Genomic DNA, 72,089 nt, shown 5'->3' on the forward strand with positions numbered 1-72,089 from the left:
GATTCAAGGTTTGGTTCACCTGTTTTGAACCGGTTAAGCTATTATTTGATGTAATAGTTAGTTTTGATTAATTAAAATAATATAAATGTTATATTAATTTAATTAATAGTTTACGAGTCTAATCCCGGTCCATAAATTGTTGTTTAAATTATGCATTTGATGTATGGTTTAATTTTAATTATATATGTCATAATGTATGTCATATATTAAAATCCCACCATAGGTTATGCATTTATTTATCATTTATATTATAAATGTTATAATATATAATTGTATGATTTTATTCTATAGCATGCTCATGCATCATATAATATAAATGTTGTACTATGTGTTTGCATGCATAATAACATTGTCATGCATCATTTATATTATAAGAGTTATAATATATAGTTGGATGTATGTATGGATGTTATTTTATTTCATTACTTTAGTATATATAAATGTTATGTATGTTAAGTAATGAAATGGAGATTGCATAAAGCATATCATCACTTTAGGTAATTTTATAAATGTTATAATTTTACAAAGTATGATATCAAATGCAATGAATGGTTTTAATTTATTTAATTTATTTTATATTCATTATAATTAAACGGAATTAGAAATTAACATCAATAATTCATAATTGCATGCAAACTTAGGTTCAAATCATTTTTGTAAATAGTTTTAAAATATGATTCACATAGACTTAAGATCACAAAATTTCTAATGAGATTAGAAATTAGTTAAAAAAAAGTTTTAATCAGTTTGATAGGATTAAATTGGTTTTAATAAAAGATTAAAATTGTAGCAAACGTATTTGTATAAGGGACTTTTGTCTAAGACTAGTTCTGTCTAGGCTGGAGTATTTAAGAACACCCCTACCTGGGAACTAACCTAGAAGGTGAATTCGATATATTTGTTACAAACATGCAATTATTGACTAAAGTTTGTTAAAACTTTTAACGAACATTAATAAAACATTTTTAACTCTCCAAAATAAATGTTATTGTTGGGCAAACTTAAACAATCACTTAGTAAAAATAATTAGCCATATTTTTCCTAAGTTAAATAAATCCTAGTTTTTTTTTTTTAAAAAAAATACTCAATGGGAGAAAAAAATATGTATATGATATGCCAATTTTCAACTCACATTTCTCCCTTAATGTTCAAACCATGAGACTCATGCTTGACCTCGAGGCGCCCTGGGAGCGTCCCCCTTTGGATGGTGTTTGCATCGGTCAATATCAAGGTGAATAGAAAGAGTATTTATAGTAAGTCGAAAATGGATGTGTATCGACATATCCTACACTCTCCTTCATTAGTTTACAATGTGAGATCTTCTTGCATGGCCTCGAGGCGCCCTAGGAGTGTCCCCCTTCAGATGGTTTGTGCATCAAGGTAAACTCCAGAAATGGATAGGATCACTTTAGTTTTTACTCCAATTGATTTTTCCCTTCAATTGGCTCATTAGGGCAGAACTCTAAAGTCTAAAATGAAGGGTCACACTCACAAGAAATTGTTAAGCTTAATAATTTATTGACTAAATCAATGATGATTAATTTTTATAGGAATAAGAACTATTTTTGTGTAATAATTTATTGAGAGTGTCTCAGTTTAGTGAAGGAACAACTGACTACCCTTCGGTGGCTTTTGTCCTAAATTACTTAAACATCATTGCAAAAATTAAATGTTAAATTGGGTTCATTTAGTTTTTGTTAAAATTGATTGGATATCTTAGAGTTATGCTAAAATCCAATGTAGATCAATTTGTTTCTTTTTAGCAAAAATGATAAATTGTATTTTTCCATTATTTTCCTCTATTAATCTGATTGGTTTTAATTATACAATTTAGAAAGATTCGATTAAAAAAATTTTTGTGGTTAACGACCACAACATCATATTGACTGAGGATTGTTCTCAAGTTCCAACCCTTGATGCAACATGAAATGTTCGTGATGCTTACGAAAAGTGGACGAAGGCTAATGAGAAGGCCCAAATTTACATTTTGACAAGCATACCTGATGCCTTAGCCAAAAGATTTGAGAGTATGATCACTGCATATTAGATCTTGCAATCAATGCAAGAATTGTTTAAGCAAAAGTTCTCACAATTCAAGTAAAGTGGGGTTGATGACGACGAAACCAGTAATGTCAACTCCCTCGATAAACTATAGTCCATGTTGAATGTTAATGGACAAATAGAGAAAGCAAATATAGTCGAATCTAGTGAAGTTAATCCAAGAGGATTATTCTCTGAGATGAAACTTGGAGTTTATGATATGGGTTATGGAGTTGATCTCACTACTCCTTAGAACTTCGAAGAAAATAAATCTGATTTATTTATCTTGGAGACGTGTTTAGTAAAGAATGATGATTCTGCCTGGGTAGTGATTCAGGAGCTACTAATCATGTATGTTTTTCCTATCAAGGATTTAATTCCTGGAGACTCTTAGAGTTAATACTGGTGAGGTCATTTTAGATGTTGCCGTAGACAGACTTAAGTTATTTCTTTTGACAAGAAACGATATATGTTATTGGATAACGTATATGTAGTTCCTAATATCAAAAGAAACTTAATTTATGTTTCTTGTTTGATTGAACAAAAGTATTCCCTATCCTTATCTGAAAATAAAGCGTTTATTTTTAAGAATGGAATGGAGCTAGGCTTTGGTTCAATGGAAAGTAACTTGTATGTAACGTCATAAGTTACAAAATTCGTGCTAAATACTGAAATGTTCAAAACGACAACAACTGTTAAAAGACCAAGAATTTCGCCTAAAGTAAATGTACACCTTTGACATCTAAGGTTAGATCACATTAATCTCAATAGGATCAAGAGATTGGTGAAAAATAGACTTCTAAATAGTTTAGAAGAAAACTTTTTACCTGTATGTGAGTCATGTCTTTAAGGAAAAATGACAAAACGACCTTTTACTAGAAAAGGTTATAGAGCCAAAGAGACCTTGGAGCTTATATATTCAAATATCTGCAGTCCAATGAATGTAAGAGCACGAGAATGGTATGAATATTTCATCTCTTTCATAGATGATTATTCTAGATATAAGTGTCTATACCTAATGCAATACAAGTCTGAAGCACTTGAAAAGTTCAAGAAGTACAAGACTAAGGTTGAAAACTTGTTAAGTAAAAAGATAAAAACTCTATGATATGATCGTGGTGGAGAGTATATGGACTTAAGATTCCAAAACTATATGATAGAACATGGAATTACGTCCCAACTCTCAGCCCTTGGTATACCTCAACAGAATGGTGTATCGGAAAGGAGAAATAGAACCCTATTGAACATGGTTCGGTCTATGATGTATGCTCAACTTCCTTACTCGTTTTGGGGATATGCAGTAGAGATTGTTGTTTATATTTTGAATAGTGTTCCCTCAAAGAGAGTTTTTGAAACACTTTTTGAGTTATGGAGAGGTTGTAAAGGTAGTTACGCCACTTCAGAATTTGTGGATGTCCAGCTCATTTGCTAATGACAAATCCCAAAAAGTTTGAACTTTGTTTGAAAGTATGCCTATTTGTAAGCTACCCTAAAGAAATGAGAGGTGGGTACTTCATTGATCCAAGTGAAATAAAGTGTTTGTATCAATAAATGCTATCTTCTTGGAAGAAGACCACATGAGGACCATAAACCATGCAATAAAATTATTTTAAGTGAAATTTCTAATGAATATACTAAGACTTCAACAAGGGTTGTTGAAGAGACAAATACATCAACAAGAGTTGTTGATGTCGGTTCATCTAGTCATTCACATCCATCACAATAGTTGAGATTGCCTCGACGTAGTGGAAGAGTTATGAACCTACCTGTATGCTACATGGGTTTAATAGAAGCCTAAGACATCATACCTAATGGCGTTGAGGATCCATTGTTTTATAAATAAGCAATGGAAGATGTGACAAGGATGAATGGATTAAAGCCATGAATCAAGAAATAAAGTCTATGTACTTCAATTCTGTCTGGGAGCTTATAGATCAACCTAATGACATAAAACCTATATGTTGTTAGTTGATCTATAAGACAAAAAGAGGTGTAGATGGAAAGGTACAGACCTTTAAAGCTAGACATGTAGCAAAGAGTTACACCCAGGTTGAGGGAGTAGACTATAAAGAAACTTTCTCACCTGTTGTCATGTTAAAGTTTATTAGAATTTTCTTGTCTATAGCCACATATTATGACTATGAAATATGGCAAATGGACATCAAGACTACTTTTTTTAATGTCAATCTTGAAGAGGCCATCTACATGAATCAACTAAAATGATTCATTGAACAAGATCAAGAGTAAAAGGTTTGCAAGCTTAATCGGTCCATTTATGAATTGAAACAAGCATCTCGATCAAGCTTAATCAAATATTATGGTTTTGATTAGAATGTTGATGAGTCTTGTGTTTACAAGAAAATCATAAACAGCTCAGTAGCTTTCCTCATGCTGTATATGGATGATATCCTACTGATTGGGAATGATGTAAGTTTTTTTACGGATGTAAAGAAATGACTGGTTGCCCAATTCCAAATGAAAGATTTAGGAAATGCAGTTTGTTCTCGGGATCCAAATCATCAGGGATCATAAGAACAAAAAGTTAGCTTTGTCTCAGACATCATATATTCACAAGATGCTTATCAGATATTCGATGCATAATTCCAAGAAGGGTTTATTACGTTTCAAGTATAGAATTGTATTGTCTAAGGAACAGTGTCTTAAGACTCCTCAAAAGGTTGAGGCAATGAGACGAATTCCCTATGCATCAGTTGTTGGTAGCCTTATGTATGCAATGTTATGTACCAGACCTGACATTTGCTATACAGTAGAGATTGTCAGTAGATATCAATCCAATTCAGGATTAGATCACTGCACAATGGTCAACACAATCCTCAAGTACCTTTGGAGAAAGAGGGACTATATGCTTGTGTATAGAGACAAGGATTTGATCCTTACAGGATACACAGACTCTGACTTTAAGACTTATTGAAATTCTCGAAAATCCACATAATGGAGAAGCTATAGTTTGGCAGAGCATCAAGCAAAGATGCATGCAGACTCCATTATGGAAGCCGAATATGTAGTTGCTTGTGAAGTTGTTAAAAAGACTGTTTAGCTTAAGAAGCTTCTTACTGATTTGGAAGTTGTTCCAAATATGTCTTTACCCATTATACTTTATTATGATAACAGTGGTGTTGTGGAAAATTCTAAAGAACTTAGTAGTCATCGAAAAGGTAAACACATTGAGCGAAAATATCACTTGATTCGGGAGATTGTGCATCGAGGTGATGTGATTGCATGAAAATTGTTTCGAAGCACAACGTTGCTGATACCTTTACAAAGGCTTTCACGGCTAAAGTGTTTGAGGTTCATCTAGAAGGTCTAGGTCTACGGGATGTGTCGCATGTGTCTAAGGCAAGTGGGAGATGTTACTAGGGTATAGTGTATACTCTAATTTATTGTATTTTGTATTTTATTTGGATTGTACATTTGGCTCCCGAAGCTTTAGGACAAGTGGAAGTTTGTTGGAATTGATGTCCTAAATCACTCTTGTATTTTTATAGTTTGTAAATTTTGTATAAATAAATTTTTATTATTAAAATAATTATTATTTTATGATACAATCCAATAAATAAAGATCCTAGGTTATTTTATGTAATTTAAACTGAAGGATCTCATACCGAGAGTTCCATGAGCGTGTTCAGATCGCTCTGATATCATTATGACCGAAATACAAATGATATACATTCAACACATACAGTTATGCAAATAAATCTAATTATTGGCATGCTCAAAACAGGATAATTAACAGGGAAAGGGTTCTATACTAGTTGAAGACTATCTTCGAACTTCAGAACCCCAACGTAGCGGATCCCTCCAACAGATCTACCAACACCCGGTGGGAACGTCGACTGCAATAGCACGATCAACACGAACACAAATGCTGCAGCGGGGACGACACCACCACTAATGAGCCCTGGGTATTCTCGGAGTGAAAACCCAAAGGGTGGGCTTCGGTGAATTTGGTAGAGGACGAAGGACAAACGAGTCATGTAGACGATAAACAAGTGGGAGAGAAAATAGTGCTATCGTATAGCAGAAGTGTTTATTGCATAGAGGAGCTACACGATCGTGTATGAAAAGCTGAACGATCGTTTATGAAAAACGTATACGACCGTTTAGATAAATCGTGAGGTAAACGATCGTTTAGACGGAGAAGCAACTATCATATAGGCTCTCGGGCGATCGTTTCACGAATTCTTTTGGGTGGTCGAAGAAATATTGAATGCACTATTCAAAATGAAAACTCTTTTTATTTTTAACCCATCAGTTACCATAACCAACACTGCCCACTACCTATGTCCGAACGTGGAAAAAAATATTAATTATCATATAATTAATCAATTAATAAATTAATAAATATTATATTTATATCCTATATTTTGATATCACATATCCACTATAGTATTTTCTCCTCCACTTGATATAAATCATATTTATATCTAATTTCCTTCAAAATAATGTATCTCATACATTTAGCCAATTATATCATATATAATTAACCAGTCCAATTATTATCATTCTATATAATTGAACTTCCTCTTGTCAATTTGAACATTTCAAATTATACCCAAATACTGGTTCTCGACTTTTATCCAAAGCATACCTAGGGGACCTAATGGACCTGTGGCTCGAAGCTCCAAACGGTACGTGAATAGCTGACTAAACTCTTTAGCCACGAGATCCACCATCCGTTAACTGTCAGTGATTCCACTAAGACCAACAGCTGAAACTCTTTTCTTACCACAGATATATTTATTATGTCCATCAGATATAACCAATCATGAGTACGATGACCCTTCACATATGCTCGTAAGTACAACTGAGCCAATTTACCATTTTGCCCCTATAGTTACATCTCACTCCTTAAGTACCACTGATTCCTCTAATGAACAATACAACATAGTCTAACTATGTGTGAACACCTCTGGGCCAGGAGAAGGTGTGTGGCGCCACATTGTTCAAATTCTGGAATCAAGCCCTTAAGGAGCCATCTATCTACTTACCCCTGCCTTGGGGAAGGAATGAAACTTCATCTTGTGTAGCTGAGTTCCAGCTCCCAAATCAGACGAATCCCCAAAATGATAGGTTTGAATCGGCGACCTGGCCACTGCACCCATACAAATCAAAGAACCACCCTCAATGGCAGGAGTTCCCAACTCACTCAGGATTTGAGGTCATGTTACCTATGGTCCATCCTAGTGAAGTGAAGTCTCTGTCATGAACGGTGTTATATAACGAGACATTAACACTCGTGGTCAGGTCTTATACAAACTCTTTGTATAGGACGCCCCTGCTCGCATGTTCCCAACACAAATGATCAAGATCAGACCATTTATGACAAGTCATAACACTTGTATCCATTCCAAAAAGCGGGCTGCGTCCGTAGCGTTACCAAGATAAGGTTTCCCTCCTTTATTCATATACTACAGACCATTTTGGTTATCACTTAAGACATGATCGACTTGTATGTCAACACATACATGCTTGAGTCACATCCAGATAACCAGGGATTTTATGTTTATTGGTTTGTGGTAAAGCAAATAAAACAAGTAAATAAGCAAAATACAAGATGTGAAGTAAATATCATATATTAACAACACAAGTGTTTGTACATACTGTTTACAAACTACAGGACACGAGACTTTAGGGCATCAACCCCAACAATCTCCCACTTGTTCTAAAGCGAAGTAGGGTGTACAATAAACTTAGTACAAAATAATAAACTAGGGCATAAAAGCCCAGTACAAGAAAATCTCCCACTTGCACTAGTCCAACCACGGGCAATCCTGTAGACCCATACTCTGTAGGTGTCCCTCAAACACTGTAGCCGTGAGAGCCTTCGTAAACGGGTCAACAACATTAAAATGGCCTGGGTTAGACTGAACTATCTCATCTCCTCAACCTCTTGAGGCGTCTTAGGACACACTTCCTTAGACAAAGTGACTCCATGCCTGAACGGTAGTAAGCCCCTCCTGGAGTCCTGTATCGAGTACTTGAGCAACATCTTGTCAATGTACGATGCCTGAGACAGTGCTAGCACTTTGTTCTTACGATCCCGGAAGATCTGTATACCTAGAACAAACTGAGCCTCTCCCAAATCTTTCATTTGGAATTGGATCACTAGCCAGTTCTTAACTGTAGTCAGTAGACCTACATCATTCTGAATGAGTAGTATATCATCTACATACAACATAAGAAGACTACTGAAGCGTTGATGATCTTCTTGTAGACACAAGGTTCATCAACGTTTTGGTCAAAGCCATACGACTTGATCGCAGTATCAAACCGTATGTTCCAAGATCGAGACGCATGTTTCAGTCCATAAATGGACCATTCAGTTTGCAAACCTTTTGCTCTTGACCTTGAGCTATGAATCCCTCGGGCTGCACCATATAAATGGTCTCCTCAAGATTTTCATTCAAAAAGTTGTCTTGACGTCCATTTTCCAGATCTCATAATTATAATAAGCTGCAATGGACAGGAGGATCCGGATCGACTTTAACATGGCAACAAGCGAGAAAGTCTCCTCATAGTCGACTCTCTCTCCGTGGGTATAACCCCGTTTGCGCTTGTAGATCCATTTACAACCTATAGGGCGAACCCCATCCGGCTGATCTACAAGATCTCATACTGAGTTGAAGTACATCGACTCCATCTCGAGATTCATGGCCTTGACCCATTCATTCCGGTCAACATCCTCATTTGCCTTCTTATAAGACAACGGATCCTCAACGTCGCCATTTGTTACCATAGCAAGGATTTCCATGAAACCCGGATAGCGAACGGGTGGGTTCGTAACCCTCCCACTACGTCGAGGTTCCCTCAACACTTGAGGTGGAACTGACCTACTGGATGAACTCCCATCAACAAACTCTTGCTGATGTAGCAGGCTCTTCAACAACTCTTGTTGAAGTTTCAGTAGTTTCATTGGAAAGCTCTCGTAACACGACTTTATTTCGTGGACTGTACTCCCTTATATGATCCTCCTCCAGGAAAGTAGCATTTGTTGAAACAAACACCTTATTTTCCGTTGGATCATAAAAATAACCCCCTCGTGTACCTTTGGGGTAGCCTACAAAGAGGCACAACCTCGACCGTGGTTCCAACTTCTTGGGATTAGCCTCAAGCACATGTGCAGGGAAACCCTAAATGCAGAAGTGACATAAACTAGCTTTTCGCTTATTCCACAACTTCAGAGGTGTTCTTGCAACACTTTTGGAGAGAACACAGTTGAGTATGTACACTAAAGTCTCCACTGCAAAACTCCAAAACGAGTCCGGTAAGGAAACGTAACTCATCATCGAGCGAACCATGTCTAAAAATGTCCTATTTTTCCTCTCCACTACATCATTCTTCTGAGGTGTACTCGACGCTAAGAGTTGGAAACAATTCCATGTTCTATCAAATAGTCTTGGAATGTAGAGTCTAAAAACTCTCCATCCCGATCTGATCGAAGTGTTTTAATCCGTCTATCCAATGCGTTTTCAACTTCAACCTTGAACTCTTTGAACTTTACAAAGGATTCAGACTTCCGTTGCTTAAGATAAACATACCCGTACCTAGAGTAATCATCAGTAAAACTGATAAAATACTCATAGCCACCTCGGGCTCGCACATTCATAAGATCATAAAGGTCAGAATGTACTAACTCAAGAGGCTCCTTGGCTCTAGAACCTTTTCTAGTAAAAGGTCGTTTAGTCATCTTACCCTTAAGGCAAGATTCACACACTGGCAAAGAATTTTCTTCTAACTCACTTAGAAGTCCATTCTTCACCAATCTCTCAATCCTATTGAGATTGATGTGACCTAAACATAGATCCCAAAGTTGGGCATTTTCTTTTGGAGAAATTTGTTGACGTTTAGATTGAGTTACAACAGTTCTGAACATTTCAGTATTATGGAGGGAATTAATGGCTAACGACCTTAGCACATATAAATTTGATTCTAGATTTGCTGTGCAAATAAAAACACCATCTTTATGAATAAATACTTTATTCAAATCAAAAGAGACAGTATATTTACATTGCAATAAACAGTTTACAGAAATAAGTTTCCTTTTTAGTTCAGGAACAATATATACACATTTAAAATAAGAAACCTATTCTGTAAAGCTAACTGGAGTCCTCCCACTGCCACAGCTGAGACGACGTGCCCGGTGCCTACTCGCATCGTCATCTGACCATCCTCCAGCTGTCGCCAAGATCTAATCCCCTGAAAAGAAGAACAAACATGGTTAATGGCACCTGAATCAATTATCCAGGCAGAATCATCATTCTCCATTAAACAAGTTTCAAGCACAAGTAAATCACATTTACCTTTATCGAGCTTGGCCTTAGCCTTGGCTGTTTTCTTCTCTTTCAGATACCGAGGACAGTTCCTCTTCCAGTGTCCATCTTGGTTGCAATGGAAACACTTTCCTTTAGCAACTTGTGGACACCTTTTTGGGGCGACAGATGGTGGGTTAACAGCTGTCTTCCCTTTTCCCTTACCACCCTTCTTCTTCTTCCCCTTTGCAGAGTTAGAAGTAGAAGGTGCAGACTTTGTTCCTGAGGTCGAACCTCTATGGAACGTCCTAGAGGATGAAGCAACATTTGTCTCACCCTTCTGCCTCTCCTTACTTTTCAGTAAAGATTGGTATGTCTGCAACTCGTTGAGGAGAGTTGTAAGGTTATACTTCACTTTGTTAAGAATCACATTACTAACAAAATGCAGGAAGCTCTCTAGCAAAGAATGCAGGATTATGCTAACCTGGCTGCCCTCATCAATGGTAGACCCATTCAACTCCGCCACATTAAAGTAGACCATCATGTTTAGAACATGTTCACAAACAGAGGTGCCTTCTTGCATTTTGGAGTTGAATATGTATTTAAGAGCCTCATGCATAAGCTGTTCAGACGATTGTCCAAACATCCCCCGTACGGACTTCATGATCTCACGCGCTGAGACCATAGACTCATGTTTCTTGGCCAAGACTTCAGAAAGACTTGGCAAGATGTAGGCTCGGGCCTTCTAATTCACCCTTGTCTATCGCTCGTATGCCTCCTGAACATTTCGAGCGGCATTTGGAGCTAGAATAGGAGGACAAGCCTCCATGAAAGCGAACATGAGATCCTCGATGATTAGAATTGTCGTGATCATGTGTTTCCATGTTGAAAAATTATCGCCAATTAGTTTTCGGTGCTTAAGAACGATAACGTGGTTGTTGCCATTTGAAAATGTTGCTGAAAATACGAAAAAAAAACTTTATTAGATTTGGCTAAACCACTTTTAAACCAATCAGTTTTGCAAAACAGTTTCAAGTACTCTAAGTTATAGACTTTTATTTTGCACTGATGCCCCAGTGAGACAGGACAAACACCACCAGTGGGATGATCAGTTGCCCCTTCGCTAGGATAAGACATTCTCAACCATTAGACAGAACCAACTCTTGGAACTAAACCTAACAGCCACCATTTTTCGGTCCAGAATCGTTAACTTTTAACTATTCCGAATAAGTGTAACCCCTAGCTTTCGGTGCCAGAGTCCTGCTTTAATGCGCTTACCGTAGGGAAAAGATAGATTAGGACAAGAGACTAAGTTACCTTATCCTCTTACAGGAGATCAAATAAAGAAATGCGCAAAACTGTCATCCATTAGGGGGACACTCCCAGGGTCCCTCAAGGCAATGCGCAGTAACTTTATTCAACCTAACGAGGGGGACCGAGGGATATGCTGTCGCACTTCCCGCTCCCACTTACTATGAACAATCTCTCCATCCACCTTGATATTGACCTATCCAAACACCATCCGTTGGGGGACACGCCAAAGGTGCTGCGAGGTCGAGGATAAATCTCACGGTGTGGACTATTTAGGAGAAAAATGAAAGGTTTAAGTGAAACATCTTATGCCCCAAGTACCTCCCACTGAATGTTCTACCTAAAGATTCAATAACCTATACAATCCGGCTACTGATTTTAGTCTAAGTCGTCTTTTTAAACTCTGCTCATAAACAACGTTTGTCTATGAAATATGAACAAGTTCAAGTATTCACATTTAAACACTTTAGTGGACTGTCCTTAACTGGCATGCATGCATCAAATCTATCTAATTCACCTTTCCAGGTAAGTTCCCAGGTAGGGGTGTTACGTTTTCGTCAACTTAAGTACCCCAGCCTAGACAGAACCCGCCTTAGACAAAAGGTCCCTTATAGATAGATTTGCTACATTTTAACCTTTTATTAATCAATTTAATCATATTAAATTGATTAAAAGATTAAAGCCTAATGGTTGCTAATCATATTAGAATCGTGATCTTAGGTTTATGTGATCCATGTTTTAAACACTTTAAAACCATGAATTAAACCTAAGTGACCATGTATGTCTTTCTTATTTCTTTTAGTTCTGATTTCTCTTTAACTTTTAAAAAGAAACAACTAAAATCATTATGCACAACAAGACATTTATAACTTTTATAAAGTAACCTATGTGTCATGCTTTATGCAATGTCCGGTCATTACTATATATAACTTTTATATAACGTGTAACAACTTAGCAAACATGCTATCATTCACCCTTATACTATAAAATTTATAATATAAAGATGATGCATGTCAATGCTTTTTATGCATGCATAAATATAACTCTTATATTATATGATGCATGAGCATGCTCTTACATAATTAAAATCATGCTTCTCTAAATTATAACAATTACAATAAAGAGATGATGCATGACCATTGCATAACCTAAGGTGGGATTTACTATATGTGCATACCATATAGGAGCAAACTCCAGGATATCTTGAACTAGGTCTTAAACCGCCAGGAGATCTTCATCGTGTAGTAAACTCCAGTAGGTAGATGATCGTTCAGTATGCACTAGACGATAGAAGAAATATTAAACGATCGGGTAGGCGACGAGGCGGCGAAGCCTGACCGTCCATGCGATCGTGTAGCGCGACGACAGGTAAACGATTTACCTTGCGTTACTAAGCAGTTTAGTCAGTTACTAAGCGATGAAGCTTGCTGACCTAAACGATCGTCTAGTGCGTGCCTTAAACGATACGCGAGCGACTCATCGTCTACACGATGCATGCAACCAGGTAAATTATTTACCTTGCGATATTAAGCGATGAAGCTTGCTGACCTAAACGATCGTCTAACGCGCCCGCCACGTTAAGCGATCCGCGAGCATCTCTCGTCTACACAACCGCATACTCAGCGATCGCGTACTCGATCGTCAACCCGATGCGACCAACTCTTGATCGCATTCCCCATCGAGTAACCGATGCGTTCAACCGCGATCGCGTACTCCATCATCTTTACGATGAGATGGACAGCGATCACGTAGAACTTCTTCTATACAATGCGATAAACCCTAGATCGCCTCCTTCCTCGAAAAGCCGCAATGCTTGCCCAGAACTTCGATGAAACGACTCAAAACTTCAAATAAACTTTGAATACAGAGTCGATAACGATTATTAATACCACAAACGCAGGGATCTTTACAAATAACTGCAAATGTAAAAGGATCTTAAACAAACCGAGACTAATCATCTCGAAAACATTCATTAATCCTGCACATCCACAGCAGATTTAACAATTAAACCAGCGTAGAAATGCACCCACCATGAATGTATATGTCATTTTCGTTGCAACAGATGAAATTGGAGTATCAAAACTAGCTCCGATACCAATTGAAGGATCTCATACCGAGAGTTCCATGAGCGTGTTTAGATCGATCCGATCTCACCGTGAATGAAATACAATGATATAACATTCAACAATACAGTTATGCAAATAAATCTAATTATCAGCATGCTCAGAACAAGATAATTAACAAGAAAAGGGTTCCATATCAGTTGAAGACTATCTTCGAACTTCAGAACCCCAACGCAGCGGATCCCTCCAACAAATCTACCAACACCTGGTGAGAACGTCGACTGCAATAGCACGATCAACATGAACATGAACGCTGCAGTGGGGACGACACCACCACTAATGAGCCCCGGGTATTCTCGAAGTGAAAACCCAAAGGGTGGGCTTTGGTGAATTTGCTAGAGGACGAAGGACAAACGAGTTGTGTAGACGGTAAGCAAGTGGGAGAGAAAACAGTGCTATCGTATAGTAGAAGTGTTTATCGCATAGCGGAGCTACACGATCGTGTATGAAAAGCTGAACGATCGTTTAGGAAAACTGTATACGATCGTTTAGATAAATCGTGAGGTAGACGATCGTTTAGACGGAGAAGTAACTATCGTATAGGCTCTCGGGCGATCGTTTCATGAATTCTTTTGGGCAGTCGAAGAAATATTGAATGACTATTCAAAATGAAAACTCTTTTCATTTTTAACCCATCAGTTACCATAACCAACACTGCCCACTACCCACGTCTGAACGTGGAAAAAAATGATTAATTATCATATAATTAATCAATTAATAAATTAATAAATATAATCATATTATATTTATATCCTATAGTTTGATATCACATATCTACTATAGTATTTTCTCCTCTACTTGATATAAACCATATTTATATCTAATTTCCTCCAAAAGAATGTATCTCATACATTTAGTCAATTATATCATATATAATTAACCAGTTCAATTATATCATATATAATTAACCAGTTCAATTATATCATATATAATTGAACTTCCTCTTGTCAATTTAAACATTTCAAATTAACCGAAATACTAGTTCTCGACTTTTATCCAATCTACCCAGGGGACCTAATGGACCTGTGGCTCGAAGCTCCAATGGTACGTGAATAGCTGACTAAACTCTTTAGCCACGAGATCCACCATTCGTTAAGTGTCAGTGATTCCACTAAAAGCCAACAACTAAACTCTTCTTACCACAGATATATTTCTATGTCCATCAGATATAACCAATCATGAGTACGATGACCCTTCACAAATGCTCGTAAGTACAATTGGACCAATTTACCATTTTGCCCCTATAGTTACATCTCACTCCTTAAGTACCACTGATTCCTCTAATGAACAATACAACATAGTCCAACTATGTGTGAACACCTCTCGGGCCAAGAGAAGGTGTGTAGCGCCACATCGTTCAAGCCCCGGAATCAGCCCTTAAGAGAGCCATCTATCTACTTACCCATACCTCGGGGAAGGAGTGAATTCCATCTTGTGTAGCTGAGTTCTCAGCTCCCAAATCAGACAAATCCCCAAAATGGTAGGTTTGAATCGGCGACATGGCCACTCGCACCCATACAAATCAAAGAATCGCCATCAATGGCAGGAGTTCCCAACTCACTCAGGATTGAGGTCATGTTACCTATGGTCATCCTAATGAAGTGAAGTCTCTGTCATGAACAGTGTTATATAACGAGACGTTAACACTTCGTGGTCAAGTCTTATACAAACTTTTTGTATAGGACGACCCCGCTCATATGTCCCCAACACGAATGATCAGGATCAGATCATCTAACCTATATGTATAAACATACAGGTAGATCATGTTTAAATAATAAGCTAAATGGTCTGTAGTAGATGGATAAGACTAGGTACCTTATCCTAGTGACACTATGAATACAACCCGCTTTGTTGATGTTATAAGTGTTGTAAAGTGCTACAAATGATCTAATCTTGATCATTAATGTGGAGACATGTGAGCGAAGGTATCCTATACAAAAAGTTTGTATAAGATCGACCATGAAATGACTAGTCTCATGATATAACGTCGTTAATAGTAGAGACTTACATTTCACCAGGATGACCATAGGTGACATGGCTTGAATCCTGAGTGAGTTGTGAACTCTTGCCTTTGAAGGCGACCCCTTTGATTTTCATGGGTGAGAGTGGTCAGATCACCGACTCAATATGCCTACTATTTTAGAGATTCATTTGAATGAGAAGTTGGGAACACAGCTACACAAGACCGAATTCACTCATTCTCTGATGTCGGGGTATGTAGATAAATTGCTTCCTTAAAGGCTGATTCAGAGGCTTGAACAATGTGGCCACACCCTCTCTTGGCCCTAAAGGGATTGGATCATAGTTGAACTATGACTTATTGTTCATTAGAGGGATCAATGGTACTTAGTTAGATGTAACTACGGAGGCAAAACAATAATTTTGATCCAGCTATATTTACAGGCAATTTGTGAAGAGTCATCGTACTAATGATTGGTTATATCCAATGGACACAGAAATATATTTGTAGTGCGAATAGTGCAGGTATAGGTCTTTAGTGAAGTGACCAACAGTTAATGGATGTTGGGTAATTTAATTAAAAGAGTTTAATTAATTATCCAAGTACCATTGGATTTTCAATCTACAAGTCTATAAGATCACTTTGTAGCTCAACAGGGATTATTGAGATTTAATTTTGGATTAATTTGAATTGTTTAAATTAATTGAGAGAATTAATTATATGTGAAATAATTAATTAAATTAATTAAAATTGATATAATGAATATAATGTATTTGATATATTATATGATAAATTTTATTTTGAGATGAAATAAATATTTGAATATGATTCAAATACTAATTATATGGATGAGATTCATATAATTCAATTTAGTATAAATGTGATTTATACTAAATACCATGAATGATTGAGAGAAATTAAAAGTATAGGTTATATTGTATTTGATACAATATAAAAACTATAAGTTGTGTTATATTTGATATACCATATAGTTATATATACATATAATAAGTTAGCTTTTCTCTCTATCAGTCGTATGGCAAAAAAAAAGAATGGAAGAAAGTTTTGACAACGGTCTTCATCTTTTTCACGAGAAGAAAAGAAACAAAAGGTTTGTGAGTGGAAAATTACTACCCCACTGTGAAATCCATCTCTACTTCCTCTCAAATTTATATATATAAAAATAAATAAATAAATAATCTCCCTCTTCCCAAATAAGATAGTAGAGTCCACTCCTCCTGCTAATTTCAATCCCTATGGAGAATACAAGAGGTTCACTTGTGGTGGTGGCCACGAGTTTTTGTTCTGTTTGGGACTGAAGTACGGGGAGAGTACGTGACTGGATCAAAGGAATACGTGAAGACCTTTTGGCTTCAAGGGTAAGCTTTAATTCTTCCCTTCTTCCTCCCTCGATTAGCATGCTATAAAATTTGTATAATATTTTTTTACAAACTGAAAATTGGGACTAATCTCGCTTTTGCTACGAACCTTACGGTTCCCTTCATTTATAACTCTTTAAGACTCTTACTGTAAATGTCTCGCTCTTTCCTAGTATCACTCTCGCTAATCTCGCTCCCTATAGTAATGTTACTTAATATGTTTATAACTCTTTGACTCTTTCTGTAAATGTCTTGTCGCTCTCGCTAATCTAACTATCTCTAGTAACGTTATTTAACATGTTTATATCTCTTTATGACTCGTTATGTTAATGTCTCACTCTCTCATATCGCTCTTGCTAATCTCGCTATCTCTATTAACATTACTTAACATGTTTATATCTCTTTACGACTTGTTCTGTAAATGTCTTGCTCTCTCTTAGTGTCGCTCTTGCTAATCTTGCTGTATCTAGCAACGTTACTTAACATGTTTATATCTCTTTATCATCATTTCTGTAAATGCCTCGCGCTCTTAGTGTCACTCTCGCTTACTTAACATGTTATCAAAACTACACTGACAATTTATATACATCACATGTAAATACTGAGTTTTATATACATCACATGTAAAATTACATCAATAATATAGAGTGTTCGCCCATAGCTGACATGTTAACTGCATCCTGTGGTCACTAATCTTCTCTTGAGTGATTACAGAAGGATCACTACCCATCACCAAATGCTCTAAGAATTTGATTGCAAATATTCCACAATTAGCGACTCGTGTTATGTGTTCGTAGTAGTTGGTCGGGATATTTTCCAACGGGATGTTTCTATGTCTGGCTTCCAACGTTTGAAGTCACAATAGTGAAAAAGCGATGGTAAGGTGTAAGTCAATGGTTCAAGGCAAGACTCCAGCTTCTTCATTGATGTCATGGTTGATAATGAATCGAATACGAACAACCAAGCTCTATTTAGGTCAAATGCAATCAACATCCAATGTTCACCGATGTTTGTTGTCGTATACACAAAAGCCACATCTGACCACTTGAACGTCGAATTTACCCATGATATAATCCTTATACGTTTCTTCTTCCCCCCATACTATGATAGCGTGCAATGTCAACTTGTTCTTAATCTGTTTGTAGACCCCATCTCGAGCATTAAGGTAACTCTACACAGCGAATTGAACATTAAAAATATGTAATAATCAACCAACGTAACCTTATTTACAACTCATGAACTTGGTTCGATCAATTCCTGAAAAAAAAATGACTTGAATAATGGTCGAAATGCATTTTCTTGAACCTCGTGGTCCGTATTCTTACTGACAATCCAATTCAAGTCATCATTTCCATAAATACAGTAGCTGGAACCTCATGCGTCAAGGAGTATTGGACCGTCACTTTAAACAGTGTTGTAGATACTCCAAGGAGAGGTATTTAATCGATGGGCAGTCCAAAGGAAGTTGTACCTTACTTTCCTTTTGTTTTGTTATTTTCTTCTTTGGTTCGACCAGAGGTGTGTACTTGTCAACAGTCTTTCTCTTCTGAGTGGTTTTTCGACTCTCGACCATAACCTATAGAAATATAACAAAATGGTGAACATGTCGAATAACAAATATGAAGAAAGAGATTTTCCAATCACATAAGGATCATACCAGTGAATCGAAATGTATGGTGTCAGACTGTACGATAGGCGATGGCTCCAACAGGCATTATTTCTTAGAAGGTAGAAGTTCAATGTCCTTTCTACTCGTATCTGGAGGTGGAAGGATAGTGGGAAAGGCAGTGGTTGAGGTATCAGGGTGAGAAATAGACGAAGATGTGATATTGGGCTCTGTGGGTGGAAAAGTGATAGGCGGGGCCATGATATCAGGCTCTGTAGGTGGAAGAGGAATGAGTGAGGTAGATGTATCAGGTTGTCCAGGTCAGGTAGGTGACCGAGGTAGAGGTGGGATGAGTGACCTACGCAAGGGTTGGATGGGTGACCGAGGTAGGGGTGAGACAGGTGACCTGAGTAGAGGTTGGGTGGGTGACCTAGGTAGAGGTTAGATGGGTGACCTATGTAAAGGTTGAGTAGGTAACCGAGATAGAGAAAGGATGGGTGACATAGTGGCATCGTGGCCTGTCTGTGGAGTGGGTGACCTTGTCATCTCAAACACTGCAGAACCCTTCATAAACTATAACAGAGACATAATGGTTGACAATTGTGCTTTGATGTCTCTCGTGTCTCCCTCGAGGTTCAATACACGCCAAGTCGATATTGAGTTGTCAATACTCTGCATGTACGAATATATAGAAGGATCAACATTGGCTCCCTCTCTATGGCTGAAAACTCAGGCTCAAAACGCTCCTCCTCGGGCTCAGGACGTTCATCCTCAGGCTCAAGGCGTATGTGGCCCACCAGCACATCATGTAACATATCCTTGCTGAGGTGTAAGTGGACTGGTGGATGTTTATGTCATCATCAGATTCATCGTTCCTCACTCCACCTTTAGCATTATCCTACTCATCACCTTCCCCACCTTCTGAACTATCCTCCCCATTTGACTACTGTCACTTTCTGTACTACTAAAGCTTCCCCAACTCTCAACGTTCGAATGTACTTGTCTTACGGCGCCCGTCTATCAACTAGGATATCCCAAAACTCCTTTTCAGCATCTGACATGATAAGACCTTCTCTTACTTTTGTCTGCATTAACAGTTTAACCCAGTAAGATGGTTAGTATCTATTTAACAATCAAATCAACATATTGCGGCTAGATTACACTTACATTTTGAGACTAAAAAAGGTCCCTCTCGAGTACTTTGAATGACACCAAGTGAGAGCATGACCACCGTAATGTACGAGGCACGACTACCTTGCTCTTTCGAGTGGTAATGTTCTCCGTAACCGATGATAAGATCTCGTATGTCCACACCGAAATATAAAATAACATATATTTATAACTATGTTAATATTAACCGAAGATAAATTTAAGTTAAGGAACATCTAGAATGCTTGGGGAAATCTACGCAACGAGTATTTCACAACATAATTTTTATTTCCTCCCAATTTCTACTTGTATAGACCAACATTGTCATTCAATGCAGTCTTGAGGGCGTCGAGTGTCCTCTCCCAAATAATTATACCACAATCTAGACTATTGTAATAATCTATGTACTCAACATCTTCAAATAATGTATGATCGACTACACTTTTCTGCTTGTTCTTTTCCATCATTGCAACCTCCATGTAATACACTAGGGTGATTTCAATAGCATCATCGGCATTTTCAAACTTCAAATTCTAGTATTCTTATTCTAGTAAATTCAGGTGGAATGCATCCAAAGTCGACCAATTACCAAAGTACCTCGTTGCAACTTGTGAGGACTCCTCACTCCGAACAACTCACGTAGGGGACTGCTACAAACCAGTAATCAGTAAAAAATCATCTTTCGAAAATGTGACGATCTTTCCTCTAACAAAGAAGCTAATCGAGTTCTCTATCTACTTCTTTACTTCCCTCAACATATGGTGGATAAATGGGCTGTTAAATACGAGGTCAATGTCTAAAAATCGCCCAAAAACTGTTCTCTTGAACATCTCTAACTGCCCTTTGATAAGATTCTCCTTCACAATCTTGTTAGCATTCACAATGTGGGCTAGGCTCGTTACTTGGAAACCTATCAACTTCACGTATTTTCAAGACTGACATCTTAAATTACTCCTGCATGATATAAACATTCAATCTATTAGTTAATAGGTTCTTAAACAAAATAGTAACTATGCATACAGTTAAAGTCTCGCTATAATTGCTCACTTATCTCGCTCTTACCTATTATTCTCTCGTTGATCTCGCTCTAGCTTGTCTCGCTCTCACACATATCGTCCTCGCCTATTATGCTCTCGTCCATCTCGCTCTCGCTGATCTAGTTCTCCCCAGTGTCCATCACTTATCTCACTCTCATCTATATCGCTCTCGCAAAACTCGCTCTCACCTTATTTGGCTCTCACTATATCTCCTTCGTCCTCAACCCACGTAGAATACATCGAAACCCAAAATAAAAATAGACGTGACCGATTTCTAAACCCTGAAACTCACAGAATGTGCAGGCCGATTCCAACCCAATAAAACCTAAACAGACACGACACAACATGCACAACAAAGATTACATTCACTTACCCAAGAACTTCGATTACGGCAGCAGATAGACAATGATTTTGTAGAGCGAGATTGAGTGACACGTCCACAATAATTTCAAACGACACCTTCTGGGACAACCGTTATGTTTGAAGAGAGGGATATCGTATGAGAGACAAAAGGAGGGGCAATTTTGTAATCTCATACTGTGATGATGTCAGCAGAGGGTCAATTGACCTTTTTTAAAAAAAAATGGGTCATTTGATATTTTGGACCCAGGTCATCGGCCCAAATTTTTCATGATGCTTGCTGATACAGATCAGAGATGGGAATCTGTTCAAAGTATCAACTTTGACTCAAATCTCAGAGTCTTCTAGAGTTCTGTTCTTGTAACTGGAAAACATCCAACCAGTAAATTAGTAATCAAAATAACATCATAAAAATAAACTGAGAGACATAGCATGAAAATGAATGGTAGGTAGCAAGATATTATTATCATCAGCAGCCACACCGAAGGAATGTTTTCATTGCTTTAATAGTTTCTACACGATTAACAGATTTGACTTTAGGTTCCTAGATACTGGAACATGCATTAGACAACATGCTAAGTTTGTACCGTCTTCATAAAGAGACTAAAGCCTATAGAAGGGGTAGCAAGATAATGGCAACTGGGTACTGAACAATTCTTACAAAAAGGCTAATTTAGGGTAATCTTCAGTTCAGTTGTATAAGTTCGAATGTACCAATCACATAATGTAGGCATTTTATAGTACACACGTGAAGAATTAAAGTAGGAAAGATAGATCGATGAGGAAGGTTAGATATACATGCAGCAGACAAAGGTTTCCTTTGCTCGTTTGCATGTGAATCAACTGTCAAATTGTAGCATTCTGCTCCAGGCGTAGTCTTTTTTGACCTCCCTCCTCACAGTGGTTGCTGGATGTTGTCATTCTTTTTTCCTTTGCTTCCACTGAACATCTTTTATAAGGTTTGAATCCAGTTCGACAACCCTTCGGGGTACCATTTCCTAGTCCAATTGTGAGAAATTCTCCCTCTCCATTGCTGACACCTATTGCTGATGTATCTCTCTCCGTACCTTGATGACTAGAAGATCCACAAGTCTTGCTGTTAAGGTCCAAAACTGAGCCACCACTATCTTTACCTACAATATGACTATCTTTCTCGACGTTCTCATTTGCCTTATTCTCATTTTCTACATCATAGGGAGGTGAAAAGCTTTGAGGCAATACATCACGAGTGAAGAGTGCTTGAAAAGCCAGTCGCCCCTGTATGGATATAAGTTACAAGAAAATGTAAGCATTATACGAAGAAAACTGCTATAGAATACATAAAATAAAATAACATACCCTTTTTACCTCATCAGAAACCTCCTTCCAAGATTCACTTGTGTTACTGATACTTCTACTGCGACGATTACTAGACTCGACGGCTGGACGATTCATCTCAAGATCTTTTTCCTCCTCTTTTTCTTCTTTATCGTTATTTTCTGTTGCATCTATCTCTTGATCACTTCCAGATGGTGTATTTGAACCACATGAAGAACGATCTACTTGTTTTCCCCTCTTCCCTTTGTTTGAATCATGAAACTCAACCTCAGCAGGGGTCTTCTCGTCATGGGCAGGTTTCACTGTATCATTTGCATTTGCACCTCCACTACCCTCAGAATCAGATGATGAATGAGTAGGTAACTTGGAACCTGAATGTTGAGCAGTTAAAGCTTCTGATTGTTCTGCATCCAGCTGTTGATTTTGCAAAGCAGCATTTTGTTGGGAACTTTCTGCTTTGTCCTTGGACTCAGGATTTCGACAGGTATCTGATGATTGTACCACAGGAGCTGATATAGCGGCATTAGTAAAGGTAGAATGAAAAGGAGCACATAAAGGTAGCAGTCCATGGGCCGCCCACCATGCAGTTGCAGCTGCTACAGTTGCTGCAGCAATGGCTTCCATACTAGGGGTGGGATTCATTTGCTTGGTTCTAAAACCTTCCTTATCACACGCGGGAGAATCTACAGAAGTTTCAGGATTCACATAGGGCCAACATGATGCTGTCAAGCTTGCTATTGCATGGGCTGCTGGGTTTTGTTGAAGGGTAGACACAACCAGACTTGAAAATGAGGAGGACATGTGGAGAAGTGACTTGTAATTTTCTTGGTTAGGGCGAAGTAAGGTAAATGGAGGAGGATGAATAGTTGGAAACGATTGATAAATGCACCTAGGTGCATTATTTTGATGTTCAAAGGAAACAGAATCAGATGGATTCCCAAGTATATTATGCTCTCTTTGAACCTCCATTGCTGGATGAAAAGTCGATTCCAGCAGTGGAGCATCGGTTACTGACCCTTGAACATTTGCTCCTAAGCTTCCATCTACCACATGCACAGGCACATGCCTTGGATAATTATGAGCAGCTTGCATTTCATCTCCGGACAGTACGCAGCTTAAAGCTTCTTTCTTTTCAGCAGGCACAGATTTTTCTTGTGAAGTGCTTGAAATCTCCAATTCTAAAGCTTTGCCCGTGCCTTTATCATGGAGTGGCTGTTTGGCATCAAGGTAATATTGATATTACGATGCTATATAAGTTGAGAGAACATATAAAATTCATTTGTTTCATATTGCACAATTACCTCTTTGAATGAAGGCACAAACTCCCTGAAAGCACACGAGTCATTTAGTTTAACTTGCGCAGGTACACAATCTGTGTTTTTCCACGAAAAGAAGTTGCCCTCTCGTGATAGGGTAAGTACTTCTGAGTAATTATCGTCATGAGTATCCTTTTCATTAGTTGCCTGTTCTTCTCCACTAGTGGCCTAAGAATATAATAAGAAAAATGAAATATCAATAAACATTAACTCAATGGAAGAAGATAGAAGAGTGCAGCACACCTCGTTCAGTGGCTCCTTCTCCAAATCCAAGATTTGTTTGCTCTGTGAAGAAGACACCAAAGTCAAGAGCTTCCCGTCATTTGCACCCAACTTTGATATAGGAGTTTTCCTTGGATAAGGATTGCTTGGTTTTCTCTTGGGCCGAGGTGGTGGAATATCTATATCGAGAGTTTGTCCTACAGGAATCCCTTTAACAAGTGCTTCTTTTTCCAACTGGTAAAACCATTTTTTTATGAAAAAAAAAAAATCAGAATCTCAAAGAGAATAATACATATTCACAATATCCACACAGCAAAGAATTTCAAAGGATATCCAAATAATATTGAACTAGGAACTTTGTAAATGGTCAACCACGTTAGAATCTTAGTAACAGATACAGTGGCCAGGTTTTTTTTTAGAAAAGGATATGAAACTTTTCATTAAGAGAATGTAAAGAGTTGTGCTCTGTAATACAGAAGGATACAATGAACAAAACATAAACAAGCTAAAAACAAAAGACTTAAAAAAAGAACAAGAACTTAATGTGTACAAGAATAGAAAACATAAACAAGTGAATTAAACAAGAACTAAAAAAATTAAAAGCTTAGAAAGGTTTGATAAAAGCAGGCCAATTGCAATATATCCCGAATGGAATGCCCTTCAAACTTCTTGGAGAGAAAACACCATGATGAAGATTTTAGCTGGGCCGAATCAAAGATGGAAGAATAATGTTGAGAAGACTGCTGAAAAATGTGATGATTCCTTTCCACCCAAAAAGCTCAAAAAGCAATGCTTTGACCACATTAACCCATAGTAAATAAGCTTGAGAGTTCCAACTGATGCCACAAAGAAGCTGATGTACGTTTTCCTTCCATGAGTTGGAGAAAACCCATTGAATGTTGAAGGCTGCGAATAACAAGAACCAATGCTGGGATAAAACACACTCAAATAGAATGTGGCTAAGAGATTCCCCTGCATTGTAAACACTGAGATGGAAGTTTTTTTCTGAAGGACATCAGCTGAATTGAGGTTTCCATTACGCATGATCCACAACAAAATATTTGTTTTCTTTTCTTAGGGCTCTTAGTCTTCCAAATTTCATTAAAGATGTGTAAGACCCCTAGTCATAGAGGATTATTAGTGGAATATTAGTAGTAAGGGTATTCTAGTAATTAGCCATGAGGGTTGTTAGGTCTCTTCAGGTTATAAATAGTAGGTGAGTGTGAGGTTAGGAGGTATGAAGAGTTTGGTGGGAATTTCCTTTGGGGAATTGAAGGAGAGTGTAGCCCTCTAAAAAGGCTATGGTATATTGTAGTTTTCATCATTGATACTGCAATATATATCTATCTTTTACAGTTCTTATTTGTTTTTGTGTTCTTGAGAATTTCCTTGTTAGGTGGTATCCTAACAAGATGATGCTGTCCAGATTAGAAGAAGAAGCCAAATGCTTTGTCAAGGATTTAACCGAAAAATTACCTGAAGTTCAAGTGACCATAGTCTTCACTATCATTTAGAGAATCGCTAGATAAAGAATGCAACAGAGTTTGAAAGTCTAAAATCTCCCCATCCTTCAAAAACCTTCGGAGAGCAACATTCCAAGAAGTGGAGGAACCCCAATAAGAACTAACCGATCCCACTGAATTAGAAGCAATAGCATACAGCCATGGTAGATATCCTTCAAAATAGATCCATTGAGCCAAGGATCCTTCCAAAAAAAGGATTCTCGTTCCGTTTCCTATTTTGAAATGTGCAAGGCCTTCAATCTTCTTCCATGATTTAGATATACTTATCCAGGGGCTTCTAAAGCTTGAATGCCCTTTTCCAAGAGTGTGCCAAGCAGAATCATCAGCACCGTGGGTACTAAGGACTACCTTCCTCCAAAGAGAGTCATGCTCCTGAAAAAATCTCCAGCCCCTTTTTCTATCAAGGCCAAGTTGCTGTTAGTGAAGTCCCCAATTCCGAGGCCTCCTTGATCCTTTGCCGTATAAAATCTCCAGCCCCTTTTTCTATCAAGGCCAAGTTGCTGTTAGTGAAGTCCCCAATTCCGAGGCCTCCTTGATCCTTTGCCGTATAAACCATGCTCCATCTGACAAGGTGATTTGGTTTGCTGCCTTCGGATCCTTCCCAAAACAAGCTAGAGTCATACATTCTAACTCCAAACTAACCGGAGAAGGCATAAGGGATATGCAATAAACTGGAATATGGACAGAGCTGCACAAATATGAACCACTAGTATTTACAGAAAAATAAACCCAACACCCCACTCAAGCTTGCGCGAACTTGTGTATCAATGTCAAACTGCCCCTCTGAACGTCCCTTCAATAGCAAATCCTTGTTGGCTTTGTTGCCAGAAAATAAATGACACAAGTTATTACACATGCACTAATCTTTTAAAGTCGATAATTCCAGAACTCCAGTACAATTGCCCCGAGACACTGTCTACTTCTATCTTGACATACTCATCTCATGCCTAAGGATAAAATTAATGAAGTCTATAGTCCTCCTCCCCCTTAAATGGAGATCTCTAATGTCTCATACCCATTGAATCGCAGTTCAAATTGAAGACATTAAAACAAATAATTCAGATGGAGAGACCTTGGCTAATAATCAAATCCTTTTCAATTTAACAACATTCTGATATATCTGATCGGTCCATCCCTATAATCTTCACCCAAAGCTTAAACAGTCCATTTCCATGTAATCTGGATCACCAAGTCACAAGAAAACAATGGATTGAAAATTGTCGAGGATTCCATATTAGAACTATGGAGAGACCTCACAATCTTTAGAAAACATATAATTCACTCTTCTCATTGCCAATTATTTTTTAGATGGAACCTCATGTTTATATATAATATGATATAAGAACCCATAAAGCTCAAACGGTATTTCGCCCGAAAAAATTGGTCTCCGGCCCAAGAATGATGAACCAAAAAATCCATCATCTAGTGGGGGCATGTTGAAGATCCCACATCAGAAAGATAAAGAGATCTCACCATTTTTATAAGATACATGAGTTACTCCTCTCATTGCCAATTAGTTTTAAGATGGAACTCTATTTTATCTTATGAAAATCACTCATATTGAAGAAGAGGCCAATATCTGACACCCTTAGAAATTGTTGAATATAGAGAGTCTTCTCCTTTCCCCTATTTCTTTGGAATATTATTTTGTAATTAGTATTCATTCTTTTTCTGCAATATTCTTTCCTTATTTCCTTTCTTTTCACCGTTGCTTATCTTTGTTATATTTGGCTCTTATCATTGTATGTATTAGGACTATACCCATGTATAAACAAATAAGAAAAATTCAGAGAATCAAGAAATTTCAATATGGTATCAGATCCATAGGTTTCACAACATCTGAAACCCTAGCAAAGAAAAACAGAGCATTGAAGCTTCAATCAACATACCGATTAGTTTCAAGCCGTGCATCAGAAAACCTCTATCCATAACCACGTCCAAAGCAAATTTGTGAGGAATCATCCAAATAGAAGAAAATCGCAACCAAGCTTCACATCAGAAGCAAATCGCAGCCAAGCTTCGATCAAAATCTTCTGAAACAAATCAGCCAAGAATCATGGGCTGAATCGTGTCTGAAGAAAGCCGTAACTGAGCAAGGGTTTTCATTGTGGGTCAATCGGGTCGCGTGTATCCAACCGGGTCGGGCATATCTGCTTCCCCTATTTTTCTCATGTCGTTGCTGAATCGGGTCATGAGCATATCCATTTCCCCTATTTTTTTCTCTTTTTTTCGCAGTTATTACTTCATCTGGGTCTAGGCATATCTTAATCGTGTTTTTTATTATTATTTCGAATCAATTTTCCTCAAGCATCGGGTCTTAGAATGTATCTTTTTGTTTTTCCTTTGTTACAAGGAAGATTTGGGTAAGTGCTAAATATCTTCCTCTACAGAATTTAACAATATAATATGGGATCTGCAAATTCTAACAGTACAAAAGGGACCATACTTCCAATTACTAATCACAAACTAAATGGAAGAAATTATCTCCCTTGGTCACAATCTGTTATGATGTTTACATGTGGAAAAGGAAAGGAAGATTATCTATCAAGCGAAAATCTTATCTCAGACCAAGTTGATCTGAAATACAAGACATGGAAAGCTGAAAATAATATGGTTACGTCATGGCTAATCAACTCCATGACGACAGAGAGATTGGTGAAGGATTTTTACTCTTCTCGACTGCAAGCGAAATCTGGGAAACAGCTCGTGAAACCTATTCCGACCAAGAAAATACAGCGGAATCATTTGAAATTGAAGGCAAAATTCACGAGATACGGCGGAGCGATATGCAAGTTACTCACTACTTCACTCAACTGTCTCGTCTTTGGCAACAACTTGATGTATTTGAAAGCCACAAGTGGGAATGCACTGCAGATGGAGCTACATACAAAAAGATGGTTGAGAAGAAATGAGCGTTCAAATTTCTTCTCGACCTTAATAAAGAATTAGATGAGGTACGTGGTAGAATTTTAGCTATTAAACCCTTAATATCAGATAAGTTTTTGCAGAAATAAGAAGAGAAGAAAGTAGGAAGAAACTAATATTAGGAGTGTCTGCAAGCTCTAAACCTGAAGGATCGGCTTTAATTGCTCGAATTCTTGGTAATGAGGTACGTATAAATACTCATGATAACCGTTACAATCGAAATCAGCTACATAGGAACTGATAGTCGACAAACGAAACCAAGACCATGGTGTGGGCATTATAGAAAACCAGGACACACTAAAGAAGTGTGTTGGGATATTCATGGCAAACCTCTAGATTGGAAGTCAAACAAAGGAACAAGCAATAGACGTGGAAAGGCCTACCAAACAAGTGCAACAACCGAACGTAACATTACCCCTAAAAATGATATGTTTACTAAGGAGCAGTTGGATATTCTCCAAAAACTCTTTGGTCAACCCAAATCTACTCAAAAAACATTATAAACAAGTGTGGCTACCGTTGCACAATCAGATAACTTCCTTTATGTCCTTAAATGCAACTAAATAAAATTGTAGTACTTGGATTATTGATTCTTGAGCTTCATATCACATGACAGGTGATATCTCACTTTTAACTAATTATGACCACTGTAGCGGTCAAACCCCTGTAAAATTGTTGATGGTACCTGTTCTAAAGTGATAGGAACTGGCAATGTTTTTATCTCTAAAGATTTTATGTTAGAAAATGTATTACATGTTCCAAAACTTAGATGCAATCTTCTTTCCATAAGCGAACCAACACTTATGAAAAAGTGCATTACGGTTTTCCACTCACATAATTACATATTTCAGGATTTGAATTTGGAGAAGACGATTGGCAATACCAAGGAATCCTCGAGTCTTTATATACTAAATGCTTCCAAGTCTCTTGTCAAGGAGTTAGGTCTTAGCAAATCTACTTTTTTTGTTTCTAAAGACAATTATGATAGTACAATAATGTTATGGCATAATCGTTTAGGACATCCCAATTTTCTACATTTGAAACGAATTTTTCCAGATTTTTTTAATAAAAGTTTTCAGGTTTTTCAATGTGAGTCTTGTGAAATAGCAAAGTTGGCTCGAACTTCATATCCGGTAAGCGCTTATAAACCCTCTCTTTCTATAATGCATATGATGTTTGGGGACCTAGTAGAGTTTAGAATATAACATGAGCTAAATGGTTTGTTTTCCTTATTGATGATCACAACAGACTTACTTCGGTATTTTTAATGAAAGAAAAATCTGAGGTTACTTTCATATTTAAAAGTATGTATGCTATGATTCTCAATCTATTTAACACAAAAATCCAAATCATTCACACTGATAATGCTAAGGATTATTTTAACACTTCCTCAAGGAACTTTCTACAAGAAAAAGGTACTGCCCACCTAAGTACATGCGCTAACACTCCCCAACAAAATAGAATTGCGGAGACGAAAAATAGACATCTCTTAGAAGTTTCTAGAGCTTTAATGCTTTTCGCTAACACTCCCCATCGTTTTTGGGGAGAAGTTGTTCTGACAGCCACATACCTTATTAATAGAATGCCCTCTCGAACATTAGACTTCAAAAATCCCTTATAAAAACTTAAGGACTTATTTCCACATAATAGATTATTCTCTCAAGTTCCCTTAAAAATATTTGGTTGTACAGTATTTGTTCAAGATCATCGACCCAATAGGAGTAAACTAGATCCTAAGGCAATCAAATGTATATTTCTAGGTCGTGCTCTGAGCCAAAAAGGATACAAATGCTATTCACCAACCACGGGAAAATTTTATACCTCCATGAATGTAACCTTCTTTGAAGCACAACCTTATTTTCAAAAGCAAGACATCATTGAACCTTCCATACTTGAAAACAAAGAAACCCCAATAACAACCTTCATTGAAGAAAGTGCTCCCTTCCAACATGAAACTGATATGTCCAACCAAAGCACACTCGAATGTAGGAAAGATCCCATAGTCTATAATGAAACTAATATTTCCAACCAAAACACACTCGAATGTAGGAAATATACCATAGTCTATACTCGAAAAAAAAACAAACACTCTTGGACATAAACCAGTGCTTAGTCAAAAGCCGACCGAAATGCAGGAAAATCATGTCCCCAACTCCACAACGAAAACCCTTATGAACCTCGATCTTCCCATTGCAAAACAGAAAGGAGTAAGAACTTGTAGGATGCATTCCACAACTACCTTATCCAACATATGCATTCCTAACAACGTCTATGAAGGTCTTAAAGACCCCAATTGGAAGCAAGTTGTATTAGACAAAATAAATGCCTTGGGAAAGAACAACACATAGGAAATAACAAACTTACCCCATGAAAGAACATGATAGGATGCAAATGGATCTTCACCATCAAATACAAAGCTAATGGAGAAATTGACATGCTCAAAGCTAGACTTGTTGCAAAAGGATTCACCCAGTCTAATGGCATTGACTACCAAGAAACATTTGCCCCGATAGCAAAATTAAATACTATCTGTGTCCTTTTTTCTATAACAGCGAATAATGATTGGATACTTCACTAATTAGAAATAAAGAACGTCTTCCTTAATGGAGACTTAGAAGAAGTGTATTTGGATATACCCACTAGTATAGAATCAACTAAAACTAGGAATAAGGTATATGCAAACTCAAGAAATCCCTTTATGGCTTAAAACAATCTCCTAAAGCCTGGTTTGAAAAGTTTTCAAAAGTAGTAAAGAACAACGGGTACTTGCAATGTCAATCTGACCATACCCTCTTCGTCAAACATCCTTGCAAGGGTAAAATAGCAATTATCATCGTTGTAGATGACATTATCCTTATAGGAGACCATGAAGAAGAAATAAGAAAACTAAAATTACTCTTAGCCAATGAATTAGAAGTAAAAGACTTAGGCAACCTTAAATACTTCCTAGGGATGGAAGTGGCCCGCTCAAAGCAAGATTCGAGTATTTCTCAACGAAAATGTCCTTGATCTCTTAAAGGAAACTGGTATGCTTGGATGCAAACCCGCTAATACTCCCATCGACACAAATCATCACGTAAGCAAAGAAAACACAATGGTTAACAAAGATCAGTATCAAAGACTAGTTGGAAAACTAATTTACCTAACTCACACTAGACCAGATATCTGTTTTGTAGTAAGCTTTGTAAATCAATTTATGAATAATCCAATTGAAGAAAATATGCAAGCTACTTATAGAATACTCAGGTACTTGAAAGGAACTCCAAGAGAAGGACCGTACTTCAAGAAATCCAGGAAAAGAAACATTGAAGTATTCATGAATGCTAATTGGGCAAGCTCAAAAATAGGCATAAGATCAACAAGTAGATACTATACCTTTGTTTGGGAAACCTAGTCACTTGGCGGAGCAAGAAACAATCAGTCGTATCTAGGAGTAGTGTTGAAGCTGAACTAAAGGCACTAGCTCAAGGAATATATGAAGGAATCTGGCTCAAAAGCATCCTATTAGAACTTAAAATCACATCAGAAGAACCAATGGAGGTATATTGTGACAATCAAACTACTCTAAGTATTGCCAAAGACTCGGTCCATCATGATCACATAAAACATGTGGATATTGATCGACACTTTATTAAAGAGAAAATAGAAAACAAAAGTGTCTCCATTAACTACATACCCACCAAGATGCAGATTGCTGACATTCTTACAAAAGCTTTATAACACTTTTGAAGTCTTAAAAGCCAAGCTGGACTTAATCAACAAATACAATCCAGCTTGAGGGGGAGTGTTGAATATAGAAAGTCTTCTTCTTTCCCCTGATTCTTTGGAATATTATTTTGTAATTAGTATTCATTCTTTTTATGTAATATTCTTTCGTTATTTACATTCTTTTTACCGTTGATTATCTTTGCCATATTTGGCTCTTCTCATTGTATATATTAGGACTATATCCATGTGTAAAGAAATAAGAAAAATTCAGAGAATTCAGAAATTTCAATAGAAATCAATGGCTTGTAAACTTACGGACACAAATGACCAACCCAGTCAAATCTTGAAGGAAACAAAGCCAAGGAATAAGGGAGTTATCTAGATCTAGCCTTCCCTCTTCCGTGAATTATGACAAACCCTCTTCCTCAAAGAATATGGGTGGGTAAAAAATCTCAATATCGAGGCTTAGGCTGGGGGAGAAAGTTGGGCTCCCATTAAAAATACTATTATTAAGTACAATCCTATTAAAAGTACTATTGTTAAGTACAATCCCACCATTGTCATTTTTCAAGTGACAAAGGTGGCAAGCGTAGATATACTTTTCATCAACTCTTTATGGAGTGCTAAGGATATTGGTTGGACAGCACAGGAATCCATGGGATTCTTGGGAGGAATCAGCATTATGTGGAATGACCCTTCTTTCACAGGCTTTTTTTTAAAAAATAATAATAAATTACCAAAATTGCTTTTGTTTTATCCCTCCCACATATCTCTTGCTTTTGGGTATTCTTTTTGGCTGTCAGGAATTACGGCCCCACTAAATCATAGGGAAAACTTCACTTCTGGGAGGAACTCGCAGATTTATTCTCTCTCTCCTTGGATAACTGGCTCTTTTGGGGGAGACTTCAACATAATTTGTTGGCCTAATGAAAAATAAGTCTATAAAAGACCATCAAAGAGTAGGCACACTTCAACAAATTCATTGAACCTCCGGTCCTCGATTACATTCCTCTATTAAATGGTTTACATACATGGTCTGATTTTAGGAACACCCGCACCCTCACCCCACTTACAGATTTTAAGCCGCAGAAACCTTCTTATCAAAGTTCCAAAATCCAGTGGTCAAATGTTGGAAAGAGTGACATCAGATCGTTATCCCATACAACTATCTGTTGGCATAAATAATTAAGGCCCCTTCCTCATTCTGTTACCAGAATATGTGGAATAATGGCACTTTTGGCTTCACCAATACACAAAGGAATCAGCTTATTCTGGAGCTCTCTATGCTGGATCCTTTAGAGGAATCAAGGGACCTACGGTCCATTGCTCCCAAAGAAGTTCCATTACATCACAGCTTTTTCCCTTGGCTGCCAAAGAGGAATCACTTTGGAGACAAAGATGTAAATTGAAATGGCTGAATGAGGAAAGATATTAATACCAGGTTTTTCCACACAGTACTGTGGCTACTCGAAAAAGGAAGAACTCTATCCTTGAGATGCTCTCAGCTGAATGTAGAAGCTTATTAACAACAATGAAACTGAAAAGGAATTCATAAAAGTCTATGTGTGGTTATACTTTCCGAAACTGCAGATTCCTTCCTTATCCTTCGAGTTAGGTCAAGCCATTATAAAAGAGGAAGTATGGCAAGTTGTGAAGGACTTGGGGTCAAACAAATCTCTCGGGCCAAATGGCTTTACTGCATAGCCAATAAAATTTTGGAACATCCTTAAGGGGGGCTATATTATAAAGGTGTTACAAGACAATTTCTAGAATGACATTATCAATGCTCGTTTAAATGAAACGTAGAACCCTAATAGTTTAAATCCATATTAATCTGGGAAGAAAATGACATTCCAAGGGTTCGAACACAAGATCTCATGCTCTTATATCAAACTAAATCACCCATTGACGTAAAACCTTACGCTTATGGGTTACCATAAATGTAATTATATCAATACTTAAACATTCCCATTATTAGTGGGTTTGAAAATTTGTAGAAGGCCAACTAGTGAAAATCAATATTAATTGAGGAGGAAATGACATCACAAGGGTTAAAACATAGGACCTCCACTCTGATATGTAGTTAAATCACCAATTAACCCAAAAGCTTACACTCATGGTCATGGTAAATTTAGTTATATCACTCCCACTTATATATGCCTCATCCAAAAGAAAACGAATGCTCAATGTGTTAGAGATATCTGGCTCGTGAGTTTCTTGCATGTACAAGATCTGGCCTTTAAGGAGAATCTTTTCTAGTCAATAAGGTTGACATGTCATGTTTAACTTCAACATCAAAAGAGTTTAACAATACGGTTTTCATAAAAGAAGTTTAGGTAAAGTACCAAGACATATGACTTGATTTTGCTCTAGACATAAGGTAAAAGCCAACAAAATCATTTTAAAGTGCATGTTTATTAATCTAAGTCTTAAATTAACCATAGGCATATGAGTTGATTTGCTTAGCCTTCTAAACAATCTTTGAAAAAGGATCAAATAGACTTTAATTTTGGTTTGTGTTGCTAGGCATCTGCAAGGTAGTTTGCAGGCTCATCCTAAACGCATTGTGGCCTGTCACGCTGTGCTTCAAAGAGTGTTAATTGCAGGCACAAGAGTGTTGCATGCCAGGGTGCAGTTGCAGCCTAGTTGGAAAAGTTGCGGGTGCATTGGTGGGCACAATACAGAAAGGGCAGAAACGTTTTCAATCTCCTTCTCTCTCATTTGTTTTATTACCTTTTTACTCATCTTTTTTTTTTTTACTTTCTGTACTTTCATATTTATTTCTTTATTTTCAAAAGCAAAGATCCCAATCCAAAGATTCTGTCAAAACGGTGACTTTGCCAATTTTCCTCCTCAGATGAAAGTTTAGAATTTTATTGTTGTTACCTTGGGTTCGATACTTGAAATACTCCCTTTTAAATTACTAGTTTGTGGTATATACTTGCACCTAGGAAGCTTCTGCCCCCACGCTCACCACCTCACAACCCCCCACAACCGTTAAACAGTTTTAGAAAAGACAACCCCAACCCTTATAAACACATTTTCCCTGTTAAATATATATATATGGACGGTATCTAGTCTAGAAGATTCTTAAAGTATCTATTATATGACATAAATATGTAAATTAGATTTTTTTTCTAGAGGCATGTTGTAATATGTAAAATAAATATATCAAAAGAAAAGATCTAGAAATATCCTAGATTTTTCTTAGATTCAAGTAATTTTGAGAATTCCTTTAGATAAGGTTAATCTAAATATCTAGAAAGTCTGTAGGATCCAAGAATAGCCTAGAAAAATCCTTACTTGGGCTCTAAGGATCTCATGCCTATAAATAGGAGGTGTGACCCCACATATGAGCCAAGCAAACCTAGAGAGCTAGTGTAGAAAAGTGAGTGAGTGTTCTGAGAGTGAAAATATAATTACTAAGTGTTCATCCTTGTATATTTCTAAAAAAAGTTTTTTTCTTCAAAAGAGATTGTTTCCCTTCCTTTTGTGCCCATTTCTTCAACAAGTGGTATCAGAGCCAAGCTAGCATAGCTTGATGTGGTGGAGCTTCTGAAGGTCGAGTACAGTTTGGGACTGTGAAGTTTGTCGTCTGAGACACAGCTACTCATGGGCAGTGTTTTAAAAATCCCTCTCAGGCGCACGTCTTAGGCCCAAGGCACAGGTCTGGCGCCTCGCCTTCCCAAGGCGAGGCTCACAAAATAAGGCGCACGCATTTTGTGAAGCCCCAAGGCTCAAAGCTCTGGGCCTTGAGGCTTTTTTATTATTTTTAAAAAGTAGTAATATTTAAGGGTTTTCATTTTTTATTAACATATTTCTACTTCCAATATGCTCTCTTTATAATGTAATATTTTTATATATTGTGCACCTCACAAAAAAGAAAAAAAAAAAAAAAAAGTCTGCGCCTTTTTGTGCGCCTTACGCCTAGACTCCAAAGGACCATTGCATCTTAGTGCACCTTGGGCCTTTAAAAACAATGCTCATGGAGTGCATTCCTCACTACAAGATGATGGGAGACCTTCAAGTTGTTGGAGGAATCAAGAAGTTCAACGCTCAGAACTACAACATATGGTCCACATGCATGAAGCCGTATCTCTAAGGCCAAGACTTGTGGGATGTTGTGGGAGGCACTAAAGTCAATGGACTGAGGATGTTGCTGCTTTGAAGAAATGGAACATTTAGGCAAGTAAGGTCATGTTTGCAATCAAAACTACAGTTGAGGAAGAAATGTTGGAGACACACTAACTAGTCTAGAAGTTTCTTGAAGTATCTATTATATGACATAAAAATGCAAACTAGATTTTTTTTCTAGAGGCATGTTGTAATATGTAAAATAAATATCTCAAAAGAAAAGATTTAGAAATATCCTAGATTTTTCTTAGATTCAAAGAGAATTCCTTTAGGTAAAGATAATCTAAATATCTAGAATGTTTGTAGGATCCAAGAATAGTCTTGAAAAATCCTTTTACTTGGGCTCCAAGGATCTCATGCCTATAAATAGGAGGTGTGATCCCATATGTGACCCAAGCAAAGCTAGAGAGCTAGTGTAGAAAAGTGAGTGAGTGTCTTGAGAGTGAAAGTGTAATTACTAAGTGTTCATCCTTGTATATTTCTAATTAAAAGTTTCTTTCTTCAAAAGAGATCATTTCTCTTCCTTTTGTGCCTATTTCTTCAACATTCCCTCCCCCAAATACAATATACCTACACATGCCCACAAGACGCTGTGGAAAAGACGACGCCTACACTTAGGGAAATGACGGAGGTGACCTCTCTTCTTTCCTTGATTGAGGGTTTTGACTTTAGGCTTGGGAGAAAGGAGGTTCATGTTGGAGTCTTTCGACCGCAGAGGGTTTCTCTTTTAAGTCTTTCTTTAGGTTTTACTAGATCTCTCTCTTGCTATTGAGATGGTCTTTGACGTTTTATGGAGGATTAAGATTCCTAAGAAAGTCAAGTTCTTTTCTTGGCAAGATTTTCATTGTCTTAGGTGTGTGAACACGATGGATAAGCTCTTGAGAAAGATGCTTTCATTAATGGGTTCTTTGTGGGAAGGTGGAGGAAAACCTAGATCACCTTCTCTCTCTGAGAATGTCAGTATGCAAGACCTATGTGGAATGACTTCTTTCAGGAGTTTGATTTTGGGTTGGCTCGTCAGAGGGATGTTCGTTCGATGATCGGAGAATTCTTCTTCCATCCGCCTTTCAAAGAGAAAGGCCACTTTCTTTGGTTTGCGGAGGTGTGCGTTTTATCATAGGATCTTTGAAGGGAGAGGAAAAACAGAGTGTTTCATGTATGGAGAGAGAACCTAGTGAGGTTTGGTCATTGGTGAGGTTTCATGTTTCTCTTTTGCTTTGGTTTTGAAGATTTTTTTTTTAATATTCCCTAGACAATATTTTACTTAGTTGGAAATCCTTTCACTAGGGAGTTTTGTCGCTTAGTTTTTTGTATACAGTATATTCTTTCATTTTCTTCCAATGAAAGCAGTTGTTTCTATTAAAAAAAAATAAAAAAGAGATATGCTTTTAGTCAACTTTATCTTTCTTTAGTAGTTGATGATCTGGGTTAAAGTCTTACTACTTGATGTTCCAAAGTACAAAAAGCCAATTAAGGGAAAAACTGCAAACTGAAAATGTAGAGGAAACAAAATACGATCAAAGCAACATAGTAATCAAAAGGAAACAATGAAACTATCCCAATTTCTGTTCAATTCTCGAATATAGCGTCCCTTGAAGCATTCAAATAATGAGCACCAAGAGGAGGCCTTTAGGTGGGCTGAGTTGAAGCATTCAACACGTCACCAAGGGGAATCCTGGAAATGAATAGATTTCTTTCGTTCCATAATTCAGACAAAAGACCTTTAACTGCACTGATCCACAATAAGTGCACTTTTTATCTCGAAGATGGTCCGCAAAGAATTTGAAGGACATTATCTTTAAAAAAGTTGGAATGACCCACTTAAGACCAAACAAATGAAACAAATTAAACCATCACCATTGAGAGTAAGAGCGAAGGAAGAAGATATGGTTGAGACATTCTCCATTCTTCAAACATAAAGGCAAACCAATGGCAATAATGCTTGCTTAGGAAGCTTCTTTTGCAGAATCTCTAATCAAACATAAAGGACAAACCAGCTTTTGGTTGCCATAAAACATTAATGGGGAGGGACTTGCTTTAAACCACATGGAAGGGGTGGTGCAAATTGAAATATGATAGGTTGTTTTATATAGTATTCTTCCCAACCGGTCCAATTCCCAATTGTTTGTTGGGATTTTCATAACAAAAGCAATTCAAGTAGAGGTGACCACAAAATTGCAAAACCATCAAACCAAACCAAACGAGTCCAATCGACTAGTTTGGTTTCGACTATATTAGAAAATTTGGGCAGGTCAATTCCTTTTCTTAAAAAACCCACTTTTTTTTAGTTTGGTTCTATTCAATGTTAAAAGACCAAATAAAAAATCCAACCAAGTGAATGTATATCTACAATAAAATTCAACCCTAACCTTCCCTTATTGGCATCACATCATATCTCCTCTTACACCATCCCTTGTCTTTCACACTCTCTTCTTTCCTCATCTGTAGCTTGGATCTCCCTGTCTCATCTTTGTTGGGTCTCTATCTTTGGGATTGGCTATATCTCTATCTTCATTCCCATTTTTCCCTTCATCATCAATCCTCTGGGAAAAACCCAAGCTTCAGCTGCTCCCTCTAAGGCGTCAATGACTAGACCTTCACACTCCCTCGGCTTGAATCCTCTCTGGCCTTTACCTCTCCTTTCCTCATCCATCCATCCCTACCTTAGACCCTCTTCAAGCACTTTTAAACTCACCACTCCTAAGTAACTCCCAATAACCATAATCGATTGTGGTGGCGGTTCTATTATCATTGATATTGTCTTCTTCTCTTTAACCTACTTTTACTCGATGATTCTAGCTACTCCTACCATTAATAGCCAAATTTGTTGGGATTGGCAAAATGTGGGAATTCCACATCCCATATCGATAATTTTTTGAAGGGAAGACCAAGCAATGGTGCTTCTAAAGAGTTAAGTGGTGATGGTGATCCAGGAGAGTCCAGTGGTGGTTCCAGTAAAAGTTCTAAGACGTCCAGCATGAGCAATGAAGATTGGGAGGAGATGGATTTGAGAACTACAAGTGCAATTAGGCTAAATTTGGCTAAAATCGTTCTTGTAAATGTGCATGGAATTTTGACCGCCAGAGAGCCTTGGGAGAAGCTTGAAGCAATGTATCAGGCAAAAAGCATCTCAAATCGATTGTACCTAGAAGAACAGTTTCACACATTGCGAATGGTGGAAGGTACAAAAATCTCAAATCATCTAAGTATTCTTAATGGCATCGTTTTTTAACTGGAGGTGATAGGAGTGAAGATAGCAGATGAAGATAAGGCTCTCCAACTCATCTGGTCACTTCCTCCTTCTTATGGACACAGGAAACAATCTTGATGTACGGGAAAGAAACTTTAGATTTTGCTGAGGTTACTAGTAAACTTCTGTCAAAGGAAAAAAAGACTGAAGAGTGAAGGTCATACTTCACAAGAGAATTCAGCATTGGTAGTTAGCAAATGTAAGAAGAAAGAGTTCGTGCAAAAAAGGGTTTGCTGGGAATGTGGACAATCTGAACAAATGAAAAAGGATTGTCCTAATAGAGCCAATATGTCAAAAGAGTCCGATGCTGACATTGCCTTTCTCGCCAGGGGAGATAGTGACCCCCTCTGAAGAAGACGAAAATTTATCCCCGTGGTATGTCTGCTTTATCATGATAGAGGATGTGGTGTTAGCAGCTTTACAAGTTTGCACACGAGGCATTGACTTGGTGGCTATACAAGGTGTGTGGTGGAAGATTATGTCGATGGCTTAAGGACTTTCAGATGAGCCAAGTAGGTGGAAGATGCACCATAAATATCAGCAAGATTTTGCCGGCATGTGACGAAAAAGAAAATTCTTGGAAGATGGTATTTCTAGTGGTCTACTCGTTATAGTGGAGTGATTTATAATTTTCTGTCTTGGGAATTACGATTATCAGTGAAGACAATGGACGTTTCAGAAGATGTGGATTCTTCAAATATCTGGCCAAGGTGGAATTTGTTGGGATTGGCAAGATGTGGGAAACCCACATCCCACATCGATAATTTTTTGGGAGGGGGTGGGCTCCAGCCCTATAAATGGAGCCCATCTCCTTAGTTTTTTACATATTCCAATTAGCAAAATACTTTAAGTTTATGTATGCTAATTAAATTCCCTCTTTTGCATTTTCTACTTTGAGTGGGAAAAAGAAAAAGGGTGTGAATAGACAAAAGCTTCGAAGAGAGTGATTTTTGTAATTGGGGTCGGGGAAAGATTTTTGTGTGATTGTAGCAACTTGTCACATAGTAAATTTTTCTGGTCTGTGGTTTTTCACCAATTTGGAAGTTTTTCACGTAACTTTTTGTGTTCTTAGATTTATTGCTTTCTTCTAATTTTCTTGTTATTTTCTGCTTATTTCCTACGGTAGAAGTGTGAGGTTTTTTCCAAACAAAATTAATCATTTTCTTCTCAATTTTTCAATTTCACGTGGGCTTTATTTTTGTCTATTTGGTTGGAGCATAATTCATGTATCTTCTGGAACAGGACATTCAAACTTTTCTTTGCTCTCCCTTTTATAAAACTTATCACACCTTATATCTAATTGGAATTCTTTTTCGTAATCCCATGGGCTAAACAACCAAAGTGAGTTTGGCTCAGTGATATTGGCATTTACTTCGATCTTATAGAGGTCGGAGGTTCAATCCTCCATCCCGCAATTGTTGACTCAATCTCATGGGCTGAACTCATCATTTTGTAATTTCATTTTATCAATGAAATGAATCTCTTTCCTCTCAAAGAAAATAATAAAAATAAAAAAATAATAATGCTATTTCGTGGTAAAAAAGAACCTGGAACATTGACAATCAGGCCAAAACCACAAGTCCCAGAAGGGGGAAAAAAACAATACAATGCAAAATGTAGCCAGCAAGAACACTTTTCGTTTGGAAAACTTTTATTCTTTGGGGTTTTTTTAAGCTTGTGTTCTTTTTCTCTAATTTATTGTTCTTGTCGTTGTTGTTCCGTATCTTCCCTCGTATTCTCTTTTTATCTTTATCCATGTCATTGTACTTTGAGTATTAGATTCATTTCATTATTTCAATGAAAAAGTCTTGTTTCCGTTTCAAAAGAAAATGTAGCCAGCAAGACTTGAACCAAAAAACCAAATCACAAAGAACCAAACCAAATTGGCTAATACGGATTTCAGTTTAGTTCAATATTTAAGAGAATTGAGTAAATTGGTTTGGTTCTCTGTTTAGAGAGAACCAAACCAATATGCACTTGTAACCTCAAGAATGTCTCCAAGCAGTTGCTCACAATGTTTGTCTGTCCATCAAATGAGGGGTGGTAAGCGATGCAAAAAGACCCATGGAGCCGGACCACATCGCAAACAAATGCTGCTACTATCTTTTTCTTTTATGAGAACAAATGTTGCTACTATCATTTCTTTTTATTTTCTTCTAATTTGTTTCTTCTTCTTCTTCTTCTTCTTTTTTTAAATGAAACATAATGAAATTGATAAAATGAAAAAGACTAATGCTGAAGGATACAATAACCTTTAAGAGGAAAAAGAAAATGCGAGAAAACAAAAGGAGAAGAAATATTAATAGAATAAGAGAAGAAATACCAATGGGATATAAAGCGAATAAGACAACAAAAGCACACACTTAAACTTAACAAACCAGCTCCAAAAGGGAAATCAAAAGAGAGCACATAAACTATAGCCTTCTAATGCGGATGTCTTCAACAAAACTAGGCAATCTTTATTGAATAAAGACCTCACGGTAGCGTGTATTTAGGTATGTTGCCCAAATATTTCTTAAGGTCACTAATTATTTGAATAAATTTTGGGTCATTTGAGACCTCATCATTAGACACTTTAACATAAAGAATGGTGAGAAACTTGTCGAGAGAATGAGAGGGAACGACACAATTGGGCATAAGTGGTCTTGTTTTTTGTTTTCTAACTCAAGCATACTGAATCTTGAAGTCATACCCCAACAACAATTTTGAAACCTACAGTAGTCTAGTTGACGAACAATCTACTCTGGGAGGTACTTCATTGCCTGCTGATCAATCCTTGCAATGAACTTTGGCCCACTAAGTATGGCCTCCATTGTGGGACTGGGAGGACTTTTGCCATTAGCTCCTTTTTGTAAACGAACATGAACTGAGGGCTTACGTCAACAAATTTTGAATGAAAATTGTGATTGTGTGCTACTGTTGCGATAAAACCATCCCTAATCCTGTGTCGTGGTGCATCAATCTCAATCATGTAAGGCAAGATGAAGTGTAGAACAGCCAACATAGGTACAGTTACCAACCCATTTCTCGTAGGTCTCGGCAGTTGATTATGTTCATACATGGGAGTCTTTCTACCGAAACTGGGCGAAAGAGGCGGCAATAGCATTATAATTTGAAACAAACGGTCAATAGTATCCCATGACCTAAGAATCCCTAAAGCTCCTTCAAACTTTTGGTCATTGACCATTGCAACATCAATCGTACCTTTCCTAAGCCTAACTCACCTCTTGTGATAACACTCGATCACCAAAATACTCTATGAGATCTCTTGCGAATTGACCATTCTTAAGTTCTCATATAAGGAATTCTCTTTGTAGATTAAAAACCATAGTTAGATGATACATATGGGACAAATCTAGTTTCTAAATTAGAATATTCTTGAAAAGAACTTAGGTAAGGAGTAAAAAATTGATAGTTGCAAGTGCATTCACAAATTCTGTTAAGGTTGATATAATTACATTTATTGTAACCCATTAGCTTAAGCTTTCAAGTTCAGTGGTGTTTAACATGGTAGTAGAGTAGGAAGTTCTATGTTTAAATCCCTATAAATTCATTTCCTTCCCAATTACTATTGAATTACTATTCGTTTACATTGGACCTACAATTCCAAGCTCAAAAGTGAGGGGGAGTGTCAACCCGTCAACTTAAGCTTTTGGATTCACTAGTGATTTAACAAAAGGCATCACCAAAATCCATAGTTTCCTTCATTCATTTGGAAGGCTATCTTAGGTACACCTTCTTAAACGCTTAGGGGGCGTTTGGCGTGCAGAGTTGAGTTGAGTTGGTAATTATTGTAGGAGGAGAGTAATTGGGAGAGTTGATGCGAATAACGAGGTGAGAAATGTGAGTTAACGCGAATAACGAAGTAATAAACCTCTTTAATAATTGGTGAACCAAACGGTGGGTGGGTTTTTTTACCCACCCAACCCAAACCAAACCAACTTGGGGACCAAACACCCTCTTAAATCCAATGATAACCCAACTTATGATCCATCTTAAAGTAGATTTTGGACCCATAACTCAACCATTGGGGTAGGGACCCATCGAAGGTGGTGATGTTGTAGAGCAGTTGATAGTCCACACAAATCCCCAACTCCCACCATTTCATTTCACAAGAATGACAGAGCTTGAATTAGGACTCGCACATTTCATTTAATGAGCTTTCGAAATTTTGTTTTCTATACATGAGGTAGCAATATGGCCAGACGTTAACAAAAGCATGCCCTTCTTCATCTAGATATGGTGGTTGATGTTTCTCTAGAGTTGAAGCCCTAGTGGTGGTTGAAAACTAAGCTATAATAAGGCAATATACCTATGTGGGAGGGAATAAGGTGGAATGAAGATAGAACCGTCAGGTTGATTTAAACCCCAATAACGCAAATGAACTAAAAGGAAAACCAAAAAACAAAGATGATTAAGACCCTTCGTTTATGCATTATTGGGGTCTATTGTGGTGGAAATAAAATCATCATTTTCTAGGAGTGGTCCCTTTGTAATGTTTGCTCTCGCTATACAAATTGATTGGTTTTAAAAGTTGATTCAATTATCTGGCCATTCTACCAATCAAAAGTTGAACTTTGATCACATTCTTTTGAATTTCTCCAAAGTGAAACGAAGTTGGTGTTCTTGGTGAAAAAACAGTCGGCAGATTATGGAGAAATTCCACTTTAGACTCCCTGCGGGCAAAACTACTTCACTTCCCAAGTAGAGAAAGTTAATTAATGAAATTTGACATGTCTACAAATGGAACACCAGTTTTATATTTATATATATATAGAAACGACTGAGAAAAATGAAAGAATACAAGGGCAACAAAAAAATAAACCCTCACAACCCCCTAGAGAAAGGGTTTCCAACTAAGTAATATGCTACCTAAAGGATAATTACAAAAAGTCTTCAAGACCGAAACCCAAAGAGATACATGGAACCTCACCAAGGACCGAATATCAACAAGGTCCCTCTCCACACCCCTAAAACTTTGTTATTCCTCTCACCCAAATATCCCTCAAAATAGCACACACCCCATCTAACCAAAGACTAGCCTTTCTATTTGAAAGGTGGGTGGAGAAAGAACTCCTCAATCATCTTTTGAACATCTCCCTGGCCAGCCAGCTCAAAACTAAACTCCTAAAAGAAGCAGCACCACCCCGATCTCACAAATTGACTACTCCAGAGAAGGTGATCCAAGTCTTCCTTCACCTTCCAACAAAGAATACAATAAAAACGCCCCATAAGCGAACACTTCTTCCGCAAAAGCCTATCCATAGATGGAACATATGCTAAGACTTCTTCCGCAGATGGAAAACTAATATTTATACTAGCTAACGCCAACTGCATCCCTACTAACCCAATGTCAACTAGTTTATTCCAATCCAATCATAACTAACTCAACGACTAGTTTATACCATCTGAATCCTAACGAGTCCAATAGCTAGTTCATCCCAGTTGAATCCTAACTACCAAGTTTAATTAAAATACATTGCATCAATTTATTTTTCAAATTGTTTAATATTTCGAATTGAACTTTTAAAACATACATAAAATTGTCCTCAAATAGAGTCCAAGAATTTACAAGCATAAGTTAAAATATTTTTTAAGTCTTCAAAAATATGTTTTAAATTTTAGAACTTAAAAAATATGTGTTAAAATAATTTTTTTAAAAAAAATGGTAACCATTATGGTATATGTGAAATATAATGCTTACAAAATTTCTGGAAGAAAAAGGCTTTAAAAACCTGCCGATAAAATGAAGAATCTTGGGAACCAAGGGAATCCTTATACTTTTTTTTCCCCTTTTATTGGTGACTGGGGGTGATGTGTTCAGGTAAATTTGTCACTCATGGAGAGAACTATTAAGAGACTTTTGGAAGAGAAAAAGTGCACTTGGCTTATCTTTAATGTGCAGAGTAAGGCTGGGTTCAATTTTTCATTCACTTCCAACTAGTGCACCTGCATATTATAGACTTATCTCCTCTTAACTTGTCCAAAAATAATAGTCGCACAGGCTTGTATTTCTTTCATGTTGCGTGGGACTTACATCTTTGCTGAAATTTGAATGATTTGAATGGCCTAATTTTTCCCATCTTCTTTCGTTTGTTTTATGAAGTTCGATGAATGACTTTGGCTATGGTCTCTTAATTCCACCAAAGTATTCACCGCTAAATCTCTCATGAGTGATTAATTGATAATATTGCTCCAAACTCGAGCAACCTTTATTCAGTGGTTTGAAAGGACTCTTATCCTAAGAAAATAAAAATCTTCTTATGGGAACTTAGAGAAGTGGAATGGATACAGCTCATTTTCTGCAAACGAGAATGCCACATCTCAACTTTGGGAGCTTTTGCCAGTGCAGCTCCATACTTACTACATATTTGTCTTCTCAGAAGTGAGAAGAGGGGAAGTAATAGATTCTCAGAGGAAGACAGAAAAGGCCACAAAAGAGGAGATATAAAATTATTAAAATTTTCCACATCATATAAAATTGACCAGATAAGCATTGCAACATGAGCATTTAACATCTCTAGCACTATCACGTCAACATTAACAATTTCTCAAGAGGAATTAACAATTTCTGTTCAAATACTAATGGTGGAAGTATTTTTTAACTTTTGGAATCTTTTGAAAGTTCAGGGGTATTTTTGAAACAAAACTTTAATGGTTTCCATTCAAAACTAACGGCAAGGGTATTTTTGAACTATTCTTTAAGGTTTAAGGGTATTTTTTAAACTTTTGAAAATTTAGGGGCATTTTTTACACTGGTTCAGGGGCATTTCTTATAATTTAGCCTAAATTTTACTTTTAGACTGTATTAGAATGGCATGCTCTAAAGGATATTTTCCCTAGTAATTGCTGGCCTGGGGACCAAAGAGATAACCATCTTGAGTTTAGAAGACATCCTTCTGAGTTAGGGACTAAGAAAGGGCTGCTCTACCCAGTATTCTTCATAATATTTGGCAAACTCAGCATTCCAGACATAACGAAATGGTCCCTGGAGGAATTACGTGTTTCACTTGCAGGTCTTTGTTGAATCAGTACTTCACCTCAAATGCTATTTTGGATAGTACTCTCACTAGGACAATCTAGGAGTCAAACTCCTTACCACTTTCTACGTACGTGGATGGTAGAGTTGATTTACATTAAAATGCAGGACATGGCATTCAACTCTTCTCCACCCTTGACAGAAGTTTAGCACACTAGTTAGCTTGCCACCCATGAACCAAAAAGAAGTGCCCAAATTCAATTGAAGAGGATGAACCATTAGAAAACCCAAAGTTTGGTAGACAAGTTAAATCAAGGTAATATAGGAGAAGGGTATTCATGAGTATATCAACATGAATGTATCGTCCAAGATTTGGAGGATTAGGCATATGACCTTCTTGACTCTCAAGGTGCATCAAGTAGCTTGGATACTTCCATCCATAGGAGGAAGGGGAAAACTTAAAAATGATAAAAGGTATCTTTAAAATAATAAGGGGCTAATGAATACGGTGAGCTTCAACAAGTATAGGGTTCGGAGTCCCATCTATAGCACATGAACTTTTGAAGTTGTTGATTATTTCCTTTATTGTGAAATTTTATATTGTACTTATTGTATTAAATTTGCTATATTTTATTCTTTTCTTATTTGTAATTATTTATTCTTTCCTTATTTGTAATTGGGTATTTCTTCTATTTAAGAAACTCTTTCCTCCTAAGATTAATAAGAGAAAAAATAATATTTTCTTTTAGCATGGTATCAAAGCAACAAAAAATTTTAAACCCTAAAAACCCAAAAAACCCTATTTTTTTCTTTTTGAAACCCTAGAAAAAAAAAACCAGCCTTTTGTCGTCGCGATTTCGCAGTCTGCTGTCCGACCATGTCTGCGCCACCGACCGCCGTTTCCGCTGCCAACCAGTTGCCTCTGTCTGTCAGCTATAATTTTCCTAGTTGCTGGGAAGAAATCCGCAGGAATATTATGATTTGCAAAAAAACCTATTGACTCAATTGAATGCTTTGCGTTGGTGACTGAAAATACTGCAATGAAGGCTTCTAAACAATCCAATAAGCCACATGAAAAGCCTGGTGCAACCGTTGCAATAAACCTCGACATACACGTGAAACTTGTTGGAAACTTCATGGAAAACCTGCAAATTGGAAAAGTTTTAAGCAACATGCCTCTAATGCTAATGTTGTTGACTCCAGCCCATTTAATAAAGAGCAAATTGATCAAATTCTGAAGCTGTTATAAACCAATTCATCATTTGGTAATCCTAATATTTCCTTGGCACAATCAGGTACTTGTCCTCAAGCTCTCTCTTGTCTTAATTCATCTCCATGGATTAGGAGCTTCTGATCATATGACCAATTCCTCTTGTTTATTTGAATCATATTCTCCTGTGTATTACAATGAAAAAATTCACATTGCCAATGGCAGCTTCACCTCTATTGCAGGAAAATGAACTATTCCTTCAACTACAAAACTTTTATTACGTTCTGTCCTTCATGTTCCAAAATTAGCTTGTAACTTGTTGTCTATTAGTAAACTCTCTAAGGATGCTGACTGTCGTGTTATCTTTTGCGAAATTCATTGTATCTTTCGGGATCAGGAATCAGGGGGGACGATTGGACGTACTAGGATGATTGATGGTCTCTATTACTTTGATGAAGTTTCTGCTAGTCATAAAAAAGTTTAGGGCTTGAGTAGTGTTTGTTCTCCTTCTATTAAAGAAACTATCATGCTTTGGCATCATAGATTAGGGCATCCAAATTTCTTTTATTTAAAGTATTTGTTCGGGGATTTGATTGTTCAGTTTTTCAATGTGAAAGTTGCATTTTTACCAAACATCATCAATCTACCTATTTGTCTAAACCGTACAAGGCTTCATCACCTTTTTCCTTAATTCATACTGATGTTTAGGGTCCGTCTAAAGTCTTAACTCATAGTGGTAAGCGTTGGTTTGTTACCTTTATAGATGACCACACTCGTTTAACTTGGCTTTATTTGCTAACAAAAAAGTCAGAGGTAAAAGAGATTTTTGTTCGGTTTTATAATATGATAGAGACTCAATTTCAAACTAAAATTCGAATTCTTCACTCTGATAACGGCACTGAATATTTCAATGAACAAATAACCAATTTTTTTGCAAGAAAAGGGCATTTTTCATCAAGGTACGTGTCGTGACACACCTCAGCAGAATGACATTGCTGAGCGAAAGAATAGACACTTACTTGAAGTTGCTCGTGCCCTTATGTTCTCTATGAATGTTCCAAAATATTTGTGGGGTGATGCCGTTCTTACAGCTGCATATCTGATCAATCGAATGACGTCTAAGGTTTTGAATTTTAAAACTCCTCTTAATCACTTCAATGAGTTTTTTCCTAATAATCGGCTGTCTTTTGATTTACCAATTAAATTGTTTAGGTGTACTGCTTATGTCCATACTTCTCCTCTTTCTCGAACTAAGTTTGATCCTCGAGCCACTAAGTGCATTTTTGTAGGCTATGTTTCTCATAAGAAAGCTTACAAATGTTTTGATCCTTTGACCCACAAGTATTTTGAGAGTATGGATGTGTCTTTTTTGGAAAATCAACCTTTTTTGGCCCAAATTTTCTTCAAGGGTGATATCTAACCTTGAAGATAACTTTTGGGATACTTTATCTCTCCCAAACATCAGTGGTCCTGCAATTATGAGCTCTAGTCCTTTGATACCAAGTATGGAGAGTTCTTCTTCAAGGGGAGAAACACTACAAAATGACTCTACAAGTCGAAATCCTGAACTTCAGGTTCATACTAGAAGAATCTTGACATAAAAAGTCCGAGGTCAAACAATTGACTTATAACAAGATCAATCAAATACTCCGATGAATGATCCTGAAGATCCAGGTATTAGACACTCTACTCCTATTTCTCCTAGTTCTTCATCTCCTTCTAATCCTTTACCTGATGTCTCTGATCTTGATATTCCAATTGCCCATAGGAAAGGAATGCACCAAATATCCCATTGAAAACTATCTTTCTTATCATAGATTGTCTGACTGTCATAAAGCCTTCACATCCAAAATAACCAACCTATTTGTTCCAAGGAATATACAGGAAGCCCTAAATGATTTGAATTGGAAATTAGCAGTGATGGAAGAGTTCAATGCACTGAAACAAAATTGCACATGGGACATAGTCGAATTACCAAAAGATAAGAAGACGGTGGGATGCAAATGGGTGTTCACTGTAAAATGTAAAGTTGATGGTAGTATTGAAAGGTACAAGGCCAGATTGATTGCCAAGGGGTTCACTCAGACCTATGGCATTGATTATCAAGAAACATTTGCTCCGGAAGCTAAAATTAATTCTATTAGAATCTTGTTGTCTGTGGTAGTTAATTCTGATTGGCCTCTTTATCAACTTGATGTGAAGAATGTATTTCTCAATGGGGATCTTGAAGAAGAGGTTTTTATGGACTTGCCACCTAGTTTTGAGGTGGATCTCGGGATTAACAAAGTGTGCAAGTTAAAGAAATCATTATATGGGCTTAAACAATCTCCCAGAGCATGGTTTGAACAGTTTGGAAAGGCAGTCACAAGCTATGGATTCAGTCAAAGTCAAGCTAATCATACTATGTTCTATAAACATACTGGAAGTGGTAAGTTGGTCAGTTTGATAGTGTATGTTGATGATATCATTCTTACAGGTAAGATGAGACAGGACTGAATATCTTGAAGAAAAACCTTGCTAATGATTTTCAAATCAAGGACCTGGGAACCTTAAAGTATTTCCTAGGAATGGAGTTTGCCATTATCTAAAAATGGCATTTTTGTCAACCAAAGGAAGTATATTCTTGACCTACTGAATGAGACAGGTTTACTTGGTTGCAAGATAGCAGAAACTCCTATTGAGCAAAATTTAAAATTGGTTGTTGCAACTGAAAAAGAAGTAAAAGAAAAGGAAAAGTACCAGAGGCTTGTAGGGAGACTCATATACCTCTCTCACACACGTTCTGACATTGCTTTCGCAGTTAGTGTAGTAAGTTAGTTCATGCATGCTCCCGGGTCAGTTCACTTTGAAGCAGTTTATAGAATTTTGAGATATTTGAAAGGTACTCCAGAAAAAAGTATATTATTCACAAAGCATGACCACCTAAACATTGAGGTTTACACTAGTGCTGATTAGGCAAGAAGCATGACTGATAGAAGATCTACTTCAGGGTATTGCTCTTTTGTTGGAGGAAATCTGATTATTTGGCGAAGTAAAAAACAAAGTGTGGTTGCAAGAAGTAGTGCTTAAGCAAAATTGAGGACATTAGCCCATGGTATTTGTGAGGGCATATGGATAAAAAGACTATTGGAAGAATTGAATTTCTCTCAGACAATGCCCTTACGCATCTATTGTGATAACAAGCCAGCAATTTCCATTGCCCACAAATCACAATCCAGTCCTTCATGATAGGACCAAACATATTGAAGTTGATAAACACTTCATAAAGGAAAAGATTGATGCAGGAATAATATGCATTCTCTTTCTCCCGACAGCAAAGCAAATTGCAGATGTGTTAACCAAAGGTCTTCCAAAGTGGCAATTCAACAAGTTGATTGACAAGCTAGCTATGAATGATATCTTCAAACCAGCTTGAGGGGGAGTGTTGATTATTTCCTTTATTGTGAAATTTTATATTGTACTTATTGTATTATATTTGATTTATTTTATTCTTTCCTTATTTGTAATTATTTTATTCTTTCCTTATTTGTAATTGGGTATTTCTTCTATTTAAGAAACCCTTTCCTCCTAAGATTAATAAGAGAAAAAATAATGTTTTTTTTTTTAGCAGAAGCAAGCCTAGCCATTGGGATCATGTGGTTAAGTAAGCATTGTTGGGAGGGGGAACACAGTGTTAACTCTCAACTACACTTGGGGCAAGGTTGGCCTATGTGAATCCTTCAACAGTGTTAACTATCTGGCCATTTTATATATGGGGTAGCCGAAGAGGCTTACCAGCATTGTTCTCCTTCTCACTGAATGAAGTTTCTATTACAGAGAATAGCCCTAAGATTGTTTATCCGATGTGGGGTTGATATGAGCATAAGTGATACTACATCACAAGGATCCAGATGGTAGGATGTTCAGATAAGTCAATATTATCAAGGATGGTTGCCCACTATCTGTAGATGCTTTTGGTCAACCAACAGTGCGTGAAGATGCCCTTACGTAATTGTGTAAGAATCTGAATCACTTACCAATTATCTCCCCATGTAAGAATCAGAAATGGTTTCTGATGAAGTGACTATTTTAAGACAATAAGAATGACCCAATGAGGAAACAGATTTTACCAAGTACATCAGGACAGTTTCATGAAAATAAGTCAGAGTAAGGAACACTGAATCCTGGAACATGCAAAGATTATATACATATACACACATACACATACACATACACATACACACATACACACGTATATTGGATGGGAATATGCAAAGATTATAATTTCAAAATAAACAGGGGTCCTTTGACTGAAAATTGTATTGGCTGAACTCACGTTTGATGTGCAAGAAAACCTCTACTTGAACTTCTAATAAAAATGTAGTTGCATATGGAAAGCCCCAAATTTCTTAAAGAAATCTTTTCTTCTTCTTCTTCTTCTTCTTTTTTTTTTTTTTTTTTTTTTTTTTTTTTTTTTTTTTTTTTTTTTTTTTTTTGATAGAATAAAATTATAAAACTAATCATTATCATCACATAAACAAATTTTGAACAAACAAGAAATAGGTGAGAAGCCTGAACGTTACAATAAGAGCAAGGGCATGAATGAGTTGGGAAGATATATTCAATCTCATCACTAATGTGGGGCTGCTGAAAATGGTCATCTTTAATTTATGATCTTACCATGTATACTACAGGTTCAAAAGGAGAAAAATTTATACCAAATAGATAACAAAATCCGGCACATATACATAGGCTAACAAAGGTTTGGAAAAGAGGCACTCAATCATATTCCATTCGTTGGAGTCATAATATATATATAGGTCATGAGACTTGGGAGTCCTAGACTAAAGAAGGTAAGATACAATAAAGAGCAAACCAACTAGTGGACTCATTTAACTAAGCTATTTAGAGTTGTATGAACTAATGTGCATGGGGTAACACTCTTAACGCATATATATTAGACTATTAGTTATGCCCATCATGTTACAAAGAGACTCTAGTTGAGCTCCATTAACTGCCCTTGGTGAAGATGACTCATAATAACTCGACAAATTTTCACATCCTATGGAAACTAAGCCTTGCTATATTTTCCCACAAACAAAATGATAATCAACTTTAATATGTCTAACGCACTAATGAAATACTGATTTGAAGTACCTAAGTTCATTGGATTCTCTTTTTTCACCAATAAACGAAATAATCGTTGATTAATGAAAAGAAACAAAAAAAAATGTTCAAGGATACAAAACCAAATTAAAGAAACAAAATAAAAATTAACAAGGGGGTATAAGTGCATCCTAATGAAGGGAAATATTGTTAAATGAATAATTAGCAGACGAAGAAGACAAAGAAAACCAAAACGAAGCTTTAATCTTGGCCGAATCAAAATGCTCCCTCCAAGAAAATCACATACCTTCAAGTGTCAATGGATTATTACACCATAATTGAATCAAGTTAAAAGACTGAGGCACTAAAACCTAACTCCGTGTAGAGTCTATATATCCACATAACTTTTGGATCTTTAAACAACTCTTCACTTTCTTGAGTTGCAAACTACACGTTGTCGATGCACTACATTGCATAACCCACCCCAAAAAAAAAAAATCATAGTTGTCCTTGCATAAATAGTTCATACAAGGAAAAGCTCTTCAAGTACGTGTAAGTGATGATCTTTTTGTAGATACCATTGGAATCCTTTCCCCAAGGCCTCATTGTAAATTGAGAACCCAGGTTTCGTCGGTTTGTGATATTATTAGTCTCATGCTGTCGCCAGTACCTCCTTTGTGCCACTACAAGTTGTCCTTGCATTCTTTAAGCTATTGTTTTTTAATAAGGCATTCTGTAAACTATTTGAATTGTGCTTTATTTCCAGTTAACTAGAAACTTTCAGTAAGTGTTCGATAATACCCAACAATCCAAAAAAACTTCAGAACTCTAGCATCCTAAGCAGAAGGATTTAGTACAAACGAAGCCTGGGAAAGAGAAGTCATGCGATAACTTTAGGTTTGAATGTTCTGGGGGAAAAGGTCTTCTCGTTCATCCATTAATTCCTTACCTCAAAGGTCAGATGTCAAAGCCTCGAAGAGACAAATTATTTTGATTAGTGTCATCATCAATGTTGCCAAACTAATTTTAGTCTAGTACCCATACTAGATACTACAAGATATAGCAACATTTATAATCAACATATATAAGAACAAGCATACAGAATAAAGGAAACTAGGTCATAATGCCAATGAATGTACCTTCTACCCTAAAAAACATGGAACTACCTGTTTGAAACGCTCAAACATTATACTGATGAGCAAACAAGATTATAAACCAAACAACTGGACCTAAAAAAGAACACAAAAGGAAACAAGTTCGCTCGAATACAATATTTAATAAAAATAAAAACATTGAAATCAGATTGACAAACCAAGAAGCAAAACTGAAAACTAAGAATAAGTAGAGAAGGGTACCCATTGACCTTTGAAAAGAACTTTTGCGCATGACTTCGTATCTGGACTGCAGTTTTGGTTCCAATATGTTCTGCATAAACAGACACGCAACAAAGAATGAGGTACCTTTTTAAGGGACAATATAAACTTGATGGCAGCCGTTAAAGGATCCAGATCAAATTAGCTCAACAATATGACTGAGATTCTTCACCAATATATAATGAAGCTTTCAGAAGTCTACTCCACCTTCTATGAATGGCTCAACATTAATTTTCTTGATTCATTTTTACGTATTAGTTCTTTATTACGTTTTTAAGTTTATCATTTTGGTTTAGGGCAGCGGTTTTTTTGGTACTTCTCTTTATTTCTTCTTCTTGTCTACTTCTTTTGGAGTTTATATTCTTTGAGAAATAATCTCTTTTCATCTTTTCAATGAAAAGTTGTCTCTTGTTCAAAAATATTACAGATCATAAAATTTTTAATTACGCAATTTTGATTAATAATCTGCATGATGATTAAATTTTGCATCATATATCACACAGTATATAATTCATCCAACCAAGGTTACAAGCTAAGAAATGAACAAAAGTTAAAAAGGAATGCTAACATTTGATCAAAATACAACCTTCAATTCTCTGCCATGCTCGCCCATAGAGCTTCAGCGCCTCTAGAAATCTATTGTGCTCCTCCTCCGTCCAGCGCTCTCGTTGCTTTGTAATAGTATATGGCTTCCTGGTCTATCATATTCAGACCTTAGTTATAAACAGTTTTCAATTTCCTTTTCCTCCCTTTTTGTGAGGAAGGGGAATGGATTATCACCTTAAAAACCAAGTCTTCTCCTGAGGAGTTGGGATCCATCAACGGACCTGAGCAGCTACCGCTGCTTCAAATCCTCTCTAACGAGCAACGGGTAAAACGAAAACCTCCTTTCATTGTTAGGGATATAAAAATTTCTAAATGGTGAAGCCGTTGTTGCTTTTGTTACCTGGCTCCTAGATGCTACTGCAAGACAGAAAAAAAGCGACAGCAATCGGTAGCGATCCGTCTCTTTTTCATGTAAACAAAATTAAGAGTTTCGTATTTAACTGCATCAGGAGACTTGTATGAAAAAAAAAAAAAAAAAATTAATATTTTAGGAAACATCAAAATGGAACTTCAAATAAAATATTTTCAGAAGCCACCGCAATTACAAGATAGAGATACTTCGCCGAAAAAGAACTTAAAATGAAAATTCCTTATTCAGAATCCTCACCAAAACGAACTGGAAGACGCCAAAACCTTAGAATGTAGAAAAAGAGAGAAAATTCTAATCAGTAATCAACAAACTCCTTTCTCCACCTCAAAGTAATGCATCTTTACAATACTGATCTGGTAAAGTCAAGTTAACTATCCATTTAGCTGCCGAGAAAACATTAGAAATCGAATAATTAAAAACAAAAAACAAAAACAAAAACAAAAACAACTAACTTAAGCAGCACCATATCCAATCTACAAAAACAAAACTCCACAAATTAAGAACTCTATCCGTTTCTAAAAATTTTCTCGGCAACCAGACTGAGAGTAAGAATTAAGAACAAGCCCTAGAGAGAGAGAGAGAGAGAAAGAACAGTACCTTCGAAGACAGTCATGATTGGAGGTAATTCGGAAAGGAACAGTAGCTACTCCGATCATGCATGAGAGTGAAATCACTAGAAACTCAACAGAAAACTCATGGTTTCCGGCAATTAAGAACGTGAATTGAACGAAAAAGAAAGAAGAATCTGAAGATGAAAAATCAAATTTTTGAAGAGTAGTAGTAGCACAGAGTATTTTCTTCTCTGTTCTTTCTTTCGTTTCTTTTCTTTTCTTTTCTTTTCTTTTTTCTAATTTGTTTCTTTCCTTTTTCTTCTGTATGAGACCTAACGCACCGGAAGTTACAGTTCTGGGCGTCGGAGCAATCTCAGCCACTATAATTCCTTCTGGATTTTGCCTCGATTTAAAAATAAAAAAGAAATAAAAAAATAAAAAATAAAAACGAGGGAGTTTTTATTTTTGAGGCTAAAAACAAGTGAAGAAGGTAATAGAGAAAGGTCGTTGCATTGGATTATGACAAGTGGCAGAAAATTAGTGGGTGTGAGTGATAAAGCCCACCGATGCGCTTTTTCCTATTTTTTTTGGGTTTCTTTTTATTATTGTTATTATTTTGAAATTTGTTATTTGGTCCTCCAATTCTCGTCCACAAGTTCTAAGCTGAGGCTTGAGTGCGTAAAAGCGTCCCGTCCAGCTGTATTTTGTGGGCCCCTTGAACACGTGGCGACGATTATAACCGGAAGCTACCGGTCACGTGCGGGTTGAGAATGGGGAGTATGACTTTTTGGCTGACGTGGCTTTGTGAAACCGCTACGTGGCCTTTTTTCTTTAAAAAGCTGAAGCGTAGGATAAAGTTGTTCGAATATTAGGAGAGAGTTTTCCCACCGTATATTTCTACTGTTAGGCTTCTGACGTACGGTGCTGATACGACCATATGTTAGATTTCTTCTCTTTTCTTTTTGTTTTTTCTTTGTTTTTTTACCCATGAGTGGAGACAACTTAATAAATATTAAAAAAAAAAAAAAAAAAAAAAACTTTGGTGTATTCTAAATTGCACTCATCTCTTTTATAGCCCATATAACAATAATAAAAGGGATCATATTTCAACTTTGTTTATTTTGTTTTTACTATATAAAGAGAAGTATAAAGTTGCACTTGATTATTACCCATAAATATTTTAAGACAAATATAATTTTTGTCTCTAAATAAATCTCAAAATAGATACTTTAAATAGTTCAATATCTACAAAATGATTTTAAATCATCTTTGACCTCATTATAATTGAACTAAATCGAACTATTTATATCGAATCAAACAGTATATATATATATATATACTAAAAAATTGATCCAAATAATATTTGTAATTGGATTCGATTCAATTTGGACCAAACAAATGGTCTAATTTGATTTAGTATATATCCAAAACTAAAGTTTTCGGTTGAATGTGAACACCCTTACTAAAAATGGTGAATAGAGGTAAGAAAACTCTCAACATTTTCCTTTAACATCTCTAGAGCGAGTATTTAATATCGAGGCTATCATTGATCCAACTAATTTTACCAAAATGACTTGGATCTCATTAATCCAATAAACTTAAACTTTTGCGATTTATAGTTCCAAGTCATTTTCACGACAATACATAGTTTTACTAAAAATGTCCAGCTCCAAGACCTTTGTGGTGGTATAGTTACAAACTTTGGCAAAAAAATTTAGATTCTTGGTGTAAATATGAAAACCTAACAAAAAGAAATTCAAGTCATTGTACACAGTTTAACTTGGGTCCATGAGAGCCCTCAATATTAAATACTTACTCTACAGGAGGTTAAAAGAAAATATTTGGAGATGTTTGCATCTACTCACAAATCCTTATCCTAATATACATATGAGGAAAAAAAAACATAGGGCGAAAATATTCTTCAACATGTTGATATATTCTTAAATTGAAAAATTTGATATCAATATTAAATATTCATTAATATCTCTTATATTTTTCACCGATGTTCGTAAAACATAAACAAAAATGCCATCTATTTAATTTAATATGAATAAAAATATTTATAATAATATACTTAAGTTAGTTGGAGAGTAAAACAAATTAAATATCAATCTAAATAAATTTTATAAATTTGTTGACTTACAAAATTTATGCCGATATCAATATATTTGTAAAATTGAAACTTTGGTATCAATATCAACGTTTGTATTTTAGTCCTTGGAAAAACAATAAAAAATGTAAGGCAAATGATATCATTATTTTCTAACTTATTTTTAGATAATAAAAAATAATAAATATATCATAAACTATAATTAACACGTCAACATTAAATTAATTTAATGTTAAATCAAGGACTAAAAGTTCATTTTGTCTAATATTTTATTTATTAAATTGTGTTTGAACTATTTTTATTATAGAATTGATTACGATCACCAAAATTTAGTAAAATTTTTATTCAACGATATGTAGGACAGATTCAATTATGTGATCATTTCTTTTATCAAAAGATACATCAACCAATGGCTACATTTTTACAAATCTTTAGAAGTATATATTGTTTTCATACTTGTTAACTATTGAATTTATAAAAATTAAGTATATAAATATTATTCCTCTTATAAGTTTCATTTTGTTATCAAATTCATTTAAATCTAAATTAAAATTTGAAAATTAAGACATAATTTCATAATATTTTATTTTTTTAAAAATTAAGTTTATAAATACTCATTTATCTAGATTTAATTGTTATTATTAAATTTTATTATACTAGACTAGAAACTAAGTAAAGGATGTAGCTTGCCTGATTTTTCTTTTTTCTTTTTTTTCTTTTTTTTGTTTGCTTAGTTGACTGTTATCTTTCCCACGTGTCACTTGTTTTCTGGTCTTGCTAAATTATAGTTTTGTTTCCTCATCAAAATAGATAAATTACAGTTTAGTAATAGAATAAACACATTGTGCACTCAAAATAAGGGCCGGGCCCGCAAAGTAACTGTGGTTATGAACTTATGAACGTGGTTAGTATCGTAACTAGTTTTATTGGATCCATTGTGTACTCAAAATATTGGAACCAATCATTTTTAGATCATAAAATAATTACAATATCGATTTTTAGGTTCTTCTTTTTACGTTATTTTAAAAATAAATACACTATCAATTGGTAGTATATTTTCTTAAAACAAATCCAGAAATGACTTTTTTGGGTTCTTTTTTAATCACATTAAACAACATTGTTCTTTTAAGTCTCTGTTTTTATGTTCTAATTTAAGTCCATCAAACTGATTTTTAATTTTTTTTTTTTATTTCATAGTAAACAAGTGAGACTTATGAAACTGATTTTTTAAGTTTTTTTTTTTATTTCATATCAAACTGTTTGTTATTTTTTAATGTCATGTTAAATAACATTATTTTTCAAGTGCATGTTTGTATGTTCTTTTGAGTTCAGCAAACTTATTTTTTGAGTTTTTCTATAAGACTTAAAAAACTGGGTTTTCAAGTTTTTTTTCCGTAGCAAACTATTTTCACCAAGTTTCATTCGATTTTGTTGTGGATCGGATATGTGTGAGTGAATGGAGAAAAAGATCGAAAAGAGGAAAAGTCAAGCAAAAATGAGAATAGAGTCTGGCTTTTTTGAAAAAAAATATAGATTTTTTTCAGAAGTAGTTCCTATGGTTTACCCTAAACAAGTAGTTTCAACAACAATTGACCATTAGGACTATTTTCTTAAGAACTTATTCTTTTTATTTTCTTTTTTAATGTCGTATGAAACAAATTGTTTTTCAAGTCTCTGTTTTTATGTTCTTTTGAGTCCAGCAAACTGATTTTCTAAAGTTTTTTTAGACTTTAAAAACTGATTCTTAACGTCGTTTTTTGTCCGTAACAAACTATTTTTTTACATTATTGATTGGGGTTGTTTTCCTAAAAACTGTTTTTTTATCATGTTATTCTAGAAGTGAATTAAACAACATTGGTTATCCTTTTTTATTTTTAATGTTAACAACATTGTTTTTTTTTTTTTTTTTATGAGACTTAAAAATTTGATTTTTGTCCATAGCAAATTTTTCTTTCTTTTTTTTTTTTTCTTACGCTGTTGATTAGGACTCTTTTCTTAAAAAACTGTTTCTTTATCTTATTTTTTTCATGTTATTCTAGAAGCGAATTAAACAACACTGATTATCCTTTTTTTTTCTTTTTTTCATGTTAACATAACTGTTTTTTTATACTTAAAAACTTATTTTTATCCATAAAAAACGGTTTTTTCTTTTTCTTTTTTTCATGTCAATCTTTTTTATCTTCTTTTTGTCATGTTATCCTTTGATAGTAAATAATACAAAAATATGATTTTTATATTGTTTTTTAAAAAATATTATTATTGTCAATCATCCAAACATAACAAGAAGTATAAAGTAATATTATTCATTTAAACATAAATAAGATTTATAAGACTATCATCCAACTATAAATTCATCCAAACAGCTATAAATACGAAATAAACATATATTACTATTTTCATCATACAAATAGCTATAATTAAGAATACATTAATAGTCGTCCAAATTACTATAGATTCATGTTAACGAACCTCACGCAATGCATGAGTATGCTAATAGATCACCCTGACAAGAGCACACAAAAAGTAATGATTAACAACAAATATAAGTAAGATAAAGAAAAAAAAGTGTAACCTAAACCCCAAAAAGAATTACATAAACCATAGTAATAACATATAGTTATCACCTTGGCAAGAGAAAGTTGGTAAATAGTATTTGATGTGGTTGATTCATAACAAGACCAACCCTAAAATAAATTACAATAAAGAACATTAGTATTATACAAAAGAAGTTAAAACAGGGGGCACTAGTCAACACCCATGATAAAAAAAAATGTTGGATAAAGAGGAAGAAGACATACCATTTACATTTATGAAGTAGATGGAGTGTGTTTGTCCTTATAGTTTGAGGCAAGTGAAACCATAATCATAAAGTGCAAAAAAATGAATGGAATAGGATCCAGCCTTAGAGTTATAAAATTCATTCATTGAAACTTGAACTTCAGATAATATCATGAATAATGGTAAATGAGAAGTCAGCAATGTAGATAGAACAACCATAAATCAGAGACAAACAATAGTAAATTATTTGATTCAAGGAAGAAGAATTGAAAATTAAAGACAAACAATAGAGACGATAGAAACCCAAAGATGCAAAGAAGTTCATAGTATTTTGAAATAAAACACGGGATAAGAAAATATTGGAGACAAGAGAAATGACATACCAATTGCATTAAGCAAATAGATGGAATGGGTTTGGCCTAAAGTTGAAGTAAAGTGAGACACACATATATAAAGTTGTGTGATCTATTGACCCATGAAATTTTTTAAGTGAGATCCATATATAAATAAAAGTCAATGATTTTGACAAAAACCTACCTAATAGATAATAACTAACAACCATTGTCAATCAATATATAATAAATCATCCTAAAAAAGGTATATGACAATGATGAATACAATAAACAATACCTAACAACTACTGTCAATCAATATACAATCAAACTGTTGGGTTTTATGTTTTAAAACTCGTGGTTTGTAAACAATAAACTTATTTTATTCTTAATAAATATGTTATTGAGGTTTTATTCAATAAAATTATTATCGAATGTATGAATTGCTCATTTCGTTTTAGAAAGAACCTAAATCCACTAAACTAAATATCCATGACTATTATATGAATACTTGAATTTTATGTGGAAACATAAGAGTGGATCAAGTTCCGTAAATAGCCAAAACGGTCTATAGTATATGAAAAAGGTTAAGTGCCTTATTTTGGTAACACCATCAGATGCGGCCCACTCTGTAATTGTTATAATTTATTGTAGAGTGCTACAAACGAAGTGATCCTGATTCGTTCATTTATTGACATGAGGAGCGAGGGCATCCTATTCAATGAGTTCGCATAAGATCGGACCAAGCAATAAGTCATTCTTACTTTATAACGTTGTTTACTGTTTAAGAATGATTATTTCAAAGCGATGATCTAGGTTACTTGACCTTAATCCTAAGCTAACTATGAACTCCTATTTATTCAAGATTATCCTTAGATTTTCATGGGTGAGGGTTGGCTCAACAGCGCCGACTTAATAAGCCTCTCATTTCAAGGGTAAGATGGGTAGATAGTTGAGGACATAGGGTACAAGGCGGAATTTACTCCTACCCGTTTTTAGGAATATTAGAGAGGTTGTTCCCTTGAGCGTTGACTCCGGGTCTTGAATAAGGGATCCCACCCTCTCATTGGCCCGAGAGGGACTCGGTTTAGTGATTAGATCACAAACCAATTGTTCATTAGAGGATCAATGGGACTTAAAGAGCAAGATGTAATCTCGAGGGTAGAACAATTTTTGGCCCAACCGTTATTACGAACAACCTGTGAAGGGTTGACTTACTAATCGTGGTTATATCGAGTGAACATTATATATCTACAGTGAGAGGAGTGCAACTACTGGGCTTTAGTGGAGTGATCCGGTAATTAACGAATGGTGGTTAATTAGGTTAAGTTTAGCCGGTTAATCTTGGATCATTGGAGCCCATGATCTCTAGGTCCATGAGATCCCTATCTTGGATCATTGGAGCCCATGATCTCTAAGTCCATGAGATCCCTACTAGCTCATATCAGACTAAACCTTAGAACAGTCTGACGAACGAATTTGAAGTGTTCAAATTCAATTTTTGGAGCAAAGCGTAAATATATACTATATATTTAACTTAATATTTAATTATGAATTAAACATAAAGAGAGAGAAATGAGAGATATTTAAATAAGATTTAAATATCAAGATTATGAATAGGGATTCATATTAAATGGGATTAATGTTGGAATTAATATTAAATTCAATTAATTAAATATTTAATATTAATTTAATTTATGAATAGGGATTCATATTAAATGGGATTAATGTTGGAATTAATATTAAATTCAATTAATTAAATATTTAATATTAATTTAATTTTAAAATTAATTAGTAGAATTAATTTTGAAATTAAATGAAATTGGTCAAAATTGCATTAAAAGTCAAAATTGTTGACTAGATAAAAAATGCAATGAAAGTCAAACTTTGAGAGTCAAACTTTAACCTTTGACTAAGTTAGTAGAAAGATCCAACAATCGTGAGTGAGAAATACCAACATTTGCATTGCTAAGTGTTGTCTCCAATTGAAGACACTTGCCCCACTAATCACACTTTGAGTTGGTGGATTTTTTATTATCAAATTCTCATCAAACTCAAAGTTGCATGTTTTACATGAAATGGTCTTTAAAAGGAAGAGTTTAATGAATTTTAATCTTCTTGGCCAGGTGGGATTTTATGAGATTATTTGATAATCCCAACCCTTATTTTCTCTCAAATACTTAGCTTTTTCCTCTCCAAATTAGCCACTCACCGGATCCCACCATCTTGTTCTAAGGCTGGAGAATAGTCAGAAAGACTCTCGTGGTGGTCTATGCACCGTTCGTGAGGAGATTGGAACTGATTTGAAGAAAACTTGAGACTACAAAGATTGTATTTTTTCTATCATTTTATTCTAATTTTACTTGCATGCTTATTCTTTGAAATTAATCTAATTAGAGTACTTTAGATCTGTTTTTCCTTCCGTTGCGGATGTGTTCATTCCATCACAACTAACCTAATAACAGGGGATATGCTAATGATGAATACAGTAAATAGTACCTAACAACTACTGTCAATCAATATACAATAAACAATGGTCAAACAGAGGTCAATAGTTACAAAATGGACAAGCAATGGACAAACAGAAATAGAAATGAACAAAACAATGGACAAACAGATACCAAAATTTACGGAAATGGCCAACCAATGGACAAATAGAGGCCAAAAGTGACAAAAAATTGACAGGCAATGACCAAAATGGACAAACATTTGACACTGCACAGAGAAAATTCATCATTCTTCATCAATATAATGAAAATAACCTAATCAAAATTACCTTAATTCATTAGATACACTATAGACAACACAGTGAAAATAACCTAATTAAAAATTACTAAAATTCATTAAATTCATCAAATAACCTAATCAAAATTACCAAAATCCAACAAATACCCTATAGAATCAACCCAAAAATACCCAGCAGCCCAAAACGCATGTTTCTCCAATTTTTTATAATTTAGAAAATGGACAAAAAATGAACAAATTGAGATGATAATAGAAAAACAATGAACATGAAATGAAATTTAGAGCATAATTTCCAAGCAAACCAATTTGGAGCAAAACAATAAACATGAAATGAAATAATGGACAATGTGGACAAACATAGAGCATAATTTACAAAATTTTGAACTAAAATTGAAAAAAATGGACCTCGTCATTGGCTAGGAAAAGGAAAAAGAAGATTACCTTCAACCTCCCTCCTATCAAGTTTCAAAACTCGTCCTTCACACCTACCACGCTCCAAACAATAACCTCCACCACCACCAAGCACAATCGTCCTCAACCAAATAAATTAGGGCATTTTTCAACGAGTAAGAAGATCGAATAAAGTAGAAAATGGAATTAAAGGTTTGGACCGACGAGAGAGAGATCGTTTCAAGCGGCAAGGGGAAGAGACACGAATCCAAATATGTAGATCTATAGATTTGTGAAGGATCCAAAGAAAAACATGCAAGAAGAGTACCACCATAAATGTAAATCTATAGATTTAGGAATGGCTAGATTTATAGATCTAAGGATCCAGATCTGGTTTCGACGGTATGGAATTGACGAAGATGAAAAAACGCGAAACTAGATCTAAAGACGACACCGAAACCAGATCTGAAGATAGAGAAATAAAGAGAGAATGAAGAACATCATTCATTTCATTTGATCGGACAAGAAAGGTGACAGAAGAGACGAGGGAGAAGAGAGGAGATGTTGTAAATTGTGAAACGACAGAAATCGTGGGATTGGAAACAACGTTCCTTAGGGTTAATTTTGAAGATAATATTGGAGCTCCAACTAAAAATAGTTAGAACCCAAAACATGGAGTGGGCTATGGGCCTAAACAGGCTTTAAGTAATTTGGGATCGTTTGAATTCAGAAAAAAATGTTTTTCAAAAACTCATTTTTATTTAAACACTTTTTATCAAAATAGTTTAAAATAAACTTCAAAAGCTATTTTGAGTGATTGTCAAACACTCCAATTTTTTCTAAAATGACTTATTTTTTAAATTAAATACTTGAAAATGTATTCCAAACACACCCTAATTCTAGTTAGCTAAGGATCTGAGATAATATTAGAGTGACAACGATAATTAACGGTAATTGACATGATATTTTTTTCCTGGAGGTTAAAAGTTCGATTCCATATCCTCAATTGTTGTACTAAAGGAAAAGGACCTGAACAATATATAATAATAATAATAAAAAATTAAAGTCATTAGCCAAGGACCTATTTGATTGTCTAAGAGGAAAACAATGTTTTTTTTTTTCTTCATAAAATCATTTTTGTTTAAACATTTTTTTTATAAAAACTATTTAGAATAAAAAAAACACCCATGTGTTTTGTCATTTTTTTCAAAAGTGTTTTATATACAAGTTTGTTTGGTTTGTCATATAGTCAAAGTATTTCTATTGATGTCAAATTACTAGAAAAAAACGATAAATAAATATCAGGGTAACTGTTTTTAATGGAAAAACTGCTTAAAATATTTTCAAATATAACAAAATATCATGGTCTATAAGTGACAAGACACCAATAAACATCTATCGGTGTCTATCACTAATAGACAGTAACATTTTTATTATATTTAATTTGTAAATGAGTTGACTCATTTTCCTATATTTAAAAGCAACCCTAAATATTATGAACTAATAATTTCATATTTGCATTTAAAAATGCTTTCAATGGTTGAGTTTTTTTCTTTAGTATTGTGATAAATCGACTTGGACACTAGTGTTAGTCATTGGCAATAATTGCCATAGTTGGTTAATAGAGTAGGTCGGTAATTTGGTTATCGAAGGTAGTTGCCAAAGTTAGTTGTTGGAGGTGATGGTCGGAGTTGAACGCCAAAGGTGACTAACAGAGGGAAATGGTAGCCCGACAACAACCATGGTAGAAGTGAAGTACAACATTAGTGATGGTATTTTGATAATTTTATGTATTATACAAACTAGAGATTGAGATTAACCACTAAAAACCCTTTTTCCTAAAAGTTATAAATATTCTAAAAGAAGTTAATTTCCCTTTTTTCTAAAAGTTGATTTCAAATATATCTCTCAAACCAATAAATTTTTTTTCTTAAAATTAAACACTTCAAAAATTAAATCAAACATACTTTGAGCATATTAATTAATTTTTAATATTTAGATATTATTATATCAATACCAACATAGTTAAACTCAAGTTGAAATATGTATATAATCCGACCAGAAGATTAAAGTCTCAAACATCTAATTCTAATTTAGTCCCTAATGCTTTTATTATTTCAAATTTTAATCTTTCAATGGTCGAGTTTTCGTCCGCACGTCCCCCTGCTCTAGACATGACTTGTAGCCTAAATATGACACTTTAATTGGCTAACAGAATTAAGGAAATTTGACTTTTACAAAAGGGATTATATTTTCAAATTTTTTTTTAAAAAAAAAATAAAGAAAACTATTTACATAAAATAGCAAAATTTAGTCTTTTTTTTTTTTTATATAAACTGATAGAGACTGATAAAAGTCTATCATCGGTGATAGAAATTGATAGAAGTCTATCATTGATATTGTATGATAGACGCTGATAGAGGCCTATCAATATTTTTTTGTTATTTCTGTAAATAGTTTGATATTTTTTCTATGTATGAAAATTTTTCTTTATAAAATGTTAATGTTATTTGATTTAAATTGAAATTAAATCCTCAAATTTTGATTGATATGTCTATCATTATTCAAATAAAATTATTCTTGTTTGAAAATATTATCAACTAGGGGTATTCATGTTTAGATTGTAAATTTTTTCAATCCAAATAACCCTTGTTAAAAAATGAACCCAACCCAACAATGAAATATTTGGGTTGGATTTGTTCGAGTTAATGGATTTGTTAGGGTTAATCGGGTCATTTATTTAAAATTTTGTTCTAAAAAGAAGCAAAACATAGTAAATATGTAAAAATATAATTTAATTATTTTCATATATTGAATAAGATTAACCACTCAATTTCAATTTATATAGTGAAAATTTTCTTTCTAAAGTGCAAAAAAATTAATTTTGAGAGTTGTTGAAGTATCATTATTAAAAAAAAATATTGGAATTAAATAAATTTAAAATCAATATATGTATAAATAATTGTGTTATAAGTGCTAAAAAAATATAAATTTAAAATAAATATATGTATAAATAATTTTGATTATATTAGTGAACCCATGAACCAACCCAACCTATAAAAGTTTCATTTCTTTGAACTCAATAAACCCAAATAAATTAATAATCCAACCCAAATAAATTGATAATTCATTAACTTAATTAATACAATTGATATATATATATATATATATATATAAATATATATATATTATATATAATATATATATATAATATTATATATATATATAATATATATAATATATATATATATATATTTTTGGTTTTTAAATGAATCCACATACACATTTTAAAAGTATAAATTGATTTTTTTTCTCCTCTTATTTCCTTAACTCTTAGAATTTTCAATTAATTATTTAGATCTGTTTGATAACCATTTCATTTTTGGTTTTTGGTTTTTGAAAATCAAACTTATTTCCTCCCTATTTCTTACCATGATTTGTATATTTCTTCAACACAATGGTTGAATTCTTGGCTAATTTCCAAAAACAAAAACAAGTTTTTAAAAGTTATTTTTTTAGTTTTCAAAATTTGACTTAGTTTTTTAAACCATTGGTAAAAAAAAGATGATAAATGAATAAATTTAGAGGGAAAAGTAGTGTCTATAAACTTAATTTTCAAAAATAAAAAACAAAAAATCAAATGATTATCAAACAAAATCTTAAGTTTTTTAAAATTTGATTTCAATATGTTAAAGTAATGGTATTTGAATTTTCTATCATTTGCATTCTTTCAAATTTTCATTCAATGGTCAAGTTCCATGCACGCGTGCGCACACACTCGCTTAATAAAGTTTCGATTTTTATTTGTTCCACAAAATAATGCTTGACGGGTCTTGAGGTACACATGCTCCTTAAAGTCTTGATAATAATGTTTGTTAGGATCTCGAGGAATTTGTTCCACACAATGATGTTTGCTGGGTCTTGAGGCGCTACACGAGTAACATCAATATTGAAACAGAGGACATCTTGTTTAATTTATAAATTGTAATGGTAGTTTCCCTATTTATGTGATATTCACATAGCATAACACCCAAAAAAGAAAATCATTGATTCAGACAGAGTACTTAAATGCTAACTTGATGCATTGATTGATTGGACAATTAATATGGCCATGAGAGTGTCAACCTTACCTTAAAAATTAATGGAATTATAGATCATTGGTATAGGGAGGGAAGACAACAAATATACGGGAAATGCGATCAAGGTCCTATATTAACTAGATAAAGAGAATATCATGTTTATATAAGTTATGACAGCTATCTCCATTGATATGAAACTTTTTGGGTGAAACTAAAAACAAATCAATGAGAGTTTATGTCTAGAATGGACAAAATCATATCATTGTAGAGATGTTTGGAGTGTTGTTATCCTTATTGCTGAGAGTTGCCCCAATCAATTGTTGGGGTGTATGCCCTAAAGCCTCGTAGTTTTATGTTAGTTGAATTAATTGTTGATTAATCTTATATTACTTGTACAATGATCCATTAAACCTAAGATCCAAGGTTATCTGATGTAACTTAAACATGTATGTTGAGACATATAAGTGGATCATGTTTAAGTAATAACCTAAATGGTCTGTAGTATATGAATAAGATTGGGTGTCTTATCCTAGTAATACTACCGATACGACCCGCTTTGTAGTTGTTGTAATTATTGTAAAGTACTACAAATGATCCGATCTTGATCATTCTTGTGGAGGCATGTGAACGAAGGTATCTTATACAAAAGAGTTTATATAAAGATCATACCACAAAATGTTAAGTCTCTCTGTAGAAGAGATTTACATTTCACCAGGATGACTATAGGTAACTTGACCTTAATGTTGAGTGAGTTGTGAACTTTTACCTATAAAGGCGATCATTTGATTTGTATGGGTGAGAGTGGCCAGATTCGTCGACTCAATAAGTCTACCATTTTGGAGATTCATCTGATTGGGAAGCTAGAAACACAACTACACAAGAATAAATTCACTCTTTCTCTATAGTTAGGATAAGAAGATAAATTACTTCCTTAAAGGTTGATTTTGGGGCTTGAACAATGAGGCACCTCACCCTCTCCTGACCCGAGAGGGGTTTGTTCATAGTTGGACTATGATTAATTGTTCATTAGAGGGAATAATGGTACTCAAGAAGTTAGATGTAACTACAGGGATAAAACGGTAATTTGATCCAGCTATACTTACGAGCAATTTGTGAAGAGTCAACACACTGTTGATTAGTTACATCCAATGGACACATAAATATATCTATAGTGCGAAAAGTTTAGTTGTCGGTCTTAGTAGAGTGATTGACAGTTAATGAATGTTGATTAATTTGATTAAACTATTTGATTAAAAGAGTTTAATCAATTAATCTCGTATCATTGAAATTTTAATCTATAGGTGCATAACGTCTTCTCATTAGCTCAATAAAGATTGATGAGAATCAAATTAATTTTGATGTGATTTGAAATGTTCAAATTAATTAAATGGAATTAATTGTATAAGATACAGTTAAATTATATATATTGATACATTATATAATATAATGTATGTCAATACATTTTTTAATGAGAGAAATAAATATTTGAATATGATTCAAATATTGATTATATGAATATGATTCATATAAAAACTATATGTTGAAATTTAATGTGAATATGATTCATATTAAATTTATATAATTTTATGAGAGAAATAAATACTTGAATATGACTCAAATATTAATTATATGAATATGATTCATATAAAAACTATATGTTATAATTTAATGTGAATATGTGATAACTGACAGAAATGCCAGTTATTATAAGCCTTTTATTTAGAATCAGAGGGCTAATAAGTAGAAAATGCGGTGATAATACTTAAAATTTGCGAAAAATTGAGTTTTGCGTCAATTAACACCTAAATTCTCACTGACCCTAATATTATGCGTTATCCATGCCAAGGTGTCTATTTCTGTAGCTTTCGTAGGAATCAAACGCATACGTTTGAAATAAGCTATTGCAGATAAATGCATGCGCTGAAGCTAGGCGATCGCAAAGACAAACTCATGAGCTAAGCAATCACAGACGGTAATCACATGCGTCTAACGCATGGGAATTGCGGTGACCAAATGGAGATTGCAGCCACAGAGTGATAGCCGTAATAGAAGATCGCAAGATGGGTAGAACGCGTTGCTTCAGCTAAATTAAGCTCAGACGCATAACTTGGGAGTATCAACAAGATAAGGCGATGTGACAATGCTCATACCGCGAAAAAAGTAGCAGTGAGCCATACCGTCATCATTATAGTTGTCAGCGTCAAACTCTATAAATAGCCCTTGGAACCTTCATTTTAAGACATCCGAATTTATGCCTCGAGGTAGAGGTTTGTGATCACAAGTGAGAGCTTGAAAGAGATTTTCAGTGAGAATTCTTCATTTTCACAACCCAGACCGAGTGATGATCGGAGCATTCGCCGGAGGTAGAGCTCGAGAGAGACATCTCCACTATTCAACCATGGCACCACCGGCAGCCTTGACACAGAGTCCTTCCTTTCTCTTTTAATCTCTATGTTGTATTACATTTTAGCTTAAGTTATTAAGATAATTTGTGATCAATGCAAATCTTAACTCCTTCATTGCCGTCTTCTTCATCATCTTCGTTTCTATCATAGTTTATCTTCAGCATTTATTTATCAAAGACAATCGCATGCTTAATCGTGTAGCCTAGAGATAGGACGCATGAAGTAACCCACCGAAAGGTGTGCGTTATGCGAGTATAGTGAGTTAATCCTCTTTGCTTGGTGAAAGGCTGTAACAATGCCCGTCTTTGGGATGTTGCATTGTTTTTCTATAAGTTAAATAGCCGTGTCTAACTTCCTGAGAAGGTAAGAGATGGAACGCACTAAAGAAAAGTTCGTATTGTTCCTAGAGATAGGCACAATCTTATGCTCGACGCAACCATGCACTATAGAGATATATCATGCGGCTGACCACGGAAAGGTGTGTTCGACGTTTAGGTGCAATGGCTGGAATTACTCGGGCGATTTAAGAGCTAAACATTACTATGCGTTTAAATGGTTGTTGTGTCTCTACTTTATTCTTCATTACAATTTCTTCTATTAATCAATCTGTTTAGTTTAGAAGTAGGAAATAGTCTGTTTACATCCATTAAACTTTTTTTTATTTTCTTGTCATTTCACCTTCAAACGCATGCTTCACAAGAATTATTGAGTGACAGTCCCTGTGTTTGACCATCGGATTTACTCGAGAAACTTGCGTTTTGCGTTATACTTGGCCGCGGAGCGCAAGAAAACTTGTGATAGACACATGGTCATTGGCATATTAGTTCTAACGCATCTTCATTCCGACGGCATGACCTCAGGACATATGGGCTGCAACGCTATCAGCCATGTCAAACGCATGAATTCATGTACAACCCCATCCCCGTCATTAATAAATAAATAAAGCAATCTGTTCCTAAAATAAATCAACCAATATTGTCAATACTAAATTACTATATAGATTTATTTGACGAGAAATAAATATTTTAACTATTAATTCAAATATAATTATATGAATATGATTTATTATAGAAACCGATACTGTTAAAATTAATATGGAATATGATTATATTAAAATTTGTTATTTATGAGAGGTTGTTATGATTTGAATATGGATTCAATTATCATTTATATGAATGTATTCCATATTAAAAATATAGTAAAATTTAACATAATATATTCAAATTAATATCTTAGGTTATTTAAGAGAGCATAATAAACCTATATTCTATGTGTATATTTGATATAATATTAACCTATGGGTTATGATGTTATACGTGATATAGAGATATAGTTTAAAATATATATTAAATGGAATTAAAATATATATATATATATATTAAATTCAAAATTTTGAATTTGAATTTATAAAAATAAAGAGGAAGAGTAATATTCTTCACTCTTTAA

The 72,089-nt window shown here is 35.2% G+C and overlaps 1 protein-coding gene across 1 annotated transcript; it reads right to left on the reverse strand.

Annotated features, from left to right (window-relative positions):
• Positions 1-21,698: 21,698 nt before the first annotated feature.
• Positions 21,699-56,176, reverse strand: LOC120067216 (protein LATE ELONGATED HYPOCOTYL). The gene is made up of 9 exons (XM_039018727.1): positions 55,851-56,176; positions 55,491-55,516; positions 55,058-55,240; positions 54,864-54,975; positions 54,268-54,329; positions 24,112-24,324; positions 23,854-24,036; positions 22,574-23,764; positions 21,699-22,492 (listed from the first exon to the last, which is right to left on the reverse strand). The coding sequence occupies exons 3-9, from the start codon at positions 55,094-55,096 to the stop codon at positions 22,082-22,084; spliced, it is 2,211 nt and encodes a 736-aa protein (XP_038874655.1). The 5' UTR covers positions 55,097-55,240; positions 55,491-55,516; positions 55,851-56,176; the 3' UTR covers positions 21,699-22,081.
• Between the last annotated feature and the right edge of the window lie 15,913 nt (positions 56,177-72,089).

Source organism: Benincasa hispida, chromosome 12 (assembly GCF_009727055.1).
Source record: "Benincasa hispida cultivar B227 chromosome 12, ASM972705v1, whole genome shotgun sequence".
NCBI classification, from domain to species: domain Eukaryota; kingdom Viridiplantae; phylum Streptophyta; class Magnoliopsida; order Cucurbitales; family Cucurbitaceae; genus Benincasa; species Benincasa hispida.

Bases quoted from the DNA above. Each gene is read 5' to 3' on its own strand.
- LOC120067216 (XM_039018727.1), bottom strand. From the start codon at position 55,096: ATGGATCCCAACTCCTCAGGAGAAGACTTGGTTTTTAAG. The intron at 54,330-54,863 runs GTTGTATTTTGA...CTGTTTATGCAG, and splicing joins AGCATGGCAGAGAATTGAAG to AACATATTGGAACCAAAACT. The intron at 23,765-23,853 runs GTAATTGTGCAA...GATGCCAAACAG, and splicing joins TTGTGCCTTCATTCAAAGAG to CCACTCCATGATAAAGGCAC.